This window comes from Poecilia latipinna, unplaced genomic scaffold (genome assembly GCF_001443285.1).
Source record: "Poecilia latipinna isolate Pla-1442-1.1 unplaced genomic scaffold, P_latipinna-1.0 Scaffold1005, whole genome shotgun sequence".
In the NCBI taxonomy this organism is placed as follows: Eukaryota; Metazoa; Chordata; class Actinopteri; order Cyprinodontiformes; family Poeciliidae; genus Poecilia; species Poecilia latipinna.
In genome coordinates, this window is record NW_015113621.1 from 1 (window position 1) to 70150 (window position 70150).

Below are 70150 nucleotides of genomic sequence, written 5' to 3' on the forward strand. Positions count from 1 at the left end.
TATTACAAATAGCTGTCTGGTTGAAACGAGGCCTGTGAGGGGGGTGAGGGGGCATCGACTTTTTTGGGGGCAAAATGAATGTACGTAGCTGAAAACAGACACCAACATCAGTAGCCTACAAGGTACTTGTTAAGCTTAAGGTTCTGTATTGATATTAGCTAGTCATCTTTTAGCTAACATTAGCTAGTCATCTTTTAGCTAACATTACCTGCATCCAACAGCTTCACTCAACTCAGTCGGTTAGTTTGGAGGGAAAAACTGTGAAAAGTTCTTTGCGTTTTGCTGGTTTGCTGCCGTGATTCTAACACAAACCTACGTAGCTCCGCCCAGCAGCAGCAGGTCTCCTTCACAGGTGGAAACCCAGTGCTAGCGTCATAGCGCTCATGTTGCGTTTAAAGGCGGCTCGGAAAAACAGGTTACAACATGTTAACAACGGACTAAACTGTTTTAACTGCTGATAAAAGTGACAGAGGACACAAATATGGGAAGTGTGGAAGCCTCTACTGTATCAAATTGACATAGGAATAACAGAGAGTTGGTCATTCTAAGGTAAAAACCCAGCGCATACAGTCATGTTTTGTTTTGTTTCATCCAGACGGCGCCCCCCCACAGTTTGGGAACCTCTGGTTTAATGAATTTAAGACATTTTAAGGCCTTAATTACAGACACATTACAGACACCCTGTAAATATAGCAAAGGTTTCCATAGAAAGATTTACCCAATTCCTTCTTGTTGCCAAAAATAGACAACAAAATCTGTTCAAGAACATGGGGTCTCATAGTATTCAACAATTACTGATGGGCAGATATGAGATATGAGATTAAGGTAACCCTAATTTAGCACCTTTGCTCTTTTTTCTAAAACAAAAAGCAGAAACCTAAGGTGGAAAATGTGCTGAATAGTTGGCAACGGATGAAAATGGACGGTTGGAGTGAGTGAGTGTTCTGCGCTGTTGGGCTATCAACTGTGCATACATCTAAATCGGAATATTAGTTCAATTACTATTCAAAGGGGTTGCGGAACTAAAGCAAAGAACAGAAAGACGACAGGAAAACCGGATATACAGGCGCCAAGTTGAAGCAAAGAAAGTGCTAGAAGATGATGCTAATGCTAAAGGCAAAGAACATGGCTGCGACTCGGCAGACGCCGCAAAAAGCGGAAACATTGTTCACTCGCATTAATAAAACCGAACCCCAACGCACCATCTAGGTCGATACTGATCAACTTTCCCCAAGATAAAGGAAATGATTCTCAAACAGGCAAGAGAAAATTCTAGTAGGCGAAAATTGCCCGACGTGATACTCCGACGCAAAGCGTAGAAACGGGCGAAGGCGGTCCTAAAATAGGACGGTGTGGATTTCCAGACGTCTCTTACTCAGATGCTGTTAGGAGAGTTTTACAACAGCGCAGGTGGATGAACGCAGCAGTTGTTTCTCTGTCCCGACACGGCGTGGAAGAAGAGGCCGGTGCCAAACCGGCTCCGATTGGTCTGGCTCGAACGTTGTCATGGCAACGCGTCCAACGCCGCGGAGAGACTCAAGTTGCCCAGGAGATTCAACTCAAGGCCCTACTTAAAATGACTATAGAGTAAAAAGATTCAGATTGGAAGTATGAACTGTATGTATAAGATTATGTTAGATTTAATATCGCTTCACTGTCAGCATCTGAATACATAGCCACAAAACCTTCAATTACTTCCTGTCGTCTTCGTCTTTTCCGCCAGTAGTAACATTTGGTGTGGAACACATGACTCGTGAGATGCGGAAAAAGTGAAATTTTTATTGCAATAACTTATTTTTATTTATTTATTTTTAATTGGCGTTTCCAGTACTTGGTGAAAAATACTTCTGACAGCAATAAGAAAAGCAGTAATTTGGAAAAGGCTCAAACCTGAACCACCCACGCACAATCAGTAGGACTGATATTGTTCAAGAAATATTTCTAATGGAAAAAATTACACTCACCTTAAGACTGAAGGAAAAAACACTCAAGAAAAATGGGGCAAATGGATTAGCTATAAAAAGACTGTATATGGACATTGGATAGACTGGATTTTGTTAAATCCGATGCCTCCTGCTGTTCATGTGTGTATATAGTTTTATTTCTAGACCCAGTTGTTGAGGTGCTTGTAAGGCTATGTGTTTTTGTAAAGTAAGTAAAAAAATAAAGATTTGCCACATTTATAAATAAAATAGTGTCTACATCTCGGTTTACCTGTACAGCTCATGTCTTTCAGTCCATCTCGACTCTTTTCTAGCAGTAGAACTGGAAAACAGAGAGGAGGCTTAAAATAATTATGGCTTCATGTGGGAGTTAGCCACTCATTAAAACGCATACGTACAGCTGTGATTTATCCAAGGTGTCATCAGCACCCAAGTTGTCAGTTTCTTCTGAAAGAATTGACTGCTCAGCTGATGCTTTGACTCCCTGACTGTACATACTGGCATAGTCCGCTGCAACTGATTTAGTTTTCACATCTGAGCTCCTGGAATCAGAACCGTGACTCTCATCGTCCAACTCTGCAAAAGACTACAAAGGGAATTCCCGGTGGCTTTTTAACACTGCATGAAAAATAAATGTGGACTCGTTTTAGAAGTCCAAATTTAAAGGAAGAGATTGTCTGTATTTCTGCAGAATACACTCAAACTGTAGGTTTGGTTGAGCTCTGTGTGTGTTTTGGTACCAGAATGAGACTGAGGAGATCTGTGGCTTGAGCAGTCTCCTCGTCACTGCGAAGCTCTTTCACTTTCATCTGCTCTGCCAGCACCTCTCTCTTTATCAGCCACTCGATGTAGCCCTGCATTCACATTTTACTGCACGTTTGTTATCTCTCCAAAAGTTTCAGGCAAAGGAAGCAGGATTATTTTTGCAGGGACTTTGTGAACCTTCAGCCGTGAATCTACAGCGTCTCGGAACACCGAGGTGAAGGGTCGGTGCTGGGAGAGTTCCCTGATCTCCAGGACTCTCGGGCAGCTCCAGACACGCTGCCGCGCTAAAGAACTGGCACATCGCTCCTTCTGAGACAGAGCAACGCTGGTACCAGAACCAAGCGGAGGGCTGACCTGGGAGAGAGAGAAACCCAGATGGATTGTGCATTTGATCCTGGCCTTGTACGATGTGTTTAGATATACGTTACCTCTGCAGTGTGGAACTCATCGGAGCGGTTCCTGAGGTTTGGAGGGGTGATGTCAGGGTTTTGTTTCTTTAGCACCCATTTGGACCAGACGCTCTGGTGGCCCGGCTTCAGGATGGTGATGCCAAACTCGTCTGGAACACATGACGAAGCAAACTCTCTACATGGGGAGCTAATTTTAATTGCTTGTTGTGAAATGCAGGCAGGGTCTTGAGTGATTACTGCATTTTCAAATGCGCACCCAGTCTGTCTGGCAGAGGCTCCTTGAGCAGTGCGATGGTGGGGTCAGAGTACGCCTCTTGGAGCAGCTCCTCCACAGTGTGAGAGTTCAGCAGTTCAGTGCCTGAACCGTCTTCATACACCAGAAAAATCCTGTAGCAAAAAAAAAAAAAAAAAAAAAAAAAAATAAAAAAAACGTATATATATGTGTGGTGCTTGGGTGAAGCGTGCGACCCATAAACAAAGGTCTTAATCCTCAGTGCGGCCATCATGGGTTTGAGTCCTGGCCCGAAGGACAGCAGTGTTTTCAGGGTTAGAGAAGTTGAATAGAACCATCATGAAGCGTGCGTTGGTGGCTACCTGGGACAACGATCTTTGTGTTTCACATCAAGCGTGGCCCTTGATTTGTCTGTCTCCTCTTCTTCCTCTTGTGTAGGAGTTTCTGGAGCGGGACTAGTAGTTAGCAGCAAAGTCTGTCCACATTCTACCACCTAAAGCACAGATTGATATCATCTAAACTATTTGTCATAATGCAAAAGACATTGATTTGCTCTTTTTGATGAGTGTCATGTTTTAGAGACAGAAGACCTAAAAATATGTCCCGTTTTAACTTGTTCTTGCATCTTTTTCCACAGTCTTGACAACATGACAATTAGGACGTTGAATTTCCTTGACAACACAGACTAATTATTTCTGAACCGGACCTGGAAGTGGTTTCCGTTCTTGTCTGAAACATCACACACCACTTCGTCTGTGTGACTCATGGTGTAAACTCCTGGTCGGTTGGAGGGGGAGGAAGCATTTGGCTCCAGGTCAGAGGTGTAAACACATTTCCCATCAGTTTGGATGTGCAGAAACCCGTCTCTAGACGGGAACACCTACGACACAGAAACGACGTCTAGGAATGACGAATGAAAGAATCTGCACACACAAGCCGAAGCGTAAACAGTGAGCCAGACCTCGTACTCCGCTTGGTTGTTCCCAGTGATGATGGTTCCATCGGCTAGAAACACGTGAGCTGCGTGGCGTTTCGGGTACATCACTACCGATGCGCAGCCCTCCTTCTCCACAATCACCACCCGCTCTCTGGTCGAGTCTTTTTCTTCCTCACTCTTACCATTTGAAACCGTTTCGTTCAATTCGTGGGTTTCCGAGGTTTCGCTCATCCCTTCTCCTTTGTCACAAACATCTTCATGCTCCTCTGGTTTGGTCACACAATTGGACGCCTCCTCTGGAAAAAGCAGCAGAGACTGCCGTGTTTGTGACATCACAGTGTGAATAAACTGGGTGGTGTCAGACGGCTAAATGTGTGTGTTTTACCGTTAGGTGGTGTGACTAGAAAGAGGGTGGTGATCCTTGTTCCGTCTGCATGATCAGCAATAACAGATCCATCTGGGCTCTTGACTGTAACCACCAGATCTTCCCGGGTCAGCATCACCTGACAACAGCAGGCGTAGCGAGGAGTTTTAATGAATTAAAAGCTCAGTTCATGGCATCATTTCTTGTATTAATGAACAGGCGGTTTATAAATTTAGATTTGTAAGTCATAAATTATTAATTTTTATTTCTAAGCATCCTAAAATGGTCCAGATAACCTTCAGAAGGGTTTTCAAACTTCCTCTAAACACACTAAAGGTTTGTTTTGGGGTTTTTTTTAGATACTCGATAAGAAAACCACAAGAAACTGATTCATGACGATCACTTTTATACATACTCACCAAGCACTTTATTAGGTCCACCTGTTCAATTGCATATTCATGCAAACAGAGAATCATTTCCATGTCTGCATGCACACCTACATATGCAAATATGCATTTCTATATCTCTATGTGGAGAATTCAACTTTCTAAAATTCAAACGGAGCCTCAGAATGAGAACAAAGTGGACTGAAGTGAGTCTAAAGTGACAGAGGCATAAAGCAGAACAGGTAGACACGTTCAAGGTGTGCAGGATAGCATTTCTGAATGCAAAATACTGTGAACCATGAAGCAGATGAGCTACAGATGAGCAGCAGAAGACTGGTGTTACTCCCGAATGGTAAGAAAATGAAACTGAGGCTTTAATTCAGACCGGCTCACCGAGATTAGATAAAAACAGGAAAAAAACCCATCTGATTAATGCAGAAGGTATACTTAATGATGGTGATGTTACATTTGACTCTCTGAGAGTCAGATGCCGATACATTGATGGCTTAAAATTTTTACAGTGGACTTAGTGGATTTCTAATATTACAGAGTCAATGTAGTAAAATTACAGAAGCCTAACATCGAAACTTTAAATAGTTGTCTTGTGGTAATAAATGCCTGTACATGAATGCTCTGTTTTTCATCTCACAAAGTAAAAATGAAGTAAAAAAAAGTTACTCCTTAACATCGTCAATTTTTTTGGACGATAATGGAATAATTTACTTGTTATGGTAAGAAAACCACACTGATAATATTTCTTCTGCTTAAAACTGAAGCCTGGTAACTTGATCTGAAGTAACTCGCCTCCTGGGTGACGGGGTCTGTGGCCAAGAAGGTGCACAGAGAGGTTGTGGGTACGACGCTGTATGTTGGCCCAGTGGTCCAAATCCGATCTCCAGTTGAAGTGGTCGTCTGCCACGACCGTTTCTGACGCTCATTTTCCTTCTCTGAGGTCTCCTCTGATCACAAACAAAAAACAAGTTGGACAAAGTTTCCTTTGTAACTGCTGCTAAAGCTTATCATGAAGAAGTCCAACCTGTCCGCTCATCATCAGATACCGGACCTGGAGCTGGAGCTGGAGCTGGAGCTGAACCTGGACCTGGGCTGAAACTGACCGATCCATCTGCAAACAGCAACTACAACACGGACAGAAGCAGATTAGGATTTATGTTTATGTCATCACCTGGTGGTGATCTAATATCAATCTGAAGAAAAAGAGAGACTTAACGTCTCTTCAAGCTTTGACAACATGCAGATGACCATCTTTCTTACACCGGATTGAAGACCTGGCAGCATCACTGTGTGCGTACCTCTGCGGCGCCGTCTCTCAGGTAACGAATCACGACTCCCTGGTTGGTAATGATGCGACGCAGTTCCTGAGAAAGAGATTTGTCCGGCAGATCCTTCCCGGGTTTACAGTGGAAGGGAAAGCTCTGCCTGATCAAAACGCCATATTCAGGGGACTCTCCTGCACACAGAGCAGTTCCAGGAAGAACCTTCATTTGGTAAATATTAACCTTCCAGAAACAACTTAACAGAAACAGTTTTAAACACACAGGCATACTCTTATTTAATAATCAGGGAACTTTTGAAAGCTGTTGTTTGCACTGGATTATTTAAGAGTGATCAACACAAATGGATGTCATATATAAACACATTTTTAAACATCTGTCATATAAAATACAAAATATAATACAATAAAATTTGCGGTTGTAAAGTAGCAAAATGATGGAAAAACTTCAATGGGTGTGAATATTTTTTGCAACAAAAAAAAAGGTTTTCTTCCAAAGTAAGAAATGAGAGGCGTTGAAACTGAGAAGGGGCTGATTGAGCAGCTTGCGAGTTGCCGTAGTTTCCCTCCGGCTCAGACTGACCTTGTGAGTTGTCAAGCTGAAACTGCAGCAGCAGGCCGTTGGGAACAGACAGGCTGAGGCTGTTGAACGGAGGCGGCGGCTGAGGCGGCGGCTGAGGCGACAGCTCAGAGGGCTGCTCTGCACACTCCTTAAAACATACCAGCAATTTGGTTAATGAGCCACTGCAAAACATCTCAGAGTTTAATATCAAAGCTTTTACATTTTGTATCAGTGTTTAGCGATCGGGACGGGAAGTCTGACCTGACTGGACGGCCTCGGCGTCATGGTGCCAGAGTTGGGAGAAGGCAAAGCGACGGGTTCTTCTGGGGAGGCTTTTGGGATTTCCTCTTTGGTCGCCTCCTCCTCAAGACTCTCTAAAACTCAAAATAAATACGATTTTCTGTTTCGCACGAAAAAAATTACATAGTCCATGATAAATATTTAGAGCACCAATTTAGAACAGTTCAGGTGTTTCCAACTCAAACCAGACAATATGTTATTATCCGGGTTATTGTGTAATAAACCTTTGTATTGTCCTGTTGCGCCGTAGAAACTGTATGAGAGGTGGATTTGATTGTGAAGGACTGCTGAGAAGGAACACAGCTTCACTGCTTCTGGCTCTAAAACTGAGACACAATAACAGAGGGGGTTTTCATTAATATTAATACAAATACATTAAGGCACGAACAGATCCAAAGGGCATAGACTTTTTAACCCTTCCAGATCAAACAGGTCCGCGACGATTCAGCCAAATTTGCAGTACCGTATGTCCGCCACACTTTGCGCTATTTGAAAAATTCCAACAGTTTCTGAAAGGGGAGACGTTGCGCTTCCTAACCAATATCGAGTTATAATGGTAATTTCACCCCAGCCATAGCAGGAAGTGAAATTAATCTGAGGGGCGCTCTCCGAATAGACGGTAAATTGTGAAAATAACTTGCTAGATATTGAAACTTCCAGTTGTTATGGATAAATGGGCAAATATATATTTACTCACAGTACATTTAAAGACCTGCGTACAATTAAAATAAGCAAAAATATTCAAAAAGTTAGGTCTTATAGGGTTAATGATGAACTATAATAGTTATTTTTCTGAGGTGGAATAATTATACACCAGATAACCATTCAACCTTATAAGGAGAGTGATTCAAATAAATCAATTAATCATCAACCAACCTAGTAAAACAATAAAGTCATGAAGATATTGAGTTTATGTAAACTTCTGATGAGATGCTATCCAATCACCTTTCACTCCGTCCTTTTGCTCTGTGTTCTTTTTGTCCTGTGGCTCGCTGGGAGGTTTCAGGTGTTTGGTAACAACGTGGTTGACGTGCGTGTAGAAATGGTGTCCGTCCTTCCTCAACGCTACTTTCATCAGGGAAGAACCTGGAGATGGAACATCGTTTACTTCAGGTCAGGGCCGAGGAACAACCAAATACACTTTAAACAAGCAAACGTGTTAGAAACTCTCAGTCACAGATTGATTTTAACCATCTATACCTTCGACAAAGTTCACGTTCTCCACAGTGACGCGTCCTCCATCTGAGGTGTAGATTTGCTGGGCACATCCCGACACCTGGATCAGCTGTCCGTCCATGGTGTAGCCAATGAATCTCTACGGCAACAACAATAAATAAACACCTACTTATCAGCTGGAGGAGGACAGAGTGCCTTCCTGTTTAATGATTTCTATTTTTCTGTGTGTTTCTTCACATTGTCAGGTTCCTCTGCCTTCTTCAGGGAGGCCGTTTCAGAATCAGCAGATGCTATGGAAACGGCAGATTCGACGGGGGTCTTGGCTGAGTTGGCTCTTTTATCCGCTTTGCCCTTCTTGTCACCAGCCGAAGCGCCGCCTTTCTTGTCAGACGATTTGTTATCGTCTGATTTATTTTTGCCTTTCCCCTTAGCGTCCTTCCCCTTAGTGTCCTTCTTTAATTTTTTGTCCAGCTCCTCTCTCTTCAGCCGCTCCTGCTCCAGTTTCCAGGCCTGTCAGGCAACACGAACCATAACTTCAAAGGAGAAGTGAAGCGTCTGCTTGGGAATGTGAAATAGAGCCACGTCTATTTTTAACTAAAATAAATAATTTGCTGACTGATATGTCAATGAAGGAGAAGGTATTACAGTTTACATGATATTCTTTGCAGATGAAACGTTTTATAAAACAGCTTCCGTACCTTGTAAAAGTACCGATATCTGATTACCACAAACTACAATGTACTTCACCTAAAATATCCAGCACACCAATCCCCTTCTGGCATCAAAGTAGATGGTAATGATGATTATATAGGTTCTGTGAATGCTTTCATGTGGTTGTGTGGACATTTTGAGCACCCACTCAATGGAAAAACATCAGGGGTGAGATTTTTTTAGGTTATTGTTAGATATAAACTCATACTTTGGTTGAGATTTAGAAATTAACGAAAGTAAATGTTCACACAAGTATAGTGAGACACGACTATACGTGTGAGAAAGAGTGAATTTGTCACCTGAAAGTGAAAAGCTGTTAGGATGATGAGAGTATAAAGCCTCCCTGAACTTCTGAAATATGGTGATGGCAGAATCATGCTGCGGGTTTGCTTTTCATCAGTGCAGAGAGGGAAGTTGGTCAGAGAGAAAGGCACTGAAAAACTTGCAGCTAAAAGTTGGTTCTAAGTTAACAGAACTCCACACCTTTCATAAAACACTTCTACTTCACAAATAACTTATAATAAAATATAGTTTGCCGTTTCAATTAAAAAATTAGAAAAATTTTTATGGTTGTGAATACTTTTGCAAGGCAAAGTATAACCCAGCAGCAATTCTTCATTTACACCGTTTTATATCAGACCAGCTCCCCTTCTTGTATTCCCCACCAGAAATTGTTCTTTTACACTAAACTCCATTTTAAACCTCGTAGATCAGACAACTGGGATTTAATTATAGAAGCTGATACATGCTGCTGTGCTGCTAAGGGCGACCGTGTTTGTGGGACATTAGAGTCACATAATGAAAAGATGTCCTGGTAATGATGAACTGGCTTTGCACTGCAGGCTCTGGTTAATTACACGCTACTGAATAATTGTGTGGCCCGTGTGTGAGTTCAGTGTTGGGTTTGAGGAAACCGACTTTGAGGGACTCCTTTCTGATGACGGGTTCCTGAGCTTCTTCCGCCACTGCGGGGCATTCGAGGTCTACAAGGAATAAAACAAATGCAGGTTTTATACCGCATTTATGCTGAGGTTATGCACTATATCCCTAAAAACATAACTTCATATTTTTATCTCCCATGGCAAACGGATTAAAAAGTATAGTAAAAATAATAAAAATACTCATTTATTCTGCCTGTTTACAACCAAATAAATTGTTGCAATTCCTAAACTAAAACCCAGGACTAGAAATTTTAATTTAATTGAAGATTTTCTGACTTTCAGGTAAAAAAGTCAACTCTTTAGGTTCTTTAATTACAATATTTGTACAGAAAATGTTTTTTCTACAATATATGAACAAACGTTTTGGCCAAATACGCTACAATAAACATTAAATTAAGCAAATTATAAATGAATAACAAACATGACAATTGAAATAAATCAGTACAGAAAAGGAAAATATTGTAAATATATGACAATATAATTTTATCCTTGCACAAACTGTCAGTAGAAATCGGTTTGTGCGAGCTTTTGCTCCATAAAATTTCCACTAAGTTAAATGTTTTGCCACCCGCAGTAGCAAAGTGTGTGTGCATATTTACTTATTCAACACAGACTTTTCTGAAACCAACACATTACCTTTTGGAGTCTCAGGAGGCATCTGGCTTTTCATCAGCATTTCCTCCCTCTTCACCTCTTCCTCCTTTGTCCAGTTGTAGATTTTATCAGCAACGTGCTCCAGATATTTTCTACGGTAAACATCAGGGGAATCATATTTACCTGCAGATCTGGAGGAATGTCAGCTTCACCTGACATAGCCGCTACAATTTTTTATTTCCAAACTGAACACTTTTGCATACTCAATTCCTGGCAATTTGATCAGACTCTGTTCTTTTGATTGGTAAGTATTCATTTCCAATTCCACTGAGTATGAAACAACAAAACGGCGTCCGGTGAGGGAGGAAGTGCTGACCTGAACTTGACATCAGTGTGGAGGGCCTCGTCCCAGAAATGTTTGGACAGGCCGTGAGAATTCATAGGATTGTGGCAAAAAACATACAAGATGTTTGCGTAGCTTCCTCTGAAGATGTCCATGCAACAATATTCCTCTGAGGCCTTTTGCAGAACCTAAACAAGAGAACGTGCAAAGTTCAAATCCAGTTTCTTTTAGAAGAACAATTCAGAAAACTACACAAATTTAGAGAGAAAACGGATAATGCACGGAGTTAAAAGCAGGTTTTTAAACAATCTCAACGATTACCTGGATTCTCTGTTTCTGCTTCACCGATTTTCATGAAATCGGTGAAGCAGAAACAGAGATGTTCTATACTGTTGTAATTAGAGAGTCATAAATAAAAAACACCTGTGGAAAAACAGTGGCACTGTGATGTTCTGTATAGTACCAGTCAAACAGACATCTTTGTCTCCAACTCTGGATTTCACATAAATCCAGCTGGCTGCAGATTTCCCCATTCAGGTGCTAGAGAAAGAAGAATACCGGCAAGTAAACCAAGGTCAATCTTTAAATTAATATTTCCTTTTCAAAATTGATGCGGCAGCAGAAATAATGTGTAAACAATACCTCTGAGTTCCCAGGGTCTTCAGTGAGAAATGTCGGCTCTGTAGAGAAGTGACAGTATGAGGTACGCAGGTGGCATCTGGTGTCTCTGAGCAGTTTAACATGCTTACATACCTACAGTCCGTGGGGTTTGAAGCTTCTGTTTAGCATATAACAAAGGATTTCCCCAGGGGATAACAGTCTGTGTCTGCTGTGTTTCATCATCGTTGGGTAAAATACCCAGCTGGTCCACCGTGGTCAGTGGCATAGCCTCAAACACGCTCTGATCAAACAGCCGCTCCACCTCGGGCCAGGCCATGCCCTCTATAGGAGATTATTACGTTAAGAAACTGTGAGACATGTAGAGGAAACAGGGAACAGAGATAGCAAATTGGCAACGGGTTTGGTGAGGTCTGACCATCCGTGCAGTAGTGCTGCAGCTGTTGTTTCATTCCCCTCCAGCAGGTGTCGCCGTTTCTCTGTTCAGCGACGGACTGAATGAGCTCCAAGACTGGACTGGACTTCAAAATGGATGTTTCTACCTGAGCTGGATTAAAACCCTTAACCACCTGCATGGGTCACACACATGTAGATGAACACACAGCTAGCACATCGCTCTAAGTTGTAGAGTAGATTATTTATATTAGCACACATTTTAGTGGTGAGTAAGGAGCTGATAACTGACTCAAGACACAAAATCTTACATATAAAATCAGGTGTACAAACACTTCAAACATGGAATTAACAGTTTGAGAATAAACCCTCACGGTGACGTTCTGTAATCGTATTCCCCTGTCGTCGTGGTATCTGAGAAGCACAGGGTCGCCAGGCCTCTGAGCATGCTCTGCCCCATAATTCCTCATCAGTCTCTAACGTAGAAGACATAAGCAGAAAGTAGAGATGTTAGAAAGCTCTGTGTTCATGCAGTGCATCAGAAGAACATACAAGAACACTCCCTTTAAGTTTAACAGTTTCATGTATTTTAAGCATCTTGTTGTGCACTCTTCTCTAACTTTTACACTTTGTTTGACAAAGAATTAAAGAGTGGAATTGGTTGGTGTGTGGTTTAACCTTGAATTGACAGAGGGGGCATCCATCATAAACCCTTTTACTGGAAAGCATTGTGCAGTTCCTGGTTTCACAGTATAACAAAGCTTTAACAGATTACGGTTTCAAAGCTGCTAAAATAAGCACTGCCAGTCAGCTGGCTGAAAGAAGACATGTAAATCTTTCTCTCTTTTACAAGGAAGCTAACCTGGGCATTTTAGCCAATTTTAGCATACAAACTAATGCTTGCATACTTAATGGAGTAGGACAACGTTATTAAAATACAAGTGATAGTCCACATGCAACTGGCAGCATTTTAGCACACGTTAGCATACTGAATAGAGTGAGTGAATGTTAGCCAACAGGAAAGTAATACCTCGTCCTATTGAGAGGATTTCAGGTAACTCTAGAATAGAATCAAGCTAATTTTAGCGCATGCACATGTTCATGTTAGTCAACTTTCTCATGATAGCCCACATAACAATGGCAGCATTTAAGCTAACATTAGTATCTTAGCTAATTTTGATATGAAAGCAAAGCTTAACAGACTAAAGTCACTGTTATCCAACATGCTAGTAGCACATGGTCAGTAGCCCATGTGCTACTGACCATATTTTAGTTAAGCTAATTTCAGTTTTATGCTTGTTTTCACACTAGATGGAATATGTTGCTTGATGTCAAAATGCTAGTGATAGCCATGCTAATGTTAGCATTTTAGCTAAAATTTTAATTTTAGCTAATTTTGATATAAAAGCTGAACTTATATTTGATAGAATAAGTCAATATTAACTTGATGGTGATTGCCCAAAGAGCTTTTTGGCTAACCTGGCCATTTTAGCCAATTTTAGTTTACAAACTAATGTTTGCTTAGTAAACAGTGTAGGATATTAGTCAGCATGCTAGTGATAGCCCACATGCTATTGACAGCATTTTTAGCAAACTGCTAGCATGCTCAAGAGAGTGAGTCAATATTTGTTTACATGCTAGTGATAGCCTATATGTTAATAGTAGCATTTAAGCTAATTTTAGCTTTTTAGCTAATTTAGATATAAAAACTAAACTTTACATACTGAATGTCTTAAGGCTGTGTTAGTGAACATGCTGGGGATAGCTCACAAGTTATGGACAGCATTTTAGCTAACCTTAGCATTTCAGCTAATTTCAGTTAAAAAGTTAGTGCTAAAAATAGTCTAAATGCTACATAAAGCATTTTAACTAACTTTAGTATTTGATGACCTCCCTATTCTCAAATCTCTGTTGTTCTGGAATCAGCTCTGCAGCTGATCAGAACTCAACCCATAAACTCCTCCTTTCGTTTTTCACCCTTTTAAACTGCTAATTGGTCTAATGTTCTTTCTTTTAAAATGGTGCAGTTAGCTTTGACTGATTTGTGAGAACACTTAATAAAAAGAAAGGAAATTTATGTTCAGGCAAGGTTTGAAGTGGCTTCACACTTCAAGATGAAAAACACAGGAAAGAAAGCAGCCGAGTCTGCTCATAGAAGAGTACGATCCTCCCCCGATCATGACGTCAGAGCGGGCGTAATCTGTGTATGCTGCCACAGCGGCATACAAAAAGCAGAACAACATTGGCTGCTCTTAGACGGTCCTGCCCACTGAAATATGAGATGCCTGCTCTAAAGACCACCCTTTAAAAAGCATTTGCTGCATTGGCCGGGAATCGAACCCGGGCCTCCCGCGTGGCAGGCGAGAATTCTACCACTGAACCACCAATGCTGCAGATGATGTAGCTTCATCTACGTGGAGATTTCAATGTACTGATGTGTGTGTTTGGCGTCGCCATACCGCCTTGTCCTCTTCCTTTTCCACAGTAGCGAGGACCTCATTTAACAAATGATTTTTCTCTTCTTCTGTGTTCAGCAGAGGCAGGAAGCTTTGGAGCATATAGCTAACCAGATCACAGTCTAACCAGCGAGCGGTGCCAGCTTTGTCCTCTTCCTCAACAATGGGAAACATAGGGAGCACAGGCACCTCTGAGGAAACCACCACCTGAACAGAAATGTATGTGCAAGAAAAACTGTTTATGCCACAATAAATAAAGAGGAAACCGGGAAATCTTTCATGTTAAAAAAATTAAACATTTAACCTAGAAATGTAGGGAGATGTTGCACACCTACCTGCTCTAGCATACAGTGCAATATCAGGGGTACAGAACAGGCTTCAGGGGGAACCATGTCCAACATTTTGCTATAGTAACACATGTCCACGTTCACAGATACAGTTATAGACGGCTTGATTTCTGTACACAGAGGAGACAGATTCTAGAAAAAGAAGACCTTACCAGCAGGGTATGTAAAAAAGTAAGCAAGGATATGAATGAACAGTGGACAGATAAGTTAGGAATAGAGAGGTTTAACCTGAAGGTAGTAAGCTAGATGCTTTGGTTGGCTTCTTTTTAGAGCGAGGCATCTGTTGAGCAACGGGCTCAACAGGTACCTGGAAACACACAAGGTGAAGCTTTAATTAACTAGAAACAGAAAACAGACTAACTCGATTCAGCAGAGGGCGTAGGAGGATATACATTTAACAGGAGGCAATCAAGTCATGCACCATCCGCAGTGGCATACTGCCAACAGCCCATGAATGCAGAAGCAGATTGCTCTGTGGCTTTGCTACTAAGGCAGATCAATAAGAAATCATCTGCAGAACGCAGCGGGATCTCCTGCACCCGTAAATAATGTACAGTTCTCCATATACAGCACAGAGCAGAGTGGCGCAGCGGAAGCGTGCTGGGCCCATAACCCAGAGGTCGATGGATCGAAACCATCCTCTGCTAACAGCATTTTAGGGGCTCTAATCTTAAAATGTTTCATCAATGTTTGGATTAAATCAGACTCAAGCTACAGGAAAGCAGAGAAATGTGTTATTTTTATCTTAAATCCTAAATTAATAGTATATGTCAATAAAAAAGCAGGTTGGTCAATTGTAAAAACAAAAATATGCTCAGGACTGTGATATAGTGTACAGAACAGGATAACACACAGATTTTTATGTACATAATGTGTGCATTTTTCAATCAGATTGTGGTTGAAATCAAACTTCTTTTCATGTGTGCCAGTGATCATTTTACATTTGGAACATCGAAACATGTTCTGGTAAACAGAAATCGATCAGAATATTCTGAAAAAGACAGTTCTGTATGCTAGCTTTTAGTTTTACCTCTACATCCTCCGTTACAGCTGTGGGTACAGGGATGAGCCGAACATTGTCTCTGTAGTGCAGATGCTGCCGGCGCCACTGCAGACAGTCATAGATGAGCCTGGCAACATCGTCAAACATCCGGTTTCCCAACTCCAGCTGAACGCAAAAGACCGACACGCAACATTAAGCAGCTGTAAACATTTGCAGGGAGGGACAAAAAAAAGTCTTAAAATACGTAAAAGCCGTAATAACAACAAAAATGCTCAGACTCTGCTCACCAGAGAGTTAGGGTCTGGTACTTCGAACGGGAGTGTGAGATCTGGGACGATGTAGCTCAGCTGAATCACGTCGTGGAGCTTAGAGTCTGGCGGGCCGCTGTCTAAAACCGACCTCAGGCGAGTCCAGAACAGCTTGAGCTTCCTGGTACTTTCTGGAACCTCTGAACACCAGAGAAAGCAGAAACATTTGGTGAATATCGGAATACGTTATACTAGATTCATATTTCTGGTCTGTAGGAGACTTTCAACCTGCAGGCACAACTGGAGAGCTCTGCTCCGCTTCCTCCTGAACGATCAGCTGTACTGGTTCTGGAGAGATTTCTTTGTGCTTGGAGCATAACTTGATGACATTGGCAACATGAACACCGATGGTATTAAGTACTCCTATCAGGTCTGGCTGGTGGAAGCCGACTATCAGAATATAGTGTTGGGGACCATCCTCTGGCTCATCATCTGAGGGAAAAACAGTAAGAGTCAAGTTAGGAAATTACATCAGGACTCCAAATAGTACAATTCATCTCGAATCAATTAAAAACTAAAGAGCTAAAGGAATAAAAGGCCTCGAATGCCAGTTTGATTTTGCCCTTTGGGCATCAGTAAACCTTCCATGTTGCCCCCTTGGTGACTCTTGTTCTTAAGAGCTGAAAAGGTTTTCTCAAAGGGCTCACCAAATTTCAGACTTTTTAAGTGTGTCTAGACACACTGTGATCACTAGAATAATATGCTACAGGAAAAAAATGAAATAAGAAATAAACTCACATCTAGATAAATGGCTAGAGTTCCTGACAGGATTTTTCTTTACCTATATATACAGGCGTCTCAGGCTCGCCTCTGCGTTTGAGCTTGGTTTTCTTGTCCTTGGAGCTGTCTCCACCAGGAGTCTGGCCCTTTCCTGGGGCCTGACCCTTTCCCTTTTTCTCTTTTTTGTCCTTTGGTTTGCCCTTGCCATCAGATTGAGGCTGAGTCTTTTCTTTCTGTTCCTCACTTTTCAGCTGAAATTGACAAAAAAAAGCATTAAAACTAACCATTGGTAGACAATGTGAGCTCTAAAGTAATTCAGTGCAGTTAAATCCCACTCCTGGTGAACAAACTAAAGAATTGCAAAACACAGAGGGAGATTTTCTGGCGAAGCATTTACCCGCTCAACTTCCCGTCTCTTCTGATCACAGGTTTTGACCTCCAGCAGCTGGAATTTCACTAATTTTGCCACCAGGTCGACGGGAATCTCCTCTCCGGCATCCAGCAACGTCTTGGCATGCTCAGTAGACTAATTCATGTACCCAAGCACGCATCACACAAATATTTTTAGAAAAGAAAACTTAATGAGTTTAGACATCTTGGTCTGCAACATGTAAAAATTAAAAGTCCGTCCACCAGTCCAAATATTACAACCAAGCAGTTCTTTACGATCATAATGTTTCACATCACATGATGGTGATTTGATATATTGTGCAGCTATTAAACTAAAGCGTCCAGTATCCCAAACCTACCTCATAAAACAAGGGAAGAGGGTCTGTTTTTTTTGCTTTGGGATTCCCCAGCTTATTGATCTATGAGGAGAATGATCAATCAGAAGCAGCAACAATGCAATAAATACCATCTACAAACTTAAATTTGCAGGGTTTTTTGCTCTGGTCAGGTGAGAGTAAAATTTAACTTTTCAGCACCAAATACTATAGGAGGATTTCCCCCAATATATTATAAGCCTGGCGGGCTACCAGGCTTTACTTGTGCCCCCACCAGGCTAAGCATTGCTTATTTATTTAGGTCTTTTTAAAATGTTAGCATTTTTTCAGATTTTATAGTTGGTGTTCAGGTATTAATCTTGCAGTTTTTTAGTAACACATAATTATCAAGTGATATTTTCAAATTTCCTGTCAACTTTAAACATTTTTTAACTCAAAAACCTGACGGGTCGCATGAACGACTGCCGAGCACCCAACCACTGGGCTTAGCAGGTTTTCTGGGGGAAACCTTGATAAAGTGTATTTTAGGTCCATGCTGAAATTTCCGTTTAGCCAAATATGCCTAACATTTTTCTGAGAAATGATTTCATAAACAGCGGAGAGCTCAAACATATCATGGCTTTCACTTTTTTCAGGTCAAATAAATAAGAAGAGCAACAGACACCTACCTTTTCAACTGTGCTGTCCCACGATATGAGGGAGAAAAGTTTGCGCTGTGGATGTTCAAAACTCAAAACCAGAGATTTGATGAGTTCTTCCTCTTCTTCTGGGCCATCTCCAACAACGAGAGACACACAGGCAAGCCAAGTGTCCTGTGGAGGTCATGACACCGGGATAAACCGCTTAATTGAAGAACCGCCATTGCTGCTAATTAGACTAGCATGTGATTTAAGTAATGTTTCCGTCATAATACATAAAATGTATTGCTTTAGGCGCACTAAGTAGCAAAGAAACTCAAAACGTCTTTAAATTGAAAACAAAAAAAGCAACAAGATAAAAATTACAATTTCGACTGGCTATGGTAAGTTTGGCTGTAGCAAATTTTCTGACGAACGTCAACTTCTTTTTTATGGCGGTTGGGAAACAGCGTTTAGATGTGCATTATCGTCATCTAGTGGAATGGAGTGTAATATCACACAGACTTATAACAAACAAACAAATAAATAAATACATAAAAGAAACTTCCGGTTGTCGGTCACCTTTCAAAGTAAAAGCTTAAAAGTAAGTCTCAATAAATTCGACAGTTGATGTCGAATTTATTGACATATGGGTTTATGCCACCTCAAAGATGGTGGCATAGTTCTATGTAAACATGGTGATGGTGATATACAAGTATCAAGAACACAAAGATGAGTAGTCGAAATGACAAACCTCAAACTGCGCTTTGACGAGATCAGCCTCCCAGTTCTTATTAAAAGGTTGAACAGGGCTACTTTTCTTACCAGAGCCTTTTTTACCTGCCGGTGGCATTTCTGAAAACGTATGGGGTATAAAATTAACAAAACAACGCCAAAAACCAGGTTTAAGAAGTTAAAACTATGAAGTTTTCATGTAGAATGTTTGTGTTGTCCTTAGCAACCAGGTCACCGTTAAGCACAGTTCTTAAAGGAGCCGCACCTCATTTAATAGTACCGTGAAAGCTTTACTTTCAAGCTAAATTATAGAAGAGTAAGGAAACTACATTATTAGTAGTTTGCTCTGTTAGACACTTCTAAGTTAAATATTGTTATAATTTCTGCTTTTCTGCATTGACCATTCTTGCTCTGTATATTACACACATAGCGTCAAGATTGTTGTCTAAAATTTGGTTATGAAATGTAGTATCACCTACCTACTAATTGTACTTAAGTAACAGTAGCACTACTTCCACATATTTTTATTCAAGTAAAAGTAAAAAGCAGACGTTCAAGAGAAAAGGCTACGTAAGTACTGAGTAACTCATCATTTATGTCTGAATTAACACTTTACAATGATGGCAACAGACAAGCAAATCATAAAAGCTAAAGTCTGGAGCAACTTCTGGTTTTATAGACCGAAATAATAAATTTATATAAATAACATAACTACAAAATAACAACTATTCAGAAGGCACGCTTTTCATAATAACAACAAAACTTGTGTATAAAGCTTAAGTATAAACAAGATAGATAGCTGTGTCTGGTGTAATTTTGGTTAAAACATATAACTCGGAAGAGTTGCGATATTTCATAATAAAGTTAATCAAGTGAAAATAAAAATTATGGTGGTGTAAAAAAATCAAGTGAAAGTAAAAAGTATGGCGAAGTAAAACTACTTATAAAAGTAATTTATATCTATATTTTAAAATATATTCAATCATTAATTTGAACTCTAATCAATCCTATCCTAAATTCCTAAATGTTTTACTTAATGTTGTCCACAAGATGGCAGGAGCAGGCATACCTACTCCTGTGCCCAGTGTTATTCAACTGTCTGTTATTTGGCCCAGTTTCTAGAGCTGGAGGCTGAACAGTATGAAGTCTAGAAATGTTCTGATAACGATTTTTTTAAACGTAGTTATCATGAGCGATACAAATAGTAGCTTGACTTTTATTTGGGCTCGGGTTTTATGTCTTATCAGTATCAGGTGTGTAAAATCTAAAAACTCCAGCATACACACAGCTACTGTAAATGCTCATTATGTAAGTAAATGTAAGTTGTAATTAATATTCTGACACATATTTTGCTTGATATCTGTGTGAGAACCAATGACAGTGGGTATTTTAAGAATACAAACTCAGGGCACACACACTGTGATATCTAAAAAACAAAGATATTGTTCCATCTGATGAGTCAATGAGGTTAATTATATCTAATACAGCTGTGAAATGCTGTAATGGAAATAAAGCTGCATGTGCACTTTTTTATTTAAATAAAGAGAACATTTTGAATGGTAATTAAACTCATCATCAAGTGGAATACAATTAAAGACACTTCACTGAATTTATGATAACGGAGAGTGAAGCATTTCAGGCCACTTTGCTGCACCCACACACTATAAACAGTCATTAAAAGGAGTCACAGTACTTTTGAAATGGTGTTGTAGCACTTCTCTCTTTTTATTTTTTAGATTTTCTGAGTGAAGCACTGGACAAGATCAGTGCCAAAGACGTGATTCATTTCCACCTTTAAGAAAATACGACCTAAAAAGCCGTAAGTGCACTCAGCTCAATATTCTTTCTCTGGTTATTGTGTCCTATCACAGTGACTCTCTGCGCTATCTTCCTTGTTTGCCACTAAATTTCAATCAATGTCCTCCGAACAGTTTCACCAGCATAAATGGGACATTGCTGTCCGGGTGTTTCTTTTCGCAGCCCACTCTCAACAGAGGCCCATAAAAGCACAAAAGCAAGACAACGCCCACCTGTTAGATGCCAGAGAAATTCATCTTTCACGCCAGCAGTTCATTAGTTACGGAGGCAGTGCCCTACGAAGGTCAAACAGCAGCGAGACAGAGTGACACTCTGTTCTGGCTGCGTGGTACATGGCAACGTCTCAAAATATCCATAGTTCTTTTAGGGATAGGCTGCAGTGAAACCCGCGCATCATGTGCCTGTTAGGGATATTTTATTTCACTCTACAGCATTCATGATAGTTTATTAAAGATCTGCACCCACTTGATACTCAAAATGATGTATCGTATTTGAGTTAATATAATCTGATCAGGCCAAGAGGTGATTTGCATCACTGTGTAAAACCAGAACAACAAGTCATGATGCTATTTTTCGAACATACTACAAGTATGGTTTAATGTTGTTTTGACAAGCTAAACAAAGTTTATATCAAACAACAAGGTTTAATCCAGGTTCTCACAAACTATTTGGCAAAAGTTTGAAGGCTTTTACTCATTAAAACTTAGCAAACATGATGTGGTAAAAATGAAGTGAGCACTCAAAATGGTCATTTTCTCTGATTTTACTTTTTATAGGTATATGTTTGAGTAAAATGAACATTGTTCTTTTATTCTATGAACTACTGACAACAAGCACAATTTTAGGGTAACACTTTATTTGAAACGGTATACATAAAACTGACATGACTGTCATAAAATGAAAGAGTCTTTGTGAATGTAAATTTGCATTTCAGTGTGTAAGCATTTGGACTAATTTACCATTTAATTTCCTACTTGGAATCAAATTTGCTCTCATGTGCATGTTAACATTTTTTGATGTTTTTTAGTCTGGAAAATCATTTTGAAAGGCAAAGAAAAAGATTAATTAAAGGTGGTTTAGATGTCAAACAGATTAGTTTTTGGTCAGGAGAAGAGAAAATTATCTAATCTAAAAACAAAAGTTTGAATAATCCAAAGTTAAATTGGGAGAGCTGCTGTGTGCACTATCTGCAGTCAGATTGGATGTTCTTGTGTGTTTAGTGCTATCTGTTCCTATTGATTTGCCTTGAAGACCCTTGAAGATGTTTGTAAGGTCATTTGTTTTACCTGACCTGAATATGGAACTTTTCCAAATCAATAACAATCAACTCTTCAGCAAATATTTCTAAGTATTGCTAAAACTGACAAACAGTAAAGGTCACACAAAGACCAGGTCAGAGATCAAATTTAGGTTATACTAAGTGGTTACAAAGTAATTCATTTGGATTTCTTTTTTTGTTATGTTGCTGTGGTTTCAGTTTTATTTGACATTTTTAATCTGTCTTTAAAGTCCTTTTCCTTGGAAAATACATTTTTATGTTTTAAATCTCTTTAAATCCCACCTTTTATGAGTGTTAATGGTGTTTGCTTTTGAACGAGAGTAAAGCTTAATTCAGATCAGAGTCAAAGGGAAAAGAATAGCTCAAATGTTATGAGCGTATCTATAAGGTAGATGAGCCATAAATTGTCAGAGTGATTTAAGAGAAAGGCAATGACAGTGAGACAGTAGTGAGGTGTGCAGTGTTAGTCACAAGAAGTTTAAAGATAGAGGTGTGATTTGTTAAGGGGTCAGTTTTGAGCCTCTCGAGGTTTGCAGAGGTAATCGAGCGAGAGATAGATGAGGTCAAAGAGGAGTCACCGTGGACACAGTACGATGTTCACAGACTACATCACGATCCCCAACTTACATAACCCTCTTCTTCTGGACTGATACTGTCTCCTGATGACAACTGAGCACTAAATCAAACTTTTTCCCTCAACAATCTGATAGACAAAGTCCTGAACATCCAGAGGCACATAGAGATAATTACAAAGTCGGCCTTCGATCGCCTGAAGAATATGTGTAGGATTAAATGACTAATGTCTGAGGAAAATCTCATCCATGTATTCATCTAAAGTCGCATTAGTCACTGCAACAGGTCTGGATAAAAAGTCAGCCAGAGAGCTACAACTGATCCAGAACACTGATGCTTGCGTTCTCACTAACATTAAGTCAAGCTTATTTTATTGCACATTTCAGCATGGGGCAGTTAAAAAATGCTTTACACCATAAAGACATGATGCAGCAACCAATTATGAAACAAGCAGTAAACATTACATTTTCTCAAATGTCATCATTAAAATCCTCAAGCTAATCAATGTTGATCAATGTCTCAGTTACCAGGAATCAAAGGAAACTAAACAGGAGGGGTTTTAGCTTCGATTTAAAGAAGCTCAGTGTTTCAGCATCTTTTCAGTTTTCTGGAAGTTTGATCCAGATTTGTGGTGAATAGAAACTGAATGCTGATTCTCCATCCTTGGTTCTGGTTTTGGGTATGCAGAGCAGATCGGAACCAGAAGCTCTGAGAGGTCTGGAAGGTTGATAAAACAACAATAGTTCTTCAGTGATTTATAAACTAACAGTATTTCAGAGTATATTCTCTGAGCTGCAGGGAGTCAATGTAAGGATTTTAAAACTGAGGTGATAAGAGAAAGGGAAGAAGAAGAGACGGTGCATAAGGAGACAAGAGTTAAGTGTGGATTTGTGACAAAAGGATTGCTACTAAAATGAAAAGCAAGTTTTTTAGGAAGGCATAGAGAGCAGATATGATCCAAGGTTTAGACAGTGGCATTAATAGAGAGACAGCAGGTGGCGGTGGAGATGGCACAGCTGATGATGTTCAGATATTTACTGAGTCTGGCCCAAATGGACAGGATTCAAAATGAGTGTTTTAGAGAGACAGATCATGTTTACGTAAAGCAAAAATAAAGATGCAACGCTGAGGAGTTTTAAAGATGGGGAAGGGACAGTGGTTGTCAAAAATGGAGCAAGAGTGGTGAAGAAAAGGGAAACAACAGGAAGCATACCACTGCTATTTTTATTCCGCATTTTATATAGAAACATGAGTTTGCTGGCAAGACTCTGAATCTTAAAAAGCTCATAACAGCAAGTCTGAAAAGAGTCTCCGATAACAACGCCATCTTTAACATAAAAAAAAAGATGAAATACAAAATAACAAAACGCATTGTTGACATAAAATACACACAAACCAACAGCAGGCAGATAAACACGTCGAGATAAGCAACATGGAGTCCCAGGGTGACATGCAATCACTCTCCAGCCAAGTTTATCAGATTTCCCTCTTCCAAAAAGGAGGCAGTAAAACGGGTCAGGAGGAAGGGAAACATGGAACCATGCCAGGCGTATCTCTGAGACCTCACAACAAACAGGCCTATCCTGTGACTTTGAGCCTCCCTGTCAGCCCCCGCAGGGGCAGAAAGGTGGCTCAAAGTTGGTAAACATCTGTAGGCAGAGTGCTTGTGCAATCACCCTCCTCAGTGAGACTCGGCCTGCGAGGCTGTGGCAGCACATCACAGCGCTGCCTCTCTCTGTGCAAGCTGAGGTGAATCATGCTGACACCGAGGATCTCAAGTGCCACCGCTAGATTCATAAGCTTTGGCAAATGAGCTGCCAAGCCAGCACAGTGCAGCTGAGATTATATCGATTTCAGCTGCATGAAAACGCTTTCAGTACTTTTCCACCAGGCCTACGTTTACAACGGTTATGTTGGAGTGGCTCTTCGGCAGAGAGATATGAATTTGTTTATTAATTTTCTTGTAAAAACCATGTATGTTTAAAATGCTGCAAACATTGCAGTCACTGGAAATATGTGAAATTAAATCATGAGGGAGGCTACTGTTGAGAAAAAATGTTTTATTTCAGTTTCTTGGCAAAGTTGGTGGAGAAACTTAATGTATCACTTTCGTATTTGTCAAAGTTTAAAGTGAATTCAGCGAAGTGCAGATGAATCTGACTTTTTTGGGGGCCAAAATAAAATGTTTAACATTTCATTGCTGTCAAATCTTCCAGACAAAATCTAAACATTTGAAAGTGAATCCAGCTCACATTGCTAAGCTAAGCTAGGCTAAGCTAGGCTTAGCTTGGGAATAGTTTTATTTATGAGAAAGTCCAGGGTGTACCCTGCCTCCTGGTTGTTGACTGCTGGAGATCCTGCAAGGATAAGCGTGTTATATAATGGATGGAGGAATAAATAAACACATAAACAAATAATAAATCTCTCCCATGGGTGTACATTTGCTGTGATCATATCATTATTTCTCAAAACTGACCCTTTGTATCCTGCAAAACATACAGACTCTCGAGAAACTTTCACAGGATCTCCAGAAAATAAGTCAAGATTGCTTTTTTTTACTCTTTTCTCGATGCTCCGTAATAATCTTCGTTAAGATCAGAAAATTTCTACCATAGAAATCAAACTCAAAGGGAGAAAGCCCAGACAGAGCACAGAAGGGAGACGAGAATCAAACAGAAATGCAAAGGAAGGCAATGGCCAAGCTACAGTTAGCTTAAGTTGGTAAAACATTGTATAACCCAGAACTTATCTTTTCATTCATTTATTTCTATATTCATTAACTGAACATAAGTTAGATAAGAAGCTAATTTGCCACTCCCAAATCTTCTGACCAAAATGGAGCCAAGATAAAGCTAGCTCAACTTTGCATAAAGACAGACAGCATTGAAATTAGCCTAACCTAGCCAAACAGTATAATGAGACAGTATTCACAAGGTTTTAATTACTTAGCTATTCATACATCATATGATAAGTTTAATCTGACACTCAAATTTACTTCTAAAAATGGATAACTGGTGCTAAGAGGAAGCTAACTAATGCTAGCATGGAAATAAAAAAAAACTTTAGATATTTTTCAAATGACCATAATTACTGTCTTGGAAATCTACCACTTTACAGCTTTCACACTTTTCAGATGAAACATAAAAAGTGGCTATGGGTGAAAGCTGGTTCATCTTTCAAAAAGACAATAAACTTTGCAGTTAGGCTAGCGTAACCCGTAACACATTTGGTGTTTGTTGTAATGTAAAAACTTTTACAGCAATAATTTAAACCATTTTAATAGTTAAAAGCATAAAATGCTGTCCAGTTTTAGATTATGTCATATGTTTAAGAGTTCCCACAGCTTTGCAGACCTCGACAGGCTAAACAATAGAGGGTTATAGTCCTGACCCACATTAAGGCAGCAGGGCGAGGGGTGCTGTGTGTGTGCGCGCCTCAGGATATGGTCAGTGCTTCTTTGTCCTTCACAATGACACTGCATCTTGCATATTCTCATGTGATCTTTCCATTAACTGCAAAAACAGTGTCAGTCTGTTCAGTAGCTTGTGCAAGAATGACCTCATAACTTAATTGGTTACAGTTTCATACAAAGTGGTAGATCATTAGATGAGGTCAGGCCTTCCAGAGCCTCAAACACTTTAATAAGGATTTTTGGAAAGAAAAAGAACTTGAAAAATCTCTCACCAGAGTGTCATAATTTTACTCTCAATGTTTTCTTTAACAGGCCTTTTAAAGTAATTACAGTTACATAACTGAGAAATGCCACAAGTTCTTGCAAATGGTTTGAGAAACAGCAGATTCCTCAGTCTCAAATTAACCGGTAAATCATTTTCTTTTAACTTGAGCACACTATTTTGTCCAAGTGCAGAATCTTTAAAAAGTAGAAGCCATTATAATCTTGGCAGTAGAGTTTTTGCAATGTCTCAGAACTAAATTTAGCAAGTCTAAAGTTTAGCTTATGCAAGTTGAATTCAAATATAGCTACTTAGCAGTAATTACTACAAAGTGGCAAGTTTCACTTTTTAAACTCAAATATAGAATATAACTTTTCAAATAATTTATTGCAATGCACTAAATTAATTTCAACACCTTCCAGTACACTGTAATCCACTTACTAGCAGGTTTTAACAAACCATTAGAATTTTAAAACAAACCATGCAGCATGGAATATTTGGACCAATTTAAAGTAAAAGTTGGTACAAAGCACCTCAACCAACTTCAATCATGTTTGATTAGCAATGATGCTGAAAGACAGTATTCAAGTCAACTGAACAAAAATAAAAATGTTTAAACTAAATAATGCTTAGGCAGTAAAAATTATAAAATATTTTATTGGCTAATGAACAAGTACTTGCCTTGTACAATAAATAAGGATTAAAAGAAAAAGAATGTCACAAACCGAAGTACACAAAAATAGCCGAGCCTCCAACACCAAGTGAACCAAACTTTTAATTTTATATAAAGGCTCTTGCTTTGTAAAGGTGCATCGGTCAGTATAAAAATAAAAATGCATTAAAACATTCACACAGAACAGCCCATTGCTGTGATCCGAGTGCAGATTGGACAGTTGTACGAGTTAAGGCCTCCACGTTCCCAGGTGTGACAAGCCCCCCCCGCCATGACGGCGTCTTCACAGCTCTTAATGTTTGCAGCCCCGAACGCATCATCACAACTAGATGCATCTGGCATCTAGACCATTGCAAGTCTGCATTGACTTGCAATGGTCTGCAAGTCAAGCCTGGACGCCTTCAATGGGAATTCTTCCATTTAAAAGTCTAGGAGCACACATTTTCAATCCAGTTTCCCCTCAGATTCATGAAATTAATCCATTGCTCTCACCCACAACTTTGACTCTGGAGGAAAAATGCCCTTCTCCGTTTGTCCTTGAAATTGTTTTTTCCTGCAAAGAAATTTATTGCCTCTTGCACAAAAAAACAAACAAACATTACTTTGGTTGGAAGGGTAATTATTCCAAAAGATGTAAATCTCTTAGAGGAAAAGCACCGGAGAGCTATAGTTCAAGCAAATACTGCAGGATTCAAGAGGCATCAAATCTAAACAACTGAGATATTGAGTGAGAGCAGAGGTTTTTTTTTTTTTTTTAGCAGAGTTTTGAGTGAGGGCACGTAAACAATCGCCTTGTTCTCAAACTGCCAAACTATGCTTTTATTTCTCGGAAGAAAACCTCCCATTGTGTCACTGCAGCTCAACATTCAAGCATCTGGAAACACAGATGCATCTACAAAGTGGCTAGTGCCCTTGACAGAAGTACGTCTCCCACAAACATGTAGACGTGAACACTTTTACATTCATTTTGAAAAGGTAAATTGTAAAATTGTGCTTGAATGAGGAACTGCTCTAAGGAAAAAAGAGGGAATTTTTAAGGACTATGAAGCAGAAGTCAGAAATATCTGGTTTGTTTAGCATTTAAAATCCTAACCTTACAGTGACAAACTTGTACAAAAGAGCTGAAAACGTGACAACGCTTTGGTCTCACTTGTAGTTTTTAAGTGCATTTCACCACAGAGAGACACTTTCTCGCTTCCAACATAGTTCAACACTTCTCTATCACAGTGCCAGCCAAGGAGGAGTACAGTTTTTTCTTGACCAGACGGAAACCTGGACTCAGTTTGATGACGTGCCTGAAGGTCGGGCCGAAGCACGAGCCCATCAAGAGGAAGTCCCGCAGGCTGGGCCATGCCAAACCGTCCTGCTTGAACACAAGAGTCAGCTCAAACGTGGGAACGACTGAGGCGTCGCATGCGATGCGCTCCAGCTGCTTCCAGCCCTTCTCCTGCTCCAGGTGGACGTACAGGATGCAGCCGCGCAGGCCGCAGGGCTCGCAGGACGCCAGCTGGAGAACCTCGCAGGCTATCCTCCGGGTCAGCTTCTCTGGTACCAGAACAGAGGAGCAGTGCAACGTCGTTTTCTTGGCCCGGGACAGGCAGTTTTCAAACATCTTAGCCAACTGGTGGCAGCTTCTGTCCTCAGTTACGTCTGCGGCCGCATGGGGTTCGGCCATGCAGTGATCCCAGAAATCCAACTCTGTAAAACCAAACAGATTGAAGTTGAAGCACATCAAATACAGGACACTGTCATTTCAACAATATGCAAGTCAATGCAGCAGTAAGATAATGAGTTTGCATGCTGCAGTGCACAGGTATGTCAGAAAAAGGACAAAAAGATGCAATAATCAAATACTTAACTGAGTAGAGCAAATTTATAAAGCTCTAGGACAGGCATATGGGGTTAAGCACCAGCTTTTTTTTTTTTTTTTTTACACAGAGGCTAAAGGGATGACTTCATCCTGTATAGCCATCCCTCCCCCTTCCACTGCTGCAGCCATGCAGCACACAGAGACAAACAAGCAGCTGGAAATAATCAACACGTTCGCCAACAATAAAACGCACAGAAAACGCCAGCAGGCTTACCTTTCTCGATGCACACCTGGTCGTACCGCCTTTCAACCAACTCCGAAATACCCTCCGTGTTTTTAGTCTTTAATTTACTCGTAGCAACCATGGTGACTGTTACTGATCCACTATACAGATGCCTGGAAAACAGGGGAAGCGCCAATAAGTTAAACCAGCACCTTTTTTTAATAAGTCATAAAAAGCAGCTAACTGACGCTACTTTCGGCAGTCCCCAACTAAAAATTAGGTTTTAATCAAGCTTGACAAAACGAAAAAAATGTACAAGCAAACTAATCACCTTGAATCCACAAAAATAACTAAGTTTTTAGAAATAAAGCCACACTCCACGCCACTTTCTCTCACAGAAAACGTACCTTTTACATTCAAACTCGATGCACGCAGAACTTCCCAGTAATATTTATACCTTCATCAACTCAGCTGGTCAGAGGGTTTAACCAATCAGAACGCGTCTTTCAAAAGCCTAATGTATAACGTTCCTGATTGGCTAAAAGATTAGTTCAGTTGGAAATTCTATAGGTGGAGAAAATATATGTGTTGCTATGTGGAAGAACTGACCGATCGATCTATCTATCTATCTATCTATCTATCTATCTATCTATCTATCTATCTATCTATCTATCTATCTATCTATCTATCTATCTATTTTTTATTGGTTTTATATAGTATTCTGATCTTAAATGTTATGTTTCCATTAGCAGTAACATAATTAATATAAATAAAGGTTTGAAACATCACTGGTTGTAATTAATCTAAATAACTTGCTTAGTAAATTATAAATGATTTTTTCAATAATAATGATAGTGTATTTGATGACAAATTTATTGAACGGGACTGTATATATATATATATATATATATATATATATATAGAGAGAGATAGATAGATAGATAGATAGATAGATAGATAGATAGATAGATAGATAGATAGATAGATAGATAGATAGATAGATAGATAGATAGATAGATAGATAGATCTGTGTATGTATAGAGGATTAGACAGATATATAGACGGCTGAGCAAAGGGCACAGAGAGGTGAATGGAGGAAGACTCTGCAGCAGTTCACTGAGGTATGAAGTAGTGAGGTTATCAATGGCCTTGAATGTAAGAAGAGGGATTATGTGACATTTGACTGGGAGCCATGGGTGTGCCAGGTGAACTGGTTCTGGAGATGATATGGCAAGCTGAGTTCTACACTGACTGAAGCTTGTGGATGACTTTCTGAGCTGCAGACAGAGGTGATTAGCTAAGTATATGGTACTTCAGCCGGGTCCAGACTGTTTGTCACATGGGACAAAATTATCTAGTTTAATATATTCAATTTCAAATTAAAAAATGTTTCTTGCTCAGCAATAAAATAAGCACAATGTTTTAATAAAATTACCAAAGTCATTTTTAGACAGGAGTTACACAGTGAAGGAAGCTCAAACAAACTATCATTTATCTACTGAGATTGAGCTCTTCAGCTTCTTTGGGAGTAGATGAGAATGTTTTCAGCTTGAGCTTATTTATTTTTAAGCACACAACGCACATTGTTCTGTCCCAGACAGGAGCAACAACAACAACAAAAAAAAAGATTAAACAAATGAACCATTCAACTAAATAGTGGCCTGACTCACAACCCAACCAACCAACCAATTAATCTTGGCTTCAAAAAACAGCCAAACCAAATAGTCAACCAACAAATCAAAGCAAAAAAGAGACCAATCAAACCAACCATCAATGAACAATGTAACCAAATAATCAAGAAACCGCTCAGTGACCCCTTGTGAAAAAAAAAAAATCAAGACAAAAACAAAAAAAACAAAAAAACATTTGAAATACAGAACAACCCAACCACCAACCAACCAACCAACCAACCAACCAACCAACCAACAACAAAAAACATTAGGGCTACAAATTAAATAATTAGCCAAATCATCACAACAAACAAAGCCCCAAGTAAATACACCAAGACCAACACAATGACAAAGAATTAAAGATTTCATAACTTTTATCTAAATATAGCCCTAATACTACCACTTCTATCCTGCACCTGTTTACTTTCCTCAGTTGTTTTTTTAGACAATTACCAGCCCAATATTCTGTGCTGTTAAAGTAAAAAGCACCCAGAGAACAGAGAAAAAGTTTCAAAGATCTTCAGAAAGCCTGGAGTCTATTATTATAGACCACTTCAAAAGACTACAAGAAACTCAGGCTCATTAGAACCAAAATATAAAACAATTTGTTTCTGTATGCTTAAAGCAAATGAAAAACTGCACAGAAACCCTAGAATGCCCCTTTCTCACTGTCATTACATGCGTGGATGTGTGTCTACAGTGTGTGTGGACCTGGCAGGAGCTGCACAGGCCCGGTAGTACGTCTCATCAGCAGCTTACCTCTCAACATGCTCCGTCGTTACCAAGATTTTCTTGCTGTAACTGGATCTGGCTCACTTGCCCCCAGCTGCTCTGCTGAATGAAGGGTAATGGAATCCAGTGGGCGCCTCAGACAGATAGCTTTCTCCCTGTCACATGGAGACAAATATGCCCCGGGGGGGGAAAAAGTCACACTCTTTAGGTAATGTTACCCCCCATGAATGCAGACATACAGAGTGTGAGGTAACTTAAGGAAGGAGTAAATACTAGTAACAGTTTGAATGTTTGAAATGGGTAAAAAGTGCCGTATATTAATCTCATCTGCCGATGGAGATATCATTAATAAATGGTTGGAGTGAGACGGGGCGTGCATCTGAACCAGAGCTCAGCTTGAGAATGCACGGCGTCATGAGAAAGCTTTCATTCAGATCTGACCTACTTTTATCTCACTTGTGTTCACTTTCTGCTGAGACAGCCGTTTGTCCTGGACCGTTTGCACTGTCAAATAAAAACTTTACGAGCCTGAAAACCGTTTTTCCATCATCAGCTCAGTCGGTTATATGATGTGTGAGAAATCTTCATTGACATACAATAAAGAGGAACGTTTAAAAAAGGGACTGATTGTGGACGCATGGCCTGAAACCTGATCTGTAGTCAGATTTAGCTGCAATGTGGGTTAACTGTGCAGCCGTTACGACAGACAATGCTGACAAACAGCAGATCTCTAGATTTATAGAAACTTTGGCACATTGAAGAGGTCATGTTTTATGTTTCTAGAATTTGAGTAAAATAACTGATGACGTTTCTTAAAACTAAACATATAAAGGATATAATTAAACTAAAATTTCAAAAAATCCAGAGAAACAAATCTGGCAACCACTTTTGCTATTAAAGTGCATATATCTTAAGATGTATCTTATATTTATCTAAGCCACTTAGTTCTTGGTTGTCATTTCTTGCCTAGTTAAAGTCCATCCACAGTTTTAGCATTGTGCTTTCCAACATTCATCTGTTGTCTATAACAGCTTGTTCTTGCACGGTGATGGGAGACCACCTTCATTCTAATTTACAACAATTTCTTCATTAAACATAATCTTATTTATTTCTAGACCTTTAAACATACAATATAATAAAAATTAAAAAGTGCTTCTTTTGAATGTCCACCAACCACAAACTTAATAGACTGGCAAAAAAAAAAAAAAATAGCTGTCTACTGTCCAAAACCTAATTAATTAAGACAAATACTTAATTAATCAACCAACCAACCTCCATGAGAATCAGCCAACCAAGCAACCAAAGCAAAAACCACACCAACCAAGCCAAGTACAAATAGCAAACCAGCTAATCAACCAATCTACCAACCAACCAGTCAGTAACCCTCTCAGGAAAAAGCTAACAATTCAAGAAAGCAACCGACCAATCAAACAACAAACCACCAAACAATGCAAAAAGGTAGGGCTACTATAAGTTGTTATTCTAAGAAAAACATCCAGGCCTATAACCACTGGGACACTGTACCGTGGTGTCATTAAAAAGGTTCCCACAATTATAAAATCAACCCACAGTAAAACATGGTGGAGCCAGCACGTTACTGTGGGGATTCCTTTTCTTCAGATGGAACTGGGATTTTATTTTTCCAAAGTGAATGAAATCATGAAAAGATTTAACCTAAGACCTTCAAGTTTCTGCTAAAAAGCTAAGAATGAAGAGGGATTTGACCTGTGGGGTCCTCACTATCTGATAGATTTAAAAAATGTCTGCAAGGTACAGTCAGCAATTATTACCAAGCCATAATGAGAACCTTCATTAAATGACTGAATGCTAAAGCTGAATATATAATGGTTTATGGGTGTGCACACTTATGCAACCACGTTGCATAAAAGATCATTTGATCGCTCAGCTGCAAAAGTTTGAAAAAATTTTTTTAAATCATATAAACCTGTCATTTTACCAGGTTTAACAAGGTGTGAACACTTTTTGATCCACTGTACATCCTTTGTATTATTTGTTTTTCTTAATATCTTGGCTCTCTGTCATTTTTCTCTCCCGAAATAAAAGTGTCCCGTCACATGTCACATTTTATTCTTGCTTTGTGCAGCAAACACGTGGCATTTTGTTGACCTCCCCTTCGGTCAGATGTAATTGACCGAAACGTGACTGAAAATTTGCTCCACCTTCCGTTTCCATGAAAGACCCAGAAGATGAAAGGAGCCGTGTTTCGGATTACCAACCAGCCGCAGTCCAGATGAAGCTCATGTGGTCCATGTGAAAGCACCTGGCGTGGCGGCTGGCACCTCTCTGCTCTCTGAAACGTGCCGCTTGCAGAGGCTTTTTGCTGAGTTGCACTCAACTGCAATGAGAGACAGCTGTTTTCCTTTGCAGACGATGCTCTGGGTGATACGTGATCCTCACACACCAACACGGCTGCTCATGTGAGCGGTGGAAGCCCTTGTGTAAAAAAAAAAAAAAAAAAGCAGCTGCAGAAAACTGGAAGACCATATGGATCAATTAGGGGAAGCAAAACATATATACATTTAAAAAATGACATTGTGCTGTTCACTTCAGACACAGCTAATCTTAAATGTCATGTTTTCACTAGCTGGAAGAGGAAAATCATCACAATTTACAGAAATAAAAATTTCAATACATCAGTTTAGATCAGGAGTAACTGGAAAAATACCAAGGTCTGTGGGTTCTAATGGAAACCTTCGGGTCTGGAGTCTCTCGTCTTCCTCCAACCTACGGAGTTCAGGTTAGACCAGTTTGTTGGGCAATCAAACACAGTAACATCATGGTCATTGAGCTAGCTTTTGGTACTATTGGCAGCATCAGTATCTCCATACATCTTCTCTAAAAAGTCTTGGTAGACAACTGTGTCTGGACATCAGAAACCTGGGGGACAATAACCAGCAGACGACATGGCATCATCACTGACCTCACGCTGAACTTCAAGCAACATGGATTCTGCGCTTCTCATTCTAGGATCTTGATTTCCACATAAATGTAAACTTTACTGGGCTTACAACCACTGATCAACCAGTCCAGTCCTTTTTCTTTGGCTTGCAGTCTGGCTGTAGGATTCGTCTGTGTGTGGTGGACCTTCACCTTTCAGCGGGACTCTAAACATTTGGTCAGATTAGTTTCTGCACTCTAAATGCTGAGAGCATGCAGAAAAAAAACACAACCACCTGCAATTACAGAAAGTAACTGAGCCCAGACTGCAGTTGGTAAGGCCTCAGTTGCATATTATGCCCGCTCGGTTTTGATGGAAGAGGGCCCAGTGATCCTCTGGTCTCACCTTACTGAGCCCACAGATGGAGTAAGGACATATCTGTGACCTGACAGAGCTTCATGAGCTCCTCTGTGTGAAGATCAAACGGGGACATCAGGTGACAACCTTATGAAACTCCTCAGCAAATGCAGTAACTTGCTCACGCTCAGCGCCCTCTGCTGGCCAAAAAACACAGCAACTGTTTACCCTAAAGATTAATTTTGCTCCTCAAGTCTTAACACAAAATCAGCACCAAGCAAATGTTCAAAACCTCTAAAAAGTATTTCTTATGATCACCACGACACAATTGTTACACAAATGAACCATTATCCAAACTTTTATTGATGAAACTGTGGCCGATAGTTCATGACATAAAGCACAAAGCAGTTCCAGCAGTTTGAAAGTAAATACAATAATTGTGTTATTTCATGCTGATTCTTGAAGAAAAATTCAGCAACATTTCTCCATCAAAATTGAGGAAAGTACAATTACACCAAAATAAAACACACCTAGAATAATAACAAAAAATCCCAGCAGAGATAAATCAAGAGCAAAAACATAAAAGGCTGAACAAAAAAGTGATTTATTTCATTAAACAGGTGAGGATTCTGAGGTAAGTGCACTGTAGGGAAAATGTGTTTGTGGACTGAACTTCACAGCAGACAGAAGTTAGCTTTACAGCAATAATAGTCATTTTAAATGTTAAGATTATAAACCATCATTTCCTAATGTAAGATTTGCTTTTTGTGGAGATCATGGTGGATGTTCTTATCAGAAACCAGTAAACAAAAACAACACAAAGCAAGCATGGGTTATTTAGTGTTTGTCTTTAAATACAAAACATTGGGATGAAATGCAAGCTTTTATTCTTTTAGAATTTAGTTTAAGACAAAAACGTGTCTGTTTATCCTCATCCTTAACATGCATCATAATCAGACACAGTGTGACCTGTAGGAGGCGCTGTTTGTTATGTGCACTTTAAAAAATGAACAAATCCGGGTAAAAACAATATATGGGTAAAAACAATATATGAACGTGTTTGGGTGAAGGGGTATTTAAAAAAAATCTTTGACGAATCCTAGTTTATTTAAGATATAAATTTTAAGCTTATATTACATTTCACAAGAAAACAAAACCACTTTTAAACGTATACTCATCCATTGTAGACAATTAAGGCTGCGTTCACACTGCAGTCCGAAGTGACCCAAGTTAATTTTTTATAAATTTTTATTTCTTTTTGCCTTAATGCGACCTGTATATGGTATTTATATGGCAGTCTGAACAACACAGATTGGATTTTTTTCGAATGCGACCCAGACCACTTGGATATCTACCGATCTTTTCAAATGTGACCTGAATCCTAACAGCCAGATCCTGAACGTCACTGATACTCGACAAAGGTTGACAGATTCAGCGTCCTGATACGCGCAAGCGGGAAGAAAAACAACAACCATGACGGACAATAATGAGAATTAAGTTGCTCCGGTTGGATAACTTCAGAATCGCAAGCTATTCTCCACCGTTAGCATCCACGTTTACTTCCGCAAATGCTGAGCACTCCGGGTTTTTTTATGGCGGTTGGCAAAACACTGAGCACGCTCTGTGACGTTATTGCGCCCTCTACTGCGCATGCGGGACACTTTCGTTTACGGTTCACACCGGAGCACACATACAGGTCGCATATATTTGGAAGTGAACAACCATGCCAAAAATAAAAAATAAAAAATCTGATTCGACAAAAGTCGGGTTTGGGTAACTTGGGGCTGCAATGTGAACATAGCCAAAATTAATTTTATTGCTAGTTTCTCATGAGGAAAATCCACCAAAACATGCTTAGAACCTCATAGTCCTTGTTGTAAAGCACAACTTGCTCTTTCTATGTGTGAAATTACATTTTGCAGAGATTTCCCTACTTTGCAAAAGTATTTCCACAAATTAAGAACCAAAATCAGTCGTTGGCTTCAGATCAGCAGTACGTTGGGGGTGCAGAAGTAGACTTTCCTCTCCTTATCTGGCAGCTGCTGTAACACAGATAACAGAAGTAATGATGGAAAACAAGCTTGAATTGGAATTACATGATGTTTTCTAAAAAATCTCAAGACATCCTTTAGTCTGAAACAACGTAAACAATTTCTTCCTTTGCAAAATTCCTATGGCATGAATCCATTTCCTTCTGCAGCTTTGAGCCAAGGCAAGCGGTAGGGAAGGGGAGTAGGATACCTACCCAGATTTATTTTATTTTTTTAGGTGGCGGACAGGCATCAACACATTCCTCCAGCGTTTGGGCTGCGCTGACATTTACAGGCCTACACAATAGCTCCAGTCCAAAAGAATCAGTGTTTATGCAAGGAAGTCGCTATCTTTCAATCCCAGCTACTTGTTTTAGGGCGGGGGCGAGAAATCACAGGAAACACCTTCCGTTGCCCGGCAGAGCCGCCGAAGCCCGTAGAGCACAACGAGATATTAAAAGCCAGTGACTTCCCTGGAATAACTGGGAGATTGCGTCTGGAAGAAAGCGCTTGCGACAGGAAGCAGTGGGACAGCGGCTCACCATTTTCTTCGCCGCCCGATGACTTCACTCCCAGGAGCATGACTCCATCTTTGCTGCTCTCCGGCCTGCTCTGGAACGATGCACTGTGGGGGCAAAAGGCTGCATGATTATCTAGGACAAAATGTTTAAAAACATAATTAAGGCCTCACAGTAGCAAACGTACTTCTCAGTTCCGGTGTCGATCGTTTCTGAGGAGCAGAAAACAAGACGGTGACACGTTGGGTGAAGCAATGACTGATTAAACCTTGAACTTATCAAGTGAGGGAAGTATTTGAGAGAAAAGCTGGTTTGTACCTGTGTGATCGTGGACCTTCTTACTTTTGAATTTCAAGAAAAGAGCGGCGACACCTACAACCAGGGCAGCAGGCAGAAGAAGCCACCACAGCCGTTTGTCTGAACCTACAAGAGTAAAACATCCATCCAGTCTGACATGTCTGTTTAGTGAATCAGTAGAAATACCTCAACCAAGGAAAGAGATAAAACAGTTTACAAAGTGGGGCTGGACTTCTAATGTTGGATCCACTTGGGTTGAATCAATAAAACCCTTTACTTAATCAGTCCTGTTTGGTAGATTGGCACTCAGTATTGTTGTCTGAGTGCCAAGAAGAATCCCAGTTCAGGCTGTTTCTATAATGCTCCACTTTATATATATATATATATATAAGAAACATTAGAAATTTGAGTAACACTTTATTTGAAGGGGTGTGCATAAGACTGACATAACAGTCACGAACATCAACAAGTCTTTATGACTGTGGTTATGAAGTGTCATTCAATAAATAATGACACTTTTAAAGGAAAGTTGACACTTAATGCACTTTTTATGCAAATTTTCATAGAATGTTGCATTAAAAGGGTCATTATTGACTGAATAATGCAAAGTTTACACTTTTACTGGACTTTCAATGCAACTTTTAGTGCAACTTTGCATTAAAAGTGTCATTATTTACAGAATGACACTTCATGACAACCGTTGTAAACAGTTATGTCATGTTCATGTCAGTCTTATGCACACCCCTTCAAACAAAGTGCTACCAAAATTTCTTCTAAATAAAAGGGAGAAAGAGAATAAAGACAAGGAGAGAAGCGGGGCAAGACATTAAAAGAGAAAGAAGGATAAGAAGAATACAAAAAAAACATCCTAGAAGTCTGTTTCTCCACCTGCAGAAAGAAAACATGCATATACGACAACTTAACTGAAAAGTACATGGTGCTAATTAATACAACATATATTTAGTGGCAACCACAGCCCAATATATTCCACTAGGTCTAAGGGAATTAAGCTAATCTCATGTAAAAATTAATTGATTAACTGCGATTAATTGCCTTAATGTAGTTCAGTTTCACTAGCAGCATCCAGGCCTTGTAAGAGTGTCTTTTGAATCACAAACAGAACCTGTGTGACAGCATGAAGTAGGCAGTGGGATCTCAAAAGGCAACACATGATGCTCCGATTGAAAAATACTCAAGAAGAGATGAGAAACAAAGTCCCTGACTTCCATCAGTGTGGCTAAATTAATTAGCCAGAATTATCTGGATGACTCCAAAGACTTCTGGGAAAAATACCGAGGCGTTTGGAAGGTAAAACTAACTATAAAACATTATTTATTTAATCTGAAATTGAGCAATAAAAAAACTACTTTTTCATAGCACCAGTCACCTTTCCAGATGTTTCATTGGTAAACTGCAAAATGTCACATGTCACAACATTCAGAAATTAAACCAATCAAAATGCTCGGCCGCCAGCCAATCAGCGAAGTTCTCTTTCACATCATTGATTAAAAAAAAAAAAAAAAAGCCATACGTTTTGTCAACAAACAAAAGTTTGGTGTTTTTAAGAGTTTTCTCTAAAATGTCACAATATTTGTGAGGTTGGAGGAGAAGCAGGTCAATCAAAATGTTAAAAATGTATCTGACAGTTTTAAAATAGGCCGGTAATGTCCGACTGTCCGTCTTGATATTTAAATGATACATCAGTGTTATTTTAATCATCTACAGCGTTGTAAAGCATTGAACTTACCTGCAGCTTTCTGCTCAGCTGCTTCCTTTTCTTGCCTTTCACTGGATTTCTGTTCTCTGTTCCCGCTCATGTTATTTGCTGCTGTGGCTGAATTAATTAATGAAACTGATGTTACCTTAAAATTAGCGATTCTATAGAAAGAAATTAAATAAAAATATAAAGAGAACATGCACCGTACCATCAGTGGAGACAGTCGAATCTGTGAACAGCAGGTATAAATTATTTTTTTAAACACAGTAAATAATAAATGTCTTCAGAGCCAGGTAATCTTTTAAACCAGGTTGCTACACTTAAAAATTGCAACCAGCTTTGCTTTATCCGACCCACATGGTGGAATCGTTTCTCACCTTCAGTCGCTTTTGTGTCGTTTGTTTTAGGCGGGGAACTGGGTTTCAAACTTGGAGCGGTCAAAACTAATACAAACAGAAAAAACAAGACATCTTTCAAGCACCACATCGCACATTGAAATGTTCTTTTACATCAACGTCAGGCCACAAGATGTAGAGAAATAAAAGCAAGAAAATTAAAGAAACAAAACCAGTAAAATATCAAGAAATGTCTCACTTTGGTTGGTGGTTTGATTGTTGTTTGTCCTGTTCTGGCTGGGTGGTTGAGAAGTCATCGTATTCGTTGAAGATGTAAGATCATTTTCTAGAAAGAAAGAAAAAAGAAAGAAAGGAGACACCCTTTACTATTATCCAGGTAACTATTGGTCATGTTTTCCATATTTATCACTTTCTGAGCCAAACATTCTCTCAGAAACTGCTTTAATAGTCTGGCGTCCAATCCCCAGAGTGTCTAGATTTTTATTTATTCAATGTGACAAACCAAGACAAAGTAATGTTTGAAGTTTGAAACAATATTTCAAGCTTTGAACATAAATCATAAATCTGCCAAGAGTAAAGTCATTAATGAAAGAAATGTTGTCACCATCCTTGTCGTCTTTTAGCCTTCATGCTAACACGACTGAACCTAAAATGTGGACGTATTACTTCAAAACAAATGATAAAATGTACGCAGTCTCCGATTACAAATTAATTAAAATATCTATGAGCAAGAAAGTAAAAAATATGGAGGAAGAGTGTAGAATGACTCAAAAACAAACTTACGTTTAGTGGTGGAGTCTTTGGGAACAGGTGTGGTTGTCAACAGAGTTGATGTGATGGTAGCTGTTAAAGATGAGGCTGTTGTTGGACTTTTTGTCATTTGTCCTTTGAGGGATTAAAAACAAGAAAATACCAAGAATTGAACGGTACATATAGCGCATAATATCAAATAACTGTCTTTAGATTTAACAAGCTTCTACGATTTGTTAGTGCTTGTTGACAAATCTACCAAATGAAGTAAAGACACTTTAATTATCTGAACTACTTTACTCACCGGGATCCTCTGGATTTGATTCATGTGACAGATCTGTGAAGCAGCAGAAGCAGGACGGTTATCTCAGAGAGAGGAGCTGCTATCGCTTTCATAATTTGCTCCGTCTACTGGGACTTTAAGGTTTCAATTTGCCCAATCTAAACCAGAGTGATGCTTTGTTGTTGGATCCAAGACTTTGAAGGGAAGATTGCATCTCTGGGACAGTTTTGAAAAATTGGATAATTTGGAAGGGGGCGGTACGAGCGTCTGCTCAAATCCAGGATACGAGGGAGAAAGTGGATGGATGCACTGATACAGTCACATCAGAAAACAAAGTTATTTATAAATATACATGATAGGTTTTTATGCATTTTGAATATATCTAGTATTACTGAGGTATATTTAGTTTTGATGTGCGTTTTTGTACACTTGAGGTTAGTTTTAAATAGTTTGGACATTAAAACTATAAACTAGATGGAGAGTGCAGTGTTTTTACCAGGACTGAATGTTCACATCTGCATTTCTGTTTTTAAAAAGAGGACAGTAATAAAGTGAACTTTCTCCTGGTGTTAGAATTGTAGCACAGCTAGCTGCAACATGAGCTTAGAAAAGCAGCAGTTTAAAGGTTGTGGGATTTTTTTTTTTTTTTTAAGAATGGGTTCACTGATTCTTAGATGTAGGTAGATAATTACTATACATCGGATCCTCAGTATTTACGGACCACACCTGCTTGCTAAGAGCTAAAATCGGCGATTTGAAGTACTTATGACTGCCTATTCCAATAGTTTAAACACCAAATTTAAATTAATATGCATTAATACACACAGTAGAAATCATCCTAGCTACTTTAATGATTATTTCTTGCAGTTTCCAGTTCCACTTTTGCTGATCTAAGAAGCTATGACTAACGTCAAAGCAATGCACCTCTGTTCATAGGATTGAAAAACTGAAAAGTTAAGAATGGAAGAACTGAGGGCTACTCATCACAGTTGGACCTTATTAAAGAATATAACGTGAATTTATTAAACTTGAGAAGTTTGCTGGACTATATTTTTCATTTCTATACTCACCAGCAGTCGTGTTCACTGGAGATGTTGTGGATGCCCCAGATGATGAAACTGAAAAGCAGAGAGATGGCTAAAGCTAGAGCAACACATTAAAGAGTTGATTTTGCTGGTACAATATATTCCAACTGAAGGTTTTTAACATGTTGCCATGTTTTAACACGAGCCAGAACATCCTGGTGTTGTCAACATCCTCCTCCACTGAGGTCATAGAGAAACATTTAGGACCAATCTGGCACAGAAACGCAAGTCCCACTTTCTATTCGTCCGACATTTCCTCTGACATGTTCTCTATTTTAAGGTTCACGCTTCATTTTTTGCAGGATTCCTGTTTGGCAGAGCTTGAAAAGTCAAAGACAAAGACCTGTATCTTCTGTCAGGCTGAGGAGGAAAAGTCAAGACAGTCGTGGCTTTTTGGTGTTTTATGGATGGACATCCTCTTTACTAAGTGAGAAGCTGCATCCTGTTGCAGACAGACAATTGCTGGCCCACTGGCCTGCGCCAGGCTTCCTGTCTTAACCTCTGTCTGCGCCAACTTCATTCATATTCACCAGCAGATAAGAGACTGGGCAGCGCAACTCAAACAGTCAACTGTCTGGAAGGTTATATCCTTAAAAACATTTAATCCAAGTGAGATTTAACCAAAAAGATTCATAACTCTTTTTGTGCTTCAATGAATTGTATTTGCATTTTCTGTTACTGACCGATGCAAAGCAGCGCATAAACGTGAAGTGGAAATTCTTTCATAAATAAAAATCTGAAAAGTGTGGCATTCATTTGTTGAGATTGTCTGTAAACATCAATGATTTTCAGACCTTTTCACAGATTGTGTTGGACTGAGGTCTGGACTTTCACAGACATGAGTATTCTTTGTTATAGACAGTGGTGGACAACGCTAACTTAAAAGTTTGTTGCGCTAATGCTACATGGCATTTAGTGGAAGCTAATGCTAAGACACTAGCTTCAGTTCACATTGTACCTGCCCTTGAAAGATTACAAACCTTGAACATCTCAACATAATTCAGATTATTCCGAGATGGCATTAGACATTTTTATGTTTACATTTTCATCTCCTCTGTGCGGATCTTATTTTGTTCTTGCATGTCTGTTGTTTTAGAGAAAATCATTGAGGAAAAAACAGAGCCGTGGTGTAAACTTCAAAAGAAGAGCATAAATATAAACATGCAACTATTTGAAAGATTCTTAGCAGCAGATAACCAAACCTTCAACAAACATGTTGAACTTTATTTGACTGAAGGTTTATAAAACACTCAAGCAAATTAGTGCTTTAGGATTTATCTGGAAAATTTAATTTGGAACAGGGGTGTCTAAACTTTTTGCAACAAATTCCAAAGTTGAAAGCAACCAGGGGCCATATTGCTTCTACAGCTTAAAGGACAAAATAATTTTGTTGTGAATTTTATTTAATAAATTAAACAATAAGGAAAAAAAAGGTGGACAATTTTCTTTTGTCTTAATTAGCTTTTTAAGATTTTTTTTTAGTTTATTTGGTCTAGAAAAACTTTTAGTCTATTCCAAACAAAAACTAGAACTTATTTTTGTTTTAGAAAACCCTCCTCTATTAACCAAGTTTAGTAGAAGAAGGTGCTCTTGTCCATTTTTTAAGTAAAATATTGCTACATTTTTATAGCCCCACTTACTATGAAATCAAAAGCGACTATTAAAAAACATGTTGTACCTAACACTTTCCACTGAATTTTTCAAGGAAATTTTTATGCTAAAACGTGACTGAAGTGTCCACTATGGGGCCAAACTGGTATCTTTCTTTTAGCTGCATTCTGGGGCCACGTGAAATTGTTTCGAGGGCCACAAATGGCTCCAGGCCGCACTTTGGACACCCCCTGATTTAGAGGAAGCTAAGTGTGCTAAAAGTTTTCAGTTAGCAAAAGTGCAAAACAAAAAAAAATTAGTTCTGCTATTGGCACGTAAATGTTCTGCAGAAATATCTGTGAATTTGCAAATTTTCCACAAATAATTTGAAGCCACATTCCACGGAAAAATCTACAAACATTGAACTTTGAATAGGCCAGCTCCACTGTAGCTCTGAATGTTGGTTGTCATGGTGAACCTCCTCTAAAGTAAAAGTCTTAAATCTGACAGGTTTTCAACCAGGACTGCTGCGTCCATGTCGGACCAGCTTCCTCGTCTCTCCTGAATAGTAATAATCACCAAAGCATGACTCTGCCGCCACCGTGTTTTACCTCTGGGTGACGCGTTCACAGTGAAATCCTTCTCTCACACATTTAGCATATTGAACGTAGGGCAAAAAGTTCAAATCTGCTCTTATCTGATTAAATCATCTTCTTCTTCATGCGTCTCTCTACATGACTTGTGCCAAACTTTCAATAGGAATTTTTGTGACTTTCAACAACAGCTTTCTTCTTGCCAACATTTCAGTCAAGGCCATATTTATGGAAGTGATTGTTAATAGTTTATAATCTCCACAGATTCTCATTTCTGCAGCTCCTCCAGAGTTCCCCCCAGCCCCTCGACTGATTCTGGGGGGGAAAAAAAAAACCTTTTCTTGAATTTTAGACAGAAAATATTGATTTTCTTATTTAAAAATTGAATTTTTAAATTGTTTATTTGCATCTTTTAAAGTATTTCTAACATCACAAAAGAAGGCTGAAGAGTATAACTGAAAAATCTGCAGATTGCAGCCATTTTTTAATGAGATTAATAATTGATAAACTTGCAATCCCACACTGAAGACGCTTCAATACTTTTGCAAGATCTTTAACAAGTCCTGTAGATATTTGATGGCTGAAGCATTGAAGCTGGTAGGTTGGAAAAAAAAAAAAAGAAAAGGTGACCTTATGTTGATTTAACAAGGTCAAAGCTTGAGCCTGCACAGTTTCATTACAAAGCCCCGGCGAGGGTGTTTCCTCCAGATGTTTACTGCTGGAAGTCGGTTTGTTTCCATCAGGGACCTTTGTGGTCGCAGGACAATAATCTGTTGTTTCTGTGACAGGGGGGGCAGCCCGGTTCCCACTGGTTATCTGGGGTTAGATCACCTATCAGCCTGGCGCAGGGCTGCTGCGAGGAAAAACAAACCAGGAGCCAGTCCGTTTCTTCTCTCCCTCAGTCGGGTTCAACCGTATTCTCAAGGCTGGATGTCACACAGGGGGCGTCAAAAATAATAACTACAGCAAATTGGGACTTTGAAAAAGCTGCACAAGATTTTTAATTTCTGGAAACAAGATAAACTCAAAGTGTGAGTCTCTTCTTTGCACATGTGATCTTTATCCCGGCGAAAACCAAAACTAAATCGCACCCGGAGGAATGAAGTCTTAAAATAAACCAACTAGTAATCTAAAATTAAAGCATTGGATTTAACTTTCTCATTCAAATTAATTAGTTTTAGCCAATAAGTTTGAACCTACAGGATTTGATCCAATTTAGACCCTACCTGGTGCGGCTGATCCCAGCAGCAGCAGGATGAAAACCCTGATGGACTTCATGGCGACAGCGTGGATCTCCTCCGACTTCTTCTGCAGACTGGAGCTGGTTGGACTTTACGACAAAAAGCAAAAAAAAAAAAAAAAAAAAAAAGAAGGGGGGGGGTCCAAGCCTGGTCCCTCCGACGCTGATGCTTATTTTCGCACTTCCTTTACATAAAGAAGGGGAGGAAACACACTGGCTTCCCTTTCTGACGTAAAGTGGGTGGATGTGGCGAGTCGCAGCGCGGCCCCCAGTCCATTTAAACAATAATCTCTGTTTGGACCCGTCAGTCTGAGGCAACACCCATCGCTTATTTTTTCCTGCTCTGACAACGTCGGATGGGTTTGGGAGGAGACCGGGACGACACAGCAGCAATTTCATCAGCAATTACAGGAGATAAGCAAATGACTGCTGAAGAATCTGCAACATTAGAGATGCTGAGAAACTGTCATAGATGTGGACCTGCTGTTGAATGTGAGGATAATAAACCACCAGCTTGTTTTCTTATATAAACAATTAAAAACATGCCATGGTGTCTTACTGTTCTTCTGGAGCAACGCCTACAGATAACACGTCGCCGTGTTGAAGTGGATCCACTTTGAGAACGCTTTTTGGCCACTTACAGATTTATTGCTCCTTTCATTAGATCGTCACACCAACAACATTTTTAAGGTTTCATTTCACCAGCCACACCTGCAGAAACCCGAAAGTCTGAAACATTACATGTCAGACAACCAAAATCAGGTTGAAAACCCCCCATAAATAAATTAAAGAAAAGGTGAGAAACAAAGTTATTTGCATCAACAGATCATTATTGACTCCAGAGAAGAACCACAGGGGAATCATTATCCACAAATGGAGAAAACAGGAAACGGTGATGAACCCTCCCACTGAAGTGACTTCAAAACGGATCATCCAGGTCGTCCCAGAAGAACCCAGAACCTCCAAATCCCTCACTGAGGCCTGCAGAAATGAGTCAACAACAAAAAAACTGAGCGACATGCTGTCTATTCAAACGGAGAGCTCCAAATTAATGTCCATTCACCGATTTAGCGGATCATTATGTTAGCGTTTGTGTGTACTGATAAGGCTGCAGAGAGATTTATGCACTAATTTGAATTTCTTGGTCGTTGTAATACTAACGTTTTAACTCAGGAAGAGTTCAGAAATCAATATTTGGTGGAAAAACCAGGAGGCTTTCAGTGGGGTTCAGTGCAGTGGGCTCTTCACTTTTTTCCAAGAGTTTTATGTAGATGGCATCATCTGAGAAGAAGAGTTGTTGAACATTTACTCAATGCATAGCTGTAGCATGACTCTGCTAACTTTACCTGAACTCATCCCTGCAACTTCAAGTCCGCTGAATAAAAAAATGTCGACAACCCAGAAGACTTTTGCTACGATATTCTGTCGACTGTTTGACCATAGCAGTAGCTTGTGGAAACAAAATCTGTGAAAACTGAGCCTGGAAAAGGATGTGGAAGGAAAATATTCAGAAACCTTGACTATATAAAAAACCCACCCATCATCTGCTCATGTCTTTGGCTGTGGTTTGTGTTGACTTATTTTTTTTCCCTTGTGTACCGTTCGTCTGAACCGAATAGGTAGGTGCCGACTTGGTAGAGGGGAAGTTGCTCTTTGGCAGGTTTTCAACAAAGGTGTTTCCTCCCCATCAACCTCTGTGACTTCTTTGATTAAACTTGGAAGACAAAGCCAAGAATACACAACCCTACTACCACGCAAGAATCACAAATATCCGCTCCTTCGCTCAAATACTTTCACACACCTCACTCCCAAACACAAGACTGTCTTCTGCAAATGTGGAAAAAAAAAAAAAAAACTAAGCGATAAGCAATTTCTCAGGTTTTATTTTTTCGGCTTTGTTCAAAGCACAATACTCGAATCAGAGGAAGTGAAGGCTCACATCCTGTTTTTTGGGGATCTTTATTTTAAAAGAGCGAGGTTTACAGCAAGAGAACGTGTGGACCGATTGTCAGCTTCACAATGAGGAAGGTCTTTGCTTTGGAGAGCGAGAGCTGCCAGAGGATCTCCTGGGACACATGTTTACAGGTCCTGCTTCAAAATGTTAATTATGCAACTTAAAACTCATCACAATGGGAAACTAAAGACATAACGCTTTCTACTAAAATCTTTCAGAAGCTTGTTCATCCCATTGATTTTGGTTTGTAGTTTCTGAGCAAATTGCTTCTCAGCGTAATTCAGGCTTGAAATTTGGTCAGACGTCTCATCAGAAATGCTACATTTGATTTTTTTTAAATAGTTCTCGACCAAGGAGAAAAAAGGTAATTTTTCAATTTGGTCAAGGTTTGAAGCCTGGAGGAAGAGTGGAAAAAACACATTGTGGTCCAGCCCTGGTGATATTGGTCCACTGTGTTTTATCAAGTTCAAAGACAGCAAAATACGGAGAAGATGGTTGACGTCACAGCTAGCAATGCGGGCGAGCTAAAAGTGAAGCTGGGTTATTTAACTTTCATATATAATAAAGCTTTTCCATATTTGTTAAAACCGTCCTCAGTAAACCTCTGGCACACACTGCTAAATGTGCTCATGACGGTGAAAAAGACTTACCATTACAGAAAAGCTGTCTATCCGCCATCATCGGTGGCTAAGCTAACTAGCGTTAGCATTCGCGGCGACCTGTTACAGTGAATGACAGCAAACCGGAAGCTCTGATCGTGATTGACAACGTATTCATGTCTATGATTGACAGCACTAAAACACTCCTTCTGGCTCTGATTGGTTGTTTCTGAGCAAGCTGCGCATTTCTGTAGTTAGCACTGGGAAAGGGCTAACTTTTTAGCACTACAGGAATATCTAGTCGTAATCTGTTAGAAAATTACTTAGTTTTTTAAAATAGCTTATCTGTCTCATAAACTATCATGACATAGTGACAGTTTTATGTAAAAAACATATGTTTTTAATAAAAGTTGAACCAGATTTCTACAGTACAAGTGTATTTAAACCTGAGCAGCAAAAGCACTGTTTAGGCCTATTGGTTCAAATGTTTCTTATTTTTCTCTACACTATACCATTTTGGAGGAAAACACACCAAACTTGTGAAATTTCACTATTTTATTGGAATTAAAAAATAGTCGGGACCAAACAGGACAAACGTTATATAGGCTAGAGAGCTGAAAATTTGTACATACTTAGAAACCTCTGAAACAAGAAAGAAAAGTCTAAAGTCCAACAGGAAGTTGACCATTTTTGGTTAAAAGGCTATTTTTGGGTGTTTCTGACTATTCAGACATGTCAAACTTTCAACAAACTCCTTTTAGGGAATATGAGCTATCGGCTTAATTTGGTCAACATGTCCATTTATTGACCAAGTATGTGGGATTAAAAGTTATCAAAAGGTTCAGTTTTTGTGAATGGAGCTCACATGAGTCTCCAGCTCGATGCTGCTTGCAGCTTACATGTTCTGAGGTGTAAAGTTGAAATTTTCTGAATGTTTTCATTAGCTTTAAGCAATAGCCATCAAAATTAAGATAAATAACTTAATTGAGTTAATGTACTAAATCTGTATAGTATAAAATGTTGCACGTTTTGTATTGAAATACTGACAAATACATCAAATACATTTAGTACTACAGTAGTACTCTGTCTTATCAAGATGAACTTGTATATTTTGGTGTGTTTTCAACATAAAACAAAACCTTTAGATAAATATTACTAAAATGTCATACCTAAGGACAAATTTACAAAACTAATAATTTGACACAAATGTTCTCCTGTACTTTAAATTGACCTGGAAACTCTACACTTAAAAATACAAAAACAAAAAACAACTTAAGAGTTCATATACACTCACACCCAACACAGGTTTCATTTCATGTTGAAATTCATGCACATTTTTATTGAACAGTTATATAAAATACTTCTCATAGTTGCAAGTGCATGCCTCATCATCATCATCATCATCATCATCATCTGCCAACAGTTTTCGGAGTTAAATTACAAAAAGCAAGGCTTCATGTCGTGTAGTGAATTACTTGGGCACTTAAAGCAGTTCTTTAAAAAAGATCTAAGTATATATATGTATATATATATTTTGTTGTTGTTGTTTCATCTTAAAGTATTGAGCAGTATCAAACCTGTAACTGATATACAAAGCAAAGTTCCAAATAAGATTATAAGAGGAATCAAATTACACTTTCTGTGGCACAAAACAAACAAACAAAAAAAAAAACTTAAAACAACAAAAAAAAGATTTTCACTTTTTATAGGACACAAACAGCTAATCATGCATTTTTTTTGGGAGATCCACATGTGACCACACACCCCACGAGAATTGCCAAACATGCTTAACTGGACTGAATGCACTCACAAGCGCAGGTTAAAAATAGGATTTCTCATCCGTCTTCGATAATGAAATGCTTCAATTACAAAACAAAAGGAGAGTCAAAGGCATAGAGCGTCTTGGTGTTAATTCAAAGTATGCAAGTATACGTTTCCAGTATATGTTCACTAAAGCGCAATATATCAAAACAGGCCTCCACAGCCAAGGTATTCAGGTTTTCTAATTCCTTTTGATTTTTATAAAACATGCATAGGCAGACACTTTATTATCATACTCAGTTTTTTTTTCTTACACAATATAGGTTCTCTATTTTTACTTTGTTCGCAATACTTAAAAAGAGAAAAATTTAACACTCAATTCCAGCAAGCCACAAAAAAAACAAAAAAAACCAAAACAACAACAAATAAAATATTCCCCTCCCCACACCCCAAGTCCCCACCATTCAGATAGAGACAAAAAATAAACATATCTGCAGATGATAGATAGGTAAGTGTAAATTCCAGTTATGAAACTCAAGAAAATAGGTATTAATTACTGAGTTATTTAACCATTATACAGAAAAATCAGGTTGAAGCACACACCAAAAGAACCTGAGGTAAGCAGAATATGTACAAAAACCATAAAACGTTCCATTATTTGGCATTTTGACAACATTGCAACATTCTTTTTTATATATATATATATTTTTAAGACTGCCTAATTAATTTCAGAGCTATTTTATAAGAGTAGCAAAAACAAAAGTCATCAATAAATAGTCCTTATTTAGTTTGTACACCCTTATATCTTTAAAAACATCGCCTTTCTCATGTTCTGTCCTTGTCTCTTTCTCTCTCTTTTTTTTCTTTCCTTTTTTTAGTGCTGTGTTCTTGTAAACGTACAATAGTTAGTAAGAAGTTACACGACTTTCCGTTTCGGTGTAAATGAGAAAAAGGGTCGTTTAAGAAAAATAAAATAAAAACAAACCACACAAACTCTACGGTCTCTCTCTCTTCCCCGTTTCTCTCTGACGGACTGTGATGGTGAGGCGCGGTCGGGCCGACCGCTCGGAAATGTGACCCGGCAAATAACTTAGCGGATTTGACTAGGAACTAATATTATGAAGGCATTTTAAAAGACTAGAGCAAGTGAGATGACCCCCCAGGTTTCAGCCACTGCTGCCTCCCCCAACCACACTCCAGCCCCCCCAACGTTCCTCCTCATCCTCTTCACCCCCCCCTGCTGCGCCTCCTGTGCGGTGGCGGGCCGTGGTGAGGCTGGGGGCCAGGCAGCCCCGCGGGCCGAGGCGGCGCCTGCTGCTGCTGCTGGCCTTCACTGGATGCTGCCTCCGCTGCCGGCGCTGGTGCTCCCCTTGGAGTCCGTGCCGTTGGTCTCCGAGGACAGGGCCCGGTTGAGCGAGTTGAGGCTGGCGTCCGAGGGCAGTGCGTCCCGCCGCGGCGGCATCCTCTCGTTGATGCGGTCCAGGCCCTTGGCCTCCTCGAAGCTGGTGATCTTGTGCTGAGGGGAGAAGCCTTTGATGGCTGTTGAGACGTGGAGGGGGGAGGGAAAGCGGAAAAGACGAGGAAATTAGAGGCGGTTTTAGAAGGGGAGGAATAAAATCGTGAGAATCATAAAAGTAGCTGATCTTGAAAACTGGAAATGAAAACAAGAGTTTGTCCAAGACAAACAAAAATAAATAAAACTAAAGCCAAACCTTGTGCTAATAATGAGCGCAGGATGATAGTCTTAAAGTCACCTTTACGAAAATGTTCATGTTCACCTTCTGGGTAGAGTTACATGAGAAATTATTCATAAATTTCTCAAGCTTTCCTCACATGACCTCTGTGTTTATGCTGCCTTTTCCTCACGCTGCGTTTCCATTGTCACAATTTAACATTTCAAAAATAAATTTGCTTAGTTTTCATTTTTCGATAAAAAGGTTTTGCCGCTATGATGAGGTATTTTATCGAAATGTATTTATTTTATTTATTTTAATTACACAAATCACATGAACAACCGGATGTTGTTGGCGCAAACCACAAAGAGGAAGAAGAAGACAGGAAGTAGTAAGAGGATGATGGCGCATCATGCTCTGTAATGACTTGTAGTGTGAACAAACTTACTTATTCACTTGTGCCTTTCTAACTTAATGGAAACACTGTAATGGCGAAATTGTGTTTTTGCACCATTTGCGGAATATTGTCAAAGTTTTGCACACTGCTGATCCACCTCATTTGCTTTTGCTGCTCCTCTTTAAGACTGTCTGTGATGGGATCGTTGTAGATCATTTGAGGGCTTCATGTTTTTTTTTTCCTTAGAAAGTGTAAACAGTCCGCAGATTCTGTGTGCAGCCATGTTTGTTTCCCGGATGGAGCCAATGAAGAAGCCACCGCTGACGTTATCTGGATAAACTTTGCTTTTTTCTGTTAGAAAATGCACCTGACTCGGCAGTGCTTCTTTGCTTTTCTTCTCTCTCTGAATGAAAAGGTCACTGATGGAGTGATGCAATAATTATCTAATATCAATTAAAAAAGCTACAAGTTTCACTGGTAAATTGTTTCACATAACATTTTTCCAGTGTTACAAGTGAAATAATCTGCCAGTGGAACTAGTCAATAATTCAACATTAAGTCAATATTAAGCTCCTACTAAAAGGTTATTTGTAATTTTGACTTTTGTCAAGACATTTGCACTATAAATTAGACCAAAAATACTTGGGAAGAGTTTGTGTTTTTTGCAGTGCATAATTGTATTTTATTAAAATGAATCTCTTTACAACTTGAATTCAAAGTGAATGTGAAGAAGAGCATTAAAATGTAATGTAGCAACAGCTCAACACGCATGTTTAACTGTTGCTCCTGTGAGTTTATTTGGTGTTTTCTTGGGTCTTTTAAAGGTTTGCCATATTACAATTTCTTGCTTATTTGTATAACAAAATAGCTTCTCATGCGACTCTACCCAGAGAAAATTGTAGCTACTTTTACCAGAACTGTTGTTTTACAACATTTCAATAAACTTCCACATAATTAAAACTGTTTAAATGTGTTGTAGAAACATGTACCATACTTAACCTCATTTTATTTAACAGAGCGTCACTTTGACATCATTTATCAGATGAAAAGAGAAGAACAAAAGGATCAAATGATCCTCCTAAAGCTATAACAAGGGGCTGCTGGCATCAGGGTCGACAGGTTTTCACTTTACCACTAAAATATGCTTTACAAAGAAAATCTGAAGTACGTAGAACATGTTGCTCTGCTGTTTTTTTTTGCTTTATTTTTGTTCTGTTTCGTGGTAAGTCTTGTGTTTTCAGGCAGTATATAAAAACAAGAAAACTCTAAGACAAAGCCCGAGGACCCCAAACATCCAGATCGCCCTGTCGTCACATCACAGTTTGAAAAGGAGAAAAGACAATGATCAGAGACACACAGAAAAATAAAGGAGAACAAAGGGAGGAGGGGAAAAGAACAAAATAATAGAGTGGAGTCCACTGAGACACAACCACAGAATAGAAACCACGTTGAGACTGAAACACTACAGACACTTGACGGTGCTAACGACTCGCTACGTCTGCTTGGAGCATGCAGCAATTAGGATCTACCAGCAGCTATGAGGGATGGAAGTCACCAGGAGGCCTAAACGGAGCAAAAGCTTTCACATTTCATCACTTCCACCTCTCATAAAGCCTCTTTGCATGACGCAAAAGAAACAAAAGATGACCCTCTGTTAAGACGAGGAAGCAGGGGGCGTCATATATTCTACGAGGAGGGCATGATGGGTAGCGTAGTTGTGTTGCTGCATAGCACAGGTCAGACACAGGTTATTAGCAGCTCACAGGAAGGAAACACGACACAGCAGGGCCACAGGAGACCGACATGGAGAGAGAGAGAGAAGCAGAGAAGAGTCTGGACACTACAGTGGACTGTCCTCTGTGGGGTTCGAGAGGAAGCGCCCGACAGGTTCAACGTAAATAGCAGCTGGCGCACTACTATTTAGCTCGCAGTTGAGGTTGTTCTTGCGCAAACCAAGGAAAAGCGGTGCAGGTAACAGTTTGTTTTTCCTTTCCAAAAAGGGGAGAATCTAATGCAGATTTCTCCCCGGGAGCTTTGGGTTTCCAGCTCGGAAAGCGATTGGAGGATAAATGCAACAACAATGCACAACTGCTTCAGCCGTTTCAAAGGGGACGAAATACTAAGAGGCTTTCATAGCAAGATTTCATAAGGTTGTGTGAGGGCAGCGCAAGAGGTAGACGATGAAGCTGAGTCTTCATCAGAGGAAATGTGACTTGGCGTTTATAGTGCAAAAAGTTTTCCAAAAAGACAGACTTGCTTGTAAGCTTCAAAAATGCTGCTGATCATCACTTCTGCAGGCATCATTAAGGGGCTTCTTTGGGGTTTTTCTTTAGACTTTGGCTGCTTTTTTGTCTCCTGTGGACTTTAAAACCATCAGTTCTCAGGTGTTTTGTCAGGACTTGATTCTTTTCTTTTAATTATTCCTTTCCCCCCCATTTATCTGGACGCAAACAGGGCTCTTGAGAAGAACTTGTTCCTGTTATGATCCAGAAAATCCTTTGGAGCAGGGAAATAAATGTCTCTGTCCTGCAGTGGTTTGTTTGCATCCCCGCTGCAACACACCTGGATCAAATAAATGGTTAGTGACCAGACCTGTTCATTTGACTCAGGCACGTTGGAGCAGGGATGCATCCAAAGGTTGCAGGAGAATGGCACCAGAGGACTGGAGTGGGAGTATGAAATAAATCAACTATTAGCTTTACTACTCTTTTTCAAATGCACTTTTTTGACTCTAAATTAGAAAAGCACCACATTAAATGGATAATAATGTCCAATCTGGAACCACAGGGAAGAATTGTTTACCGTTTTAAACAGAAAACTGTTTTTAAAAAATAGGAATATGTTACAAAATGAGTAGCAACACAGAAAAGTGAGTGAAATCCATGAGAGTAAACATTCCCTTTGTTTTATTTTCCACTACAACAAAAAAAAAAAAAAAACGCTATCGTTAATTTGGGTTGACACTGAAATGGGTTGGAAATTAATAAAAAAGAAGCAGCTAAAGTCAAAAGAGAAACTCTGAAAGGCAGAGGAAATGTTGGTCCAGCACATTTTAAATAATTACAAGAATGTCTGGCAGTGTGGAAAGAAAATACAGACATTTGTTGCGATTTAAAACTTCTGCACAGTTCTGTAAAGTATTGCAATCTCTGACTTTACTAGCGCTCTGTTCTTTGAACAAAAACCCTTAAAGGGTATTTCTGAAATCCCTAAGCATTTATTTGGTTGTGTTTTCACAAGAAAGCAATAATTGACGCATAAAATCAGGTTTTTAAGGAGCCACTGTGTTTTCCAGGAGGCAGAAATTCACGGCAGCGCTTCCAGAAGACCTGATAATACCCACATATTCACACCTTCCACATTTTGTGAGCGTGAAAAATGAGTTTCTTCAAGTGCAACTACGTCTGACGGTTTTCTCGACGGTTTTCTCGCTTACCAGCGCTTCGAAAACAAACGTCGTTTGGCAATTCTTCTGAAATGCAACGCAGACATTTTCAGTCACAAACTCTGCAGTGACGTCTTGTCTTTTTGCTTTGCGCTCACCCGATTAATTAAAAAACAAAACAAAAAACAAAAAAAAACACACACACACACACACACACGCACAAAAAGAAAACAACAACAATAAATCACAGGGACAATCTGTGATCATGAAATCTCTGCTATGAAAAGCTGGTCCCCCTTTAAAACGTTCGACCACATGATCTAACGTACTTACTTCTTGCTCTAAACTACGCCACAGTTCTACTCAAGCACCAGCGAGATGAATGGAAGAACCCGGCCAAAACCCGCCCGCCCTCCCTCCCCCACCCCACCGACTGTCTATTGCCATGAAAAAGCAACAGAAGAGGGCGGCTAGACCCATTTACCTTCGTCAGCCTCAATAGCTTCAATAGTAGCTGAAGAGAAGAAGAGGGGGGTTGCAAAATGAACGAGAGAGGTGAGCAGGAGGAGGTCATTGTGTCCCAGGAACAAGTCAATGAGCAGCAAAGACAGCCAATAACGACAACAAAAGGTTAACGGCATCTCCACATTTCATGACAAAAGAATACGAGGATGTTAGCAAAAAGGGAGGAAGAGGAGAAGTGGCAGCAAATATCATGGAGAAAAGGGTTAAAGTTCAAGAAAAAGTGTCAAACGAATGAATGTAGTGGCAGGAAAAATAAATGAATCCTTAGAAAAAACAAAATGACACAAAAAATGTTGGAAAACCATTTGTTTCTGCTGGAAATGAGATTAGAAATACTGAAAACAAATAATCAGATGGACACAACAGGATAACACACGGGTTCAGCCTCTTTTGATGCTAAATATCAAAATCACTGGCCGAGCGTGAAGAAAACCTTCCAGCCACTTACCGATTACAAACCTGGGAGTTTTACATTTAGATAAAACACAACACAGACATGAGGAAACGGCACAAAGCTCCGAGACGATGAGCTCCAACTAAACCAACACCACAAATAAAAACGTGGCTGAGATGGAAAAATCACAGGTGATCGGCTAAATGAGGCGAGAGCCACGATGAGTCTACGCAATTCTGACGGTTTTACACATCCTCGTTAAAGAGCCTGTCTGAAGGTATTATTATTGATTTATTAATATGTTATCAGGTAAATATGCATGCAGTAGCATGTTTCACACTGACGTTTCTGGAAAACCCTTAGTTTGAGAACATTTACTGTAGCAAAAAAAAAAATAAAAAAATAAAAATTTACAACTCTAAAAATCCCTACAGAAACCTAAATGACTGAAGAATGGTTTATTTATACTTTAATTAGTTTTAGATGGCCAAAAAAGTTCAGAAACGTTTAATTGGTAATCCCGCAAAGTTAATTTATCTTAACCAAATATTTAAATAAAACAAAGACTCCAAAACAAAAATAAGAAACGATACAAAAAAAAAAAAAAAAATTTTGTGGGCACTGTTAACTAAGAAGTTGGTTACGCTAACGCTAAGGTGTTAGCGGGCACCAACATGTTAGTTAGCAGAAGCTAATGCTAAAGCACTAATTTCAATTATGCTGATTCGCATTCAAAACTACAGCCTGTAGTTTTACAGCAATGCATTCTGGGTAGAGAAAAACTGGAAATTCCTGTATCGCATCACAGGTGGAGAACATGAGGAGAGGAAACTGCTTAAGCAGTTTCAAAATAAGAGCATGAATGTAACCGGCTAGCTACTTGAAGGATTCCTAGCAGTCGATAACAAATACTACAGCAGATATCAAAGTTTATTCAACTTTAAATTTAATAAAGTTTACTTGTAAACATCCAAGTAAATTAGCGCTTTACAATTTATTCAGAAAAATTAGTTTAGTGGAAGCTAACTGCGCTAAATGTTTTCAAAGTTCAAAGAACCAAACAAAAAATTAGCTTAACCACCGATAAATCTGAGAAAGACAATTATTTCTTAAGATCAAATTTATCATTTTAATTTTCAGTAGTAAGATTAAACTAATGCATTGTTGTATAAATGTATTTTATTGGTTTTTACATGTTTTTTCTAGAGGGACAATGAGGCTGTAAATCTACAAAAACCTGCTTTTAAGTTGAGAACGAGGTAATTTTTGCTTTATCAATAGAATACAGATAATCCTAAAATTTCTTAGCAATAAAGCTTCTTAAAACCTGCAGAGAAGGTTTGTGAAACTGAGAGTGAACATAAATCTAAAGACAGAACATCTGAAGACAAAACACAGCAAAAATACTTGCACAACAACCGAATGTACCTGCAGTTTCCAGAGAGAAAGAGGAGAAAGAAAACACATGGGTAATATTTGAGTAAGACCAGTGGAAGAGAGCAAACAGGGACTGGAAAACAGAAGCATTAACGCCGGACGTTAAGAGAGGACACATTCAAGAAGAAAACAATGAAACCAAAGAAATGTAGCTGGTGGGGGAGAAGACAGCAGCTTTTAATTCTCTGTCAATAACTCAGAGGAGCTACAGCTAAACTGATAACAGGATATTCCAAATACTGAGCTGGCGCCTGGTTAGGTTCTTCTGAGAGCAGGTCAGGGGGTCGGAGGTCGCAGTCTTACCGTTCTGCAGCTTCTCTTTGCCACCGGACAGCACTCCGCTCGGCAGCATGCCAGTCGGGGTCAGCCCCTTCAGCGTGAGCACGCTCTCACTCTCCTCTCTGAAACAGAACAGGTGTCACACCTGAGGTCAGTGTGTCATAAAGGTGTCGACCCAAAGACCCGCTGTCTGGTCCAGTTCTGGACTCGTCTGATTCCTCTGTTGTTTGCAGTCGGAGCGACGTTGAAAAGGACGGCTAGCTTCATCAAATCAACAAAAAATCAGAGAAAACTATGTTCCATCTGCAGAAATGAAACCCCACAGCATAATGCTGCCACCAACATGTTCTACTGTGGGCCTGGAGCGCTTTCAGAACCAAGGCCCAAAGGTTCAAGTCTGAGTTTAAGGAAAAATTAACAAAATATAAGAATCAAGATTTTTTTAATTTATGATGGATGGATGAATAGATGGATGGATGAATAGATGGATGGATGGATGGATGGATGGATGGATGAATAGATGATGAATAGATGGATGAATAGATTAATGGATGGATAGATGGACAGATGAATAGATGGGTGGATGAATAGATGGATGGATGGATGGATGGATGGATGAATAGATGATGAATAGATGGATGAATAGATTAATGGATGGATGGATGAATAGATTAAAGGATGGATAGATGGACAGATGAATAGATGGACAGATGAATAGATGGATGGATGGATGAATAGATGGATGGATGGATGAATAGATGATGAATAGATGGATGAATAGATTAATGGATGGATGGATGAATAGATTAAAGGATGGATAGATGGACAGATGAATAGATGGATGGATGGTTGAGGAACCACTCCTCCTCTCCTCCTCTGACCATCAGACTCTTCTTCTTCTGCTGCTGCTATGAGTATCACAGCTTCCTGCCCGTCTCTTCCTGCCTCTTCCTGATTGGCTGTTGGTCTAAAACTGTCTGAGGTTCAAACTTCAGCATAAACACAGCAGACAGATTTACAGCAGGAAAACGCTGCCGCCTTCATTTGTTCCCCTTCCTCTCTCTAACTGATGTTGGCAGGAGAACAAGAAACCAAGTTCTTGGTTTTTGGATAGTTTGATAAGCTTTCAGTTAAAAAAACAAAAGCAAAAAAACAGGAGGAAACTACTGTGGCGCTTAAGAATTAAGCAGAATTAAATCTTTTTCCGCCCGGCAGCATGAGGTTAGGTACCTGAGCACAGAGAATACCCGGGCCATCTTCCCAATGGCACGAATCTTGTTGCGGATCACCTCCTTTCTGGCAGAAGCCGTGGCACCTAAAAAAGCAGAGGTCAGAGGTCACAAAAATGGTTCAGGGTTAAACAGCTTCAATGTTGATAACTAGAAGAAAATTTAAACCAAATCTTGTTTAAATTTTTCCTTCCCTTCCAAGAAGTCAAAGTGTCATTTTTCAATGCTTTTCTTCCTGTCTAATTGGGTTAACTATCGGACTGGAACTGATTTAAAATGAAATAAAAAATAAATAAAGGGCTAAAAACTTAAAATACACACATTCTAGGCACCAAAGTCTAATATTTTAGTTTTGAAACGTTTTTTTGTCAGGAGGGAATGACTTCACTACAAGGCTGATTTTCTTTTTCTTTCAGTGGATCTTATCTAAACCACACAGTCAAAATTAAACTTAAACTGATATATAATTAACCATTTCATGCATGAATTATGATCCTTTGTGTCAGGATTTCTTTCCAATTTTTTTATTTTCCTAAGGCATAAAAAAAGTAGGGAAAAATGTTATTTTTTAATTTTCTTTTTTTTAGTTGATAGTGTATTTTATGATGGATTAGTGTCCACTTCAGTGGTCTGTGTGCATTTAAAACATAAAAATCCACAAGAAGCAGAAGAAAATGGCTTTTAGAGGGCTGTCCACTGCAGTGACCAGGATGCATGAAGGGGTTAAATATATAAATACGCCCCCACTCATATGAGCTGCAGCTCATCCATGTTTCTCTAGACATCAACAGGTTTCTGGCATAATTCTGTCGGCAAACTTGACCTCTTATTTAGTCAGAGTTTGAGCTTCAGGCTCGTTTCCGGTGAGAGTTGGACTCCGCCAAGGTTGCCCTTTGACCTCTGTTCATGGACATTTAAGTGTTAAAAGGATCTGTTCTGAACCACTAAGGATTGGGTCTCTACTGTTTTGTAGATGATGTGGTGTTGTTGGTTTCATCGCAATCTGAAATCATGACTGAGCTGGAAAATGGCAGCATCAATATGACTGGATGCGACGTATTTATTTATTCTTTCTTTTCCTGTGAATTTAGGCCCTAATATACATCTCTGGAAAAGAACCCACTGCTTTGAAACCTGCTGGTTATTCCACCAAATATCGATTCCTGATCTCTTCCTGAGTTAAAACGTTAGTTTTGTTGTTTCTAAATTAATATAAACTTGTTTTCTTTGCATTATTTACTGCATTTTTTTGTTATATGGACCGTTTCTCATTTTCTGTAAATAAATACAAAATTTTTGCTTGGAATTTCAGAGACATGTTGTCAGTAGTTCATAGACTAAAAGAACAATGTTCATTTTACCAAACATAAACCTCTAAGGAGTAAAATCAGAGAAACTGGTGTCTAAATTTGGTAACACTTTATTTGAAGGGATGCATAAAACTGAAATGACACTGTAAACATGAATTAGTCTTTATGAATGTTTATGACTGCTGTCATTAAGTGTCATTTGTTAAATAATGACACTTTTAATGCAAAGTTGATTTAAAAGTTGCAATAAAAGTGCTAACTTTGCATAAAAAGTGTCATTATTTACCCACAAAATGCAAAGTTGGCAAGTTTTTTCGAGAGCTGAATATAATCACCAAATGATCAAAAGTCTGTAAAGAAAAAAGGATAATTTGTGTGCTGTGTAATCATTCCTTCATGGGAAATCAGTAACTGAAGGCAGCTCATGGAAGCCACGTGAAAATCCGACCAAAACCAGGCTGGTGCCGTCAGACAGCGGACAGATAACGAGCGTTTTGTCGGACTATTAGTTTTAACAATAAAAGCAACACATGAAAACCATAGTGCTGTTATTTAAACTCGCAAAAACCAGATTATACACATCACAGCACCTGAGCGTTTCTCAGCACTGCCATGCCAACCGCGTCTCTCCTCTATGCTAGCGTTTATTCCCCAGACTCGGTGCAGCGGCGTGCATCCTCTGTGAAAACGCCTGGTTTGTGTCCAAACATGTCAGATTGGCATGTTTGGACGACCCCAGGCTCTGTGGATTTTTCCTGTTTTGTTTGGTTGAACAGCTTGAATCCTTCAGGGAGTCAGTTTTGGGAAATTAAACAAAGAAAGAATGATGAGAGTGGAGTAAAAATGAGAGAACTGATGAAGCTCTTTGTTGGTTTTCACCTTCGGCGTTTTGCTAGCTAAAAACTGGTTCGTAAGACTATTGCACTTCCACCACAGAGATTCAGGACAGATTGTTAGGAGAGTGAAGTTAGTTCACAAACGGCAGGAGGCTCAGCCGATGCTGCGTACACACATGGACTCGACTAGCGTTTTGTACCTTTTTTTGGGGGATATATTAGCTGTCCTTCTCATGAAACAACCCCAGAAGAGAAGGCAAAGAGAGAGGACAGAGATCAGTGGATGGCCGCAGAATGAAAGATGAGCGGAGGAGAGATGAGAAAAAGCACAACAAATGAAAAGGAAAAACTCTGCAAAACACGAAGAAACAAAGAGATTAGATGAGCAAAACCAAAGTAGTGACAATATTCCAGCATGAGAAGAGCAGTGAGAGAATGGAGTGAAGAAGGAAGGAATCACGGAAACGACAGCAGGGAGAAGATGATCAGAGATCACAGTGGGACTGGAAAGGCGGAGGTGAGCGAGGAAGGACAATAATTAAACACCTCGAAGGGCAACACTGACAACTGAAAACGAAAAAGAGTTGAAGTGGCTTTAAAAGTGAAGAAAAAGGCAAAGAAATGGAGTGAGAGAGTCTGAAATCCCTGAGGGAGTGAGTCGATGAAACCGAGGACGGCTAAAAACCGGTTCATGTGATCTGAAGTCTGAATAAACTGATATTATCTAAGAAAATTTACTTTAGTCAACTTGGATAAATATTATTATAAAAACTGTTACAATTGAAGCTCCAGATACAAAACAAATTTACAAAGCCATGCAAACGTATTCACACCCCTGGAACTTATTCACATTTTGTCACAAACATTTTTCTTGTATTTTATTATTATTATTTTTAAAGATTTTATTTCCAGTTAAGTATCTGAAAAGTGTGGCATGCATGTTTTGTGGTATGTCTCCGTCAGTTTTGAGCATCTAGAGAGAATCTGTGAACAGCCACTTTCATGCTTTGCCAGATTCTCGGCTGGACCAAATGTCTGGCCTTTGACTAGGCCAGAGGTTCCCAAACTGTGGGGCGCGCCCCCTAGGGACGGCGCCGTGTCATTGCAGGGGGGGCGCGGGAAGCCGTCTGGATGAAAAAAACAAAAAAAACATGAACACTGTATGCGCTGGGTTTTTACCTTAGAATGGCCAACTCTCTGTTATTCCTATGTCAATTTGATACAGTAGAGGCTTCCACACTTCCCATATTTGTGTCCTCTGTCACTTTTATCAGCAGTTAAAACTGTTTAATCCGTTGTTAACATGTGGAAACCTGTTTTTCCGAGCCGCCTTTAAACGCAACATGAGCGCTACAACGCTGGGTTTCCACCTGTGAAGGAGACCTGCTGCTGCTGTGGAGCTACGTAGGTTTGTGTTAGAATCACGGCAGCAAACCAGCAAAACGCAAAGAACTTTTCACAGTTTTTCCCTCCAAACTAACCGACTGAGTTGAGTAAAGCTGTTGGATGCAGGTAATGTTAGCTAAAAGATGACTTAACAAGTACCTTATAAGCTACCGATGTTGGTGTCTATTTTCAGCTACGTACATTCATTTTGCCCCGATACCCCCCTCCCCCCTCATACGCGTGTTTCTATCAGGCAGCCATTTGTAATCCATAGGGGGGGCACAGAAAATGTTTGGAAACCACTGGACTAGGCCATTCTAACACACGGTCACGCTTTTATCTAATGCAGTTTATTTTGCTGAATTTTCTGGAGCATAAGTCAGATCAGTCAAAAGAGCAGCTGCAGCAAAACTAGGAAAAAAAATGGTGACTTATAGTCCAGTATGTTTTGGGACATTATTTTAAAATCAAACTCTGCTTTAAGCCCTTACTAATGTTCTCCAACAGAAATGCTTTATTTATACAGAGTTTACATTACCAATTATTTAAATTACCAATCAAGTGATTTCTGAAGCAATTGATTATAATAGATTTTAGTTAGAGGTATCACAGTAAAGAAAACTGATTTTAAGCCTCATTTCATGTCCACTTCGCAACAATGTACTGCTTTGTATTAATTCATCACATAATTTAAATAAAATACATTAGATTTTCAGCTCTTTAACGTGACAAAAGGTGTAAAAGTTGGAGAAAGTGAAAATAATTTGCCGGAGGCTGTAAACTCATTCAACAAAGCAACATTTTTGATCCGCAAACTAAGAAATTTAAAAAATGCGACTTGTATGAGAAACAGCCGAACGCCGAATCCCCGTGCAAAAACGAGGAGGAGGAGGAGGAAGACGGGGTGAGGTCATTTCCTGTTTGCCTATAAGGGTCAACGCAGGAAAACTGGAAAAAATGTGACTGGAGATAAACTGAACCTCCTCTGACACGATGGCAAAAACCCTGCAGCAGCCGAGAAGTGCTACACAACACTAGCAACTTTACATTCAAATAACTGCTTTTCATTTTGAAGCCAAAGGTTCTCTGGACCTAAACCTGAGGAGGAAGTTTAAGGTTTGAGACAACAGATGAGTGGCAGAATGTCTCCCTCTAGAGGAGCTGAAGTGAAACTGCAGCGGCACTCACCGTCCAGCTCTTCGTCAGTCGTCAGCTCGTCGTTGGAACAAATGCTCAACACGTTCACGAGCATCTCAGTCACTGAAGAAAAGAAGAACAAGAGGTTTTGATTACAGAGGAGAACAAACAGGGTCAAACCTATAGATAAACCAGATCCTGTATGCACAAACAAAAAGTATTTTTTATTAATTAACCCAAACATTCTCTTTAAATCGTTGCATATTTGCATTTAAAAGGAGACCTTACAGCTAGACTCAGGGAAAATCTACATTTTAGATTTTTGTGCAGAAAGATCAGATGCTTATTGGCCCACTGCCAAAAGCTCTATTGTATTAATTCAGTCCTGAAAAAGTAGTTTTCACACGACCAAGAATTTCCATTTCATTTGCCGTAAACAAAGTAACCTGGGAGGACAATACATGTATTTTTAAAAATGTTTCTTATTTAATTTATTACAGCTACCACAGGATATACAAACTAACAAAAGCATTGCCTTCTTGTTTATATGAATCCGTCAGGAACCTGAATAGGAAAATTAAATAAATCCCAACTGGATCCTGGCCCCTCCCTCTCTGCTGCTTTAGTAGTTCTTCTTCTATGGTTTTACAGCAGCCCCATTTCTGATGGGAAAATAACTTGGAATAGAGAAAGGAAATGAATATAAATCTTCCATTTTGATGTTACATGACCCAGAATTTCTTCATTGTCAGTACAGAAGATGTTGCCTGATGAGACTGGCTACTCTGGTGAGGAATCCAGTTTAAGTGAAGCAAAGAAAGGCTGATAACTAAAAAAAAAAAGAAAAAAAAAGGCTTCAAAGATTTACAGAGTGAAGATTTTAATGTAGAAGAAAAACGTTTCAGTGTAATCATTTATTTGTGATTCTAAAGGCAGGTTAGGCCACCTGCTGGCAAATGTAGAGAACTGCATTTCGAATTTCTTCAGTGACTCAAAAATGATCGGTATTATCCACAGAAGGAGAAAAAGTGGATGTCAGATCACCATCACAGGATGAAACTAATGTCCTCCAAATGACATTTTGGACAAACAGTTCCACTTTAGTTTCATCAGATAACGGGACATATCTCCATTTGCAAACTGCAGTCTGTTTTTTGTTTTATGTTCGCTGTGCTCTCTGTTTCACCAGCTTCAGTCAAGGTCTTTTGTTCTGGGTCTGATTTGACAGAACCCGTCTCCTTCCTGGACAATGAAGTAGTTGGACATTTCCCAGGGTGAACCAGACTTGTGCAGCTGCATAATTCTCTTCCTGATATCTTGGCAATTAACTCAAATGTGTCAGCTGACCAACCAGAAGCCTCCAAAGCAGTGACATCACAACCTGGGCTTTTCCTCATCATTTAAGGAGACGGTAATCGAGCTGTATGTAAACTCTGGTTTTATTGTTCATCTAAAGAAGCGGCAGAAAGTTATTAATCAATCAGCTTTTTGCTTCATGCAAACTAGCATAGCCTTCGCCGCATTTGTTTAGGAAATTTAAATAAACTCCCTTTAACATGTTGCGACTGCGGCACTTGCCTTTCTCCCCGACAAACGGCAGAGACCAGGTGAAAACATCCATGAAGTTGGGCAGCCAGTAGGGATGAGGTGAGCAGTTGAACTGTCGGATGTTCATCACGTTGTTCTCGTACTTCAGCACAGCCGCTGTGGACGGAAACGACAAAAACCATCATGAAATCATCAGCAGAAATAGCATGAAACCAGACAAGGAATTAAAACGGTGCATTTTTCAGCTCATTAGTTCCTTTAAAGTTTTCCCAAGAGGCTCAATTAATTATTCTCAAGTTGTGAAGGATATTCAGCAGCTACAAGTCTTTATGTTTAATTAGAAAACAGTCAAAGCACCACAGACATTTATTTGGCAGACTAAGTGTCCAACTGCGAAGCATCCAAGTCCATCATTCAAAGGCGAGTCTGGGTGCAGCTGAAGATTTCTGTCAGTCAACCCCTGATAATGATATTAGAGTTGCATGACAGACTACCGCACAAAAATAGGAATAAATAAGTAAAAAGAATGAATAAAAACGCCAATCGGTTCACACCATCTTTGTCAATCTCTCACTTTGACAGCAGAAATAATTTAGGTGCAAAAATCACACTCTGGGGTGTGAAAAAATAAAGAGGTTAGAAAACAGTCCAAGAATCAGGATTACAGCAGTGAACGTGTCCGCTGCTTATTGTTTAACCTGCCTGACCCAGTAGGAGGGACTGCTGTCATCTAAAAAAACAAAAAAACGAATAACAAGCCAAGACTCAGTGGGTTTCACCAGATACCTTTTTACAGATTTTAAGTTATAACCATAATTTTAAAGTAAGATTAGTGTATAAAACTGTATCGAAAGCTTGAATCTATCTAGTCAGAAAGTGGACAAACAGTTGTTTGCACTGGATTGTCTTTATTTCAGGATATTACAGTGAAGGCAGCTGTGCTTGTGTTGGTTTATCACATAAAATCACAATAAAATACATTATTTATGGTGGCAATATGACAAAAAGGCCAATTTTGTCACAATATTTTGTGGTACTATTGTGATAATGATAAAAATATCAATACAAAAAACTATTTATTACTATTACTTGTCCTTTAGGTAATAAATAGCTTTGCAGGGTGATAACTGGGTGGCACAGCATTCATAGTACCACAAATACAAACACTGTCCTTGAAAAATATTCATCTGAAAAAGTCTTCTCACTTACAAAATTGTGCTTTAAATCACTAAAATGCAAACAGTCACAATTATAATTTTGAAATTATCGATATTTATTTATGCTTTTCTTGTAAATGCTGTGGAGAAAATAGCAAAAATGACTTTTCCAATCACGCCGTCATCTTTTTAAATTTTTTTAAAAATTTAACATCAATAACTGAAATGTATCATGACGATAAATCAAAATTCTTATCGCGATACAATGGAGAGGAATAAGACACATAAATAAGACACTAAACCTTTTCTACAAGTTAAAGTTTTCTTAAATGCTCATGAAATCTCAGTGTTGTGTTCACACCTATTTAAAACATCGAATGGGAGGGTTCTCACTTTGCTGTCATATTTTCCCCTCTAAACTATAAGAAAACAAGGCAATTACCTCCACATTCAACACTGAGAAGCATTAAAAACAACTGCTTCTCCTGTCAACACGATTAAAAAGAATCCACACCGCGACTTTAAATTATTCAAGATGTTGCATTAATCATGCAACAGGATGGACTCGCGTGGGTGTGGTGCAACTTGAAGGTCACAACAAGGGTGTGTCACGCAAAGCATCAGAACATTTCTCACTAGCTGGTTGTTTTCCCTAAACAAGCCAGGATTTTATTTGTTTCAGATGATAAGCGCTTGGCGTACGCGAGGCGCAGACACGAGAGCTGCCAAACATAAATATATCTGGTCTGTATATAGAAGCTCCGGCTTCTCCAGCGCACAAGGCCAGACTGGGGAAAGCCGACACCATGTGGCCAGGTCACCGTGAGGGGACTTTCCTGCTTCGGCTTGGTTTTAGAAGCAAACAACAAGACGAAACGCGGAGCTACAAAGCCGCGCAAAACTCCTGAGTCATCCCTCCTGTCTTTAAGCTTCCAACCAGACGGGCTCCGTTGTAGCTTGTAGCCCTCCAGGTTTTTCTCCAGCCTTCTTTGTGCCTGGTCGGTTTCAGAAAGATGTTTGCTGTGGAAACGACTAAGATTTGATCAGATGTACACAAAAAGGTCGTAAACTTAGCAACCTGGAACAACTGGAACCAACATTTTTAGTTTTATGCCTCACTAATCCAGAACAAACTGGAGATCCAGAGAAAACCCAATTGGTTTATAAATTATTGACTACTTATTCTTATTCCTACTTAACATGGAACCAATATTTAGTTTTACCTGTTTGTCTTTCTTTTGGTTTTGTTTGCATTTCCTTCTAATTCATGTAAAGCACTTTGAACTGTCTTGCTGCTGAAAATGTGCTATATAAATAAAATTATCTTACCTAAACTCCAATGATAAATACAGAGTGTTGTGTTGACATAGTAGACTTGGCAAAAAAACTAACCTCAGACATTACACAGATGTACTTAGTTCCTATTTTTTTTATCTGGATCTTTAAATTAAACCAAAGACAACACAGTTTGATTGATAGAAATATTATTATTTAAATTTATCTTGAGATGCAGTTTTCATAGTTTTACAGGTTCAATGCGTCTTTCATCAATCTGTTGTCTTCTGCTTGTGGAAGTAACAGGTCCAGGTGGAAAAACCCACATACCCCGTTCTCCAACTAAACTCTCTCGCTCGTTCTGCAGACGTCTCAAAGGAGAGGCCCGTCCAGAAAGGATGGAGGGACTCTTCGTATCTTGGGTTCAATCCAGCCATCTTACGAAGGAAACTGATTTCACATAAGGACATGGCGATCCTTAGTGCCTAAACAAAAGGTCAAAGGACTTCTTCTTCTCTTGTTTTGCCCTGTGATGAACCGGCGCCTTTTGTCCGATGACTACTAAAAGTAAGCACCAACCACCACTGTATGGATAAGCAGGTACACACCGTCTTAAGTCTAAAGCAAAACTTGGAAAACCTTCTGAAGCTTGGAGAAATATCAAAAAGTCAACCTCTAAAAAAATAAGAACAATGTCTGATTCCTGACGAACAGAAAGAGAAATTAAGATTGGTTCAAAACTATTTTATTATCTCAGGTGCATCACAAATCAGGACAGACCACTATGGGGTTTGTGCGATTGTGTTTAGACGCCACAATCAGAGCATTACAGCGGTGACTTCTCTCTCTTCAAGCACAAACCTAAATCTCTATCAGAAACACCAACAGGATCCGTCGTAAAGTTGACGTGCGTCCCTCTGCCGGAGCTCTGGGTAGGCGGTGAAGGCAGCTGCACACGTGGGCAGACATTGCATAAACATCACTTGCCGCATAAACATCGACTTGACTGAATGTTGCAGTCGAAGTCCAGATGGAGGAAAACAAGGAAGGTCAGTTCCCCCTGCTGTCGGCCATTCGAAGGAACAAAGGATTCTGTTCAGGAGCTTCATTTATTATCAGAAAACGACTCCTTTCCTCTTTCCAGAACAGCTTTGTTGATCTCTGTAATTCCACATTTCAGCCACTAGAGGTCTCTCCTGCTCCGGCAGCGGATTCAGGCTCAGACTGAGGCTCAAACCCGCTACAAGCTCAGAGAGAGGGGAGATCGTAAGGCGACACCCGCTCATCAATTATTCAACAGGGAGTGCCTCCAGCCGGTTTCCCTGGTAACGAGGACTGTTAAATCTGTTTGGGTACCATAGGGAGATTCCCACTGTCTTTCCCCAGCACTAAATGCTGCCTGCATATCTGTCTGCATTGCCTGCAGTGTAAAGTTTCACTTGGTTAGTATTCAAAGGCGGCCATCCAGGCCTTCTGGGTTCGTTACGTTCAGATCTCGGCTCACAGAAGCGGAGAAATACGTGGATGGGAGGGACTTACTGCACCTCTCATCGCTCGTTTGCACTGGATTTGAACAGAGTCGAGCCTTTGGATGGTTTCTTTTTCAAATCGTGCCGTACAAGCAGCGCCTCTCGAATGTTTTCACACCCCTTTATTCATTTACTCACATGTTATCCCATTAAATTCACAAACTGGAATGTAATTCACTGGAATTTCACATTATAACCAACAGAGTATGTATTATTTGCCTGAAAATGTTGAAATAATTTATCATCTGTCTTATTTGGGTGAATAGTATTAGCACCTGTTGCTACAATTGTAGCTGCAGGTTTTTCAGTGCAGCGGTCCTCAGGGATCGCTGTTCAAATGACTGTCTGATCTCCTCTGCATGCCATCGAGGGATGCGGTAGCCTGTTAATCACCAAGGAAACACCTGAAACATGCAGGACTTGGTTCCTGAGGACCACGGTTGGAATTGAAACCAATGTTTTAGAGGGTTTGTCTCTACCTGACACCAATTTGATAGTCTTGACACTAAGAGCCATCTTATCTCCTAAGACGGCTCTAAAGATAATCTTAGGAGACGTTCCTGCAGTGTGTCGTGTGCCATGAATGATCCAGTCTGCTTGGAAGAACATCAGGACCGCTCCGATCTCAAATTATGCCCCGTTCAATGTTCATGCAGTCAATCAGAAAGCGAGATGGCATGGCGCATCAGAAAATCCGGTGGATTTTGGAGACTTCCATTTTGTTTTTGTTTTAAATAGTCCACAATCAATCAATCAAATTTTATTTGTATAGAACATTTCAGCAGCAAGGCATTTCAAAGTGCTTTACATAATTAAAATAAAAACAGCATGTAAGAAAGAGAAAGAGATTTAAAAAACATAATTAAAACGTAGAAAGAGAAATAAAAAGCTGTAGAACTTTAGTTGAAACGCCGTCAACTGGGACTCCAACCCTTTGGAGTCCCAAAGTGTTGGGACTCCACAAACTATCGCAATCGGTTCTTCCTGTTTGTTCAATCTCAAGATGTTTTGTGAGATTTCCCATCTGACATCTGGATGTTGGTGAGTGAAATCAGTTTGTGTAAGAGCAACTATGAACCCATGAGTTTTCAAGTCTTGCTGCAGATCTTACATCACTAGCAGGACTTTAGAGAACTCGACTCCAAACTAAACAGGTTATTCAAAATCAGCAAAAACTGAATGGATGTCAATGTTTTTGTAAACCACTGCATGTTTCTTTTAATTTTTTAGTTAATTTCAAAGGATGTAAGTATTAAAATTAGCAACCAGGACACCGAATCACTGCAGTAACTAAA

At 39.4% G+C, this 70150-nt stretch overlaps 4 protein-coding genes and 2 non-coding genes across 17 annotated transcripts in view; 1 reads left to right on the plus strand and 5 right to left on the minus strand.

The window, feature by feature from the left end:
• Positions 1–814: 814 nt before the first annotated feature.
• On the minus strand, positions 815–19090 carry spag17 (sperm associated antigen 17). Of its 5 annotated transcripts, none has more exons than XM_015050678.1 (38): positions 18897–19090; positions 18194–18337; positions 17550–17609; positions 17198–17326; positions 16862–17051; positions 16309–16512; positions 16060–16220; positions 15800–15937; positions 14998–15076; positions 14758–14879; positions 14426–14629; positions 12341–12442; positions 11992–12142; positions 11709–11897; positions 11598–11635; positions 11379–11495; positions 10989–11143; positions 10655–10764; positions 9996–10060; positions 8604–8876; positions 8391–8505; positions 8136–8276; positions 7415–7516; positions 7152–7270; positions 6912–7038; positions 6348–6505; positions 6074–6173; positions 5842–5996; positions 4673–4790; positions 4312–4583; positions 4057–4230; positions 3713–3843; positions 3375–3505; positions 3137–3267; positions 2886–3062; positions 2684–2797; positions 2342–2529; positions 815–2265 (listed from the first exon to the last, which is right to left on the minus strand). In XM_015050678.1, exons 1-38 carry the CDS (start codon positions 18993–18995, stop codon positions 2211–2213), a joined length of 5238 nt encoding a protein of 1745 aa, XP_014906164.1. In that variant the 5' UTR covers positions 18996–19090; the 3' UTR covers positions 815–2210. The 5 variants fall into 5 exon arrangements, with proteins under 5 accessions (XP_014906164.1, XP_014906166.1, XP_014906168.1 ...); XM_015050680.1 differs by having other exon boundaries at positions 7152–7264; positions 8133–8276; XM_015050682.1 differs by having other exon boundaries at positions 6101–6173; positions 8133–8276.
• Positions 14286–14356, minus strand: trnag-gcc (transfer RNA glycine (anticodon GCC)). Its single transcript has one exon. It is a non-coding gene; the product is annotated as a tRNA-Gly (tRNA).
• trnam-cau (transfer RNA methionine (anticodon CAU)) lies at positions 15345–15416 on the plus strand. Its single transcript has one exon. It is a non-coding gene; the product is annotated as a tRNA-Met (tRNA).
• Positions 19091–26858: 7768 nt separating the features above from the next.
• Positions 26859–31521, minus strand: LOC106958670 (DNA damage-inducible transcript 4-like protein). Of its 3 annotated transcripts, none has more exons than XM_015050694.1 (3): positions 31357–31521; positions 28979–29100; positions 26859–28592 (listed from the first exon to the last, which is right to left on the minus strand). In XM_015050694.1, the coding sequence occupies exons 2-3, from the start codon at positions 29067–29069 to the stop codon at positions 28102–28104; spliced, it is 582 nt and encodes a 193-aa protein (XP_014906180.1). In that variant the 5' UTR covers positions 29070–29100; positions 31357–31521; the 3' UTR covers positions 26859–28101. The 3 variants fall into 3 exon arrangements, with proteins under 3 accessions (XP_014906180.1, XP_014906179.1, XP_014906178.1); XM_015050693.1 differs by lacking the exon at positions 31357–31521 and adding an exon at positions 29335–29438; XM_015050692.1 differs by lacking the exon at positions 31357–31521 and adding an exon at positions 29259–29360.
• Positions 31522–34927: 3406 nt separating this feature from the next.
• On the minus strand, positions 34928–45416 carry LOC106958669 (cell wall protein SED1-like). 2 transcript variants are annotated; one of them, XM_015050689.1, is made up of 13 exons: positions 45236–45416; positions 45031–45134; positions 41607–41654; positions 40558–40590; positions 40287–40388; positions 39742–39828; positions 39525–39590; positions 39356–39376; positions 39178–39264; positions 37452–37556; positions 37321–37345; positions 37158–37240; positions 34928–36627 (listed from the first exon to the last, which is right to left on the minus strand). In XM_015050689.1, the coding sequence occupies exons 1-13, from the start codon at positions 45319–45321 to the stop codon at positions 36614–36616; spliced, it is 861 nt and encodes a 286-aa protein (XP_014906175.1). In that variant the 5' UTR covers positions 45322–45416; the 3' UTR covers positions 34928–36613. The 2 variants fall into 2 exon arrangements, with proteins under 2 accessions (XP_014906175.1, XP_014906176.1); XM_015050690.1 differs by lacking the exon at positions 40558–40590 and having other exon boundaries at positions 45236–45407.
• Positions 45417–50055: 4639 nt separating this feature from the next.
• Positions 50056–70150, minus strand: part of LOC106958666 (serine/threonine-protein phosphatase 2B catalytic subunit alpha isoform) — a 105095-nt gene continuing 85000 nt past the window's right edge. Inside the window, exons 9-15 of one of the 5 annotated variants that reach the window (XM_015050684.1) lie at positions 64925–65050; positions 63398–63469; positions 61024–61050; positions 58679–58763; positions 57473–57570; positions 55298–55327; positions 50056–50897 (exon numbers count right to left, since the gene is read on the minus strand). In XM_015050684.1, coding sequence (XP_014906170.1) covers positions 50689–50897; positions 55298–55327; positions 57473–57570; positions 58679–58763; positions 61024–61050; positions 63398–63469; positions 64925–65050 — 647 coding nt within the window. In that variant the 3' untranslated portion in view covers positions 50056–50688. Of the gene's footprint in view, positions 50898–55297; positions 55328–55410; positions 57161–57472; positions 57571–58678; positions 58764–61023; positions 61051–63397; positions 63470–64924; positions 65051–70150 lie in introns of those variants that run through there. The other 4 variants (XM_015050686.1, XM_015050685.1, XM_015050688.1 and 1 more) reach the window with 4 other exon arrangements.

Bases quoted from the DNA above. Each gene is read 5' to 3' on its own strand.
- spag17 (XM_015050677.1), bottom strand. From the start codon at position 18,995: ATGCCACCGGCAGGTAAAAAAGGCTCTGGTAAGAAAAGTAGCCCTGTT. The intron at 15,077-15,799 runs GTAAAACTAAAA...GTGTGTTTCCAG, and splicing joins CTGTAACGGAGGATGTAGAG to GTACCTGTTGAGCCCGTTGC. The intron at 11,144-11,378 runs GTGTTTTTTATT...TCTCTTGTTTAG, and splicing joins GTGCCACTGTTTTTCCACAG to GTTCTGCAAAAGGCCTCAGA.
- LOC106958670 (XM_015050694.1), bottom strand. From the start codon at position 29,069: ATGGTTGCTACGAGTAAATTAAAGACTAAAAACACGGAGGGTATTTCG. The intron at 28,593-28,978 runs GTAAGCCTGCTG...TTGGTTTTACAG, and splicing joins CCAGGTGTGCATCGAGAAAG to AGTTGGATTTCTGGGATCAC.
- LOC106958669 (XM_015050689.1), bottom strand. From the start codon at position 45,321: ATGGACTGGGGGCCGCGCTGCGACTCGCCACATCCACCCACTTTACGT. The intron at 40,591-41,606 runs GTGAGTATAGAA...GCTGCTTCACAG, and splicing joins TCCAGTGAACACGACTGCTG to ATCTGTCACATGAATCAAAT. The intron at 39,377-39,524 runs GTGAGAAACGAT...TGCTGTTCACAG, and splicing joins CGACACAAAAGCGACTGAAG to ATTCGACTGTCTCCACTGAT.